Source organism: Ambystoma mexicanum, chromosome 8 (assembly GCF_040938575.1).
Source record: "Ambystoma mexicanum isolate Mex_15411 chromosome 8, UKY_AmexF1_1, whole genome shotgun sequence".
Classification (NCBI taxonomy): Eukaryota; Metazoa; Chordata; class Amphibia; order Caudata; family Ambystomatidae; genus Ambystoma; species Ambystoma mexicanum.
Genome location: NC_090929.1, coordinates 265984266 through 266056354, shown reverse-complemented (window position 1 = coordinate 266056354; position 72089 = coordinate 265984266).

Sequence of the window (72089 nt, the reverse complement as noted above, 5' to 3'; positions counted from 1 at the left end):
CATAATCTACCTTACTTTTGTTAACCCACACACCATGTCTTATCTCTGAAATCTTTATGATGGCAGGGGTACAATTTTCTCATGTTTTGCTTTAACCTGCAAACACACATGCAAAGCTGTTTTTGGGTCAGTGTTTACAATTCCTGTTTTTCATGTGAAAGGGAACTTTGAATTTCTTTTTGTGAATTAAAATGTTGCTTCTCATTTGGTAATGACATGTAGGCCTTTTTCACATGGCCCTTCAGTCTGTGAGCTTGGGGCCTTTGATTATACCCCAAAACGAGCAGAATATACAAATAATGCCTAATGAAAAAGCTGCACTATTCAAGGTTACTTATATGTCAACAGTCTAAATGCACAATACATGCCTGGGGCATCATTTGTCCTGGGTCAATACAATGTATGGTTAATGCAGAAGCTGCACCATTCATGGTTACCTGTTTATCAACAGTGTGAATGCCTGAATGGGCAATTCATGCCCAGGGTAGCATGTGTACAAGCACAACATACAATGCATGCTTAATGGAGAGGCTGCACTATTCATGGTTCCATGCATGTCGGCAGTCTAACTGTACCGGCTTGCATCCCGTCCAAATGTAAGTACGAGCTTTGATCCTAGCTGCCTTTTGCTAACTTAGCCTTGGCATGCACAAGCTGACCATCCCTCATCTCCTGATATCATGTTTCTTAACAGAATTCAGAAACACCTGTCTCCTTATTGAATCCTGGGTAACACCTCTAAATTGCTGCCGAACCAGCTACAATAAACACTGTAGTGTTTGGACCAATGTGTCTATCTACTGATGCTCTACTAGCCCCATGTAATTATGAGTTTAACTCTATTATTTAGTGAAGTTACATCGGTACTAGGATCTGATACAATATTTCCTTAAATAAGACTCCATAGCAAGGAAACGTCATCACACGGCTCCTATCTTCACCTAGAAGTACGCTCTGACAGTATAGACAAGTGAATGCTAGGTGAGTACACTGGCATTGGAACTCTAACAGATTTGCATATTTCCAGCTTTCATCTAGTCAATCCTATCATTTCAGCTTCACTGTATCTCACAGATCCCCTTGAATCTAAGTACTCCAAGATACATACAGTGTACAAGATGCTGTAAATTTACCACTGACTGATTTGCTAACTCCTGGACCAAAGTAGTCCTCATCTTAGACCTTTCTTAAAGCGGTAGAATTATCATTGCAGCAATAGTATCATACCCTTCCTACCACACTTTCTCTCATAGATGGCCCTTGAATGCTACACAAGCACCTGATTGATGGGGTACCCATGTATATACCTACAGGGCATAAACATTGCATTTATACTGTATTGAACTCTGAGAGGCATTTCTTTCTGATACACTTTCATAGATTTACTTATAGAACTGAGAACACAGAATTTAAATGTGTACAACCAGGCAAAGCAACAGATTTAGCTCCTGATGAAGGGATGGGTATCCTGAAATGCATAGAGCTCATTTTTTGATTGTTCTTGATTATTTGTTTCTTAATTGTTCACCGATGTATTTTGTTATGAATTGATGAAATGATATATTGTCACTAAATAAAATACCGACCAAGTGCAGTATAATCAAGACTTATTTTCTGTATTTACCGAATTCCTTATGATCTGTAAAATATACTAGTTTATCCAAAATCTTGACTGAGGTTATCCACAGTTTGACAGGTGTGCATGGGGCGTGAGTGTCCTTGAGTTTTGGGCTCTTATTGTTGCCATAGTCTAACTGTACAATCCATGCCTGTATAAAATGTGTACAGACAGAATACAATGCTTGCTTAATGGAGAAGATACACGATTCATGGTTCTTATATGTCGACACTGTGACTGTACAATCCATGTCTAGCATGAGTACAAGCACAATTTACAATGCATGCTTAATGGAGAAGCTGCCCTATTCATGGTTCATTGCATGTCAACAGCCTGAATGTCTGAATGTACAATCACATGGCTAAGGCAGCACGAGTACAAGCTGAATATACAATGCATGCTTAATGGAGAAGTTGCACTATCTATTACACTTGCATGTAGACAGTCTGAACGTTCAATCCCAGCCTGTATAGAACGTGCATAGGCAGATTACAATGCATGCTTAATGGAGAATCTACACTATGAATGGTTCCTTGTGTTCCACTTTACCCTGCTTGCTCTCCAGAGTCTGAATGTATAATCCATGCCCATGTTAGAATGTGTGCAGACACAATTAATAATCTGCAGTGAGGCCCGAATTTGTGCAGTCAGAATAAACAGCCCAGGATGAGGGCGGAATGTTCACTATCTAAATTAATAGTCCAAGCTCAGGGTAGATGGTGCACTCCCGGAATGAGCACAGTCTGAATGAACAATACACGGGATCTGCACACTCTGAAGGCACAGTTCCTGCTTGTGTTGTGGTGGTTTCTAGTATTGCACCTCACACTGTTGTACTTCGAAGTCTGTATGTACATCTATGCCTATGGTAGAATGTGTAAAGGCAGAATGCGCAAGCACCCCCCTATGGACTATAGAACCCACGCTGCGGCTAGAATATTTACAGTCTAAATGAACATCCATGCCAAGAGTAGTATAATCAGGCGCGAAGACCGACTGTGCACAATGTGCAAATTTAATCATTGCTAATGGCAGAATGTATTCAGTCTATACATATTACACCACAGTGCGCACAGTCTGAATGCACAAACCATGGTCAGGTAAGAACGTGCACAATCTGAACGTACACTAAATGCATAAAGGAGATGCTGCACTGTTTGAAAGCCCCTATCATGTTATGCTGGATCCTTGAACAGTGATTTGCACCAGAGCGTGTGCACAGCCCAAATGAACAATCCATGCCTAGAACCAAAGGGTGCAGTCTGAATATATTGTCCATGTTCAGGGCAGAAGGTTGTCAAACGTGAAGACAGTGGGCAGCAGCCAGAGCTGAGAGCCGGACATGGATAGCCTGAACATGCCCCTACTTCCAGTGCTATGCCGACGATACCCAGCTCATTTTCAGGCTACCCTCGGCCTCCTCCTCTCCTTCCCTCATCTCCGACTGTCTGTCTGCTATCCAGGAATGGTGTGCCGCCAATGACCTCTGCCTCAACGCCAGTAAGACTGAGATTCTACTCATCGGCACACCCACTCCCTCCTTCCCTGCAGCTCTCTGGCCGGCCTCCCTTGGCCCCCTTCCTGCCCCTACCTGCAAGGCTAAAAACCTCGGGGTCATCTTCGACTCCACACTCTCCTTCTCTCCTCATATATCTGACGTCTCTAAGAAGTCACACTACCAGCTGCACCTCCTCAGAGGTATTCTTCCCTTCCTCTCCTTCCCCCAGAAGCTCACTGTCTCCCGAGCCCTGGTTCTCTCAAGGCTGGACTACTGTAACAGCCTCTATCTTAATCTGCCTGCCTCCACTCTCCGCCCTCTGCAACTTATCCAGAACAGAACTGCGAGACTTGTCCTTGGCCTCAAGCCCAGGGACCGTATCTCTCCAGGACTGAAATCCCTTCACTGGCTCCCAGTGGCTGCGAGGATTAAGTTCAAAACCCTCTGCATTGTCCACAAGGCCTTCTGGGGCCAGGGACCTAAATACCTTCAACTCTCTCTTCCTAAATATCTTCCTTCACGAGCCCTTCGCTCATCCGTCTCCAACTCCCTCATGGTCAGCCGCTTCTCGAAGCAACGAGCTGGGGGTAGATCTCTCTCCGCAGCAGGGGCCTCCCTCTGGAACAGCCTTCCTGCCTCCCTGAAACTTGAGGAGAACCATCTCCGGTTCCGGAAGCACCTCAAAACCTTCCTCTTCGCTTCTGCCTTCTCTCTCCCTCTCCCCTGCTAAACCTGCTTAACCCCCCACTGAATTCAGCACTAAACCTGCATCTGGGCCACTCTCAGCAACCTCGGTCCAGGGCCCAGCCACTCTCCACTTGCACTGCCTCCCTGGCTCCCCGTGCACTGTGGGACTGTCACTGTACCCTACAGCCCCCTTCCCAGCACTTGCTCTGCACTTACCTCGCACTTGCCACCAGCTGGCCCTTTTTATTTATTATTTATTAATTATTATTTCTTACGCTACTTACCTTGTACTGCACTTTCCCCCCCACCACCTCCCCCTGCACTTCCTCCTTTTCCCCTTACCTCTGCACTTGCGCGATCTGAATGACACCTGGCCTAGTAGGATCGTTTGTCTGTCTTCCCCTTGTTTCCCTCCCTCCCTGCCTCGTCGCGCCTTGAAACACTTGTGTATAGGCGCGTTACAAATACCATATCATATCATATCATATCATGCTGAGTGCACAATGTTTGAAAAGCTCAAGGAACTGTGTGCAAACTAAATGAGAAATCCATGCCGTTGCTAGACTGTGTGCAAGCTAAATGAACAATCCATGCCTTGGCTCGACTGTGTGCAAGCTAAATGAGCAATCCATGCCCTGGCTGGAGTGTGTGCAAGCTAAATCAACAATCCATGCTTTGGCTAGACTGTGTGAACGACACATGAACAATCCATGCCTTGGCTAGACTGTGTGCAAGCTGAATGAACAATCCATGCCTTGGCTAGACTGTGTGCAAGCTAAATGAACAATCCATGCCTTGGCTAGAATGTGCGCAAGCTAAATGAACAATCCATGCCTTGGCTAGACTGTGTTCAATCTAAATGAGCAATCCATGCCTTGGCTAGGCTGTGTGCAAGCGAAATGAGCAATCCAGGCTTTGGCTAGACTGTGTGCAAGGAAAATGAACAATCCATGCCTTGGCTACACTGTGTGCAAGCTAAATGAACGATCCATGCCTTTGCTAGACTGTGTTCAATCTAAATGAGCAATCCATGCCTTGCTAGGCTGTGTGCAAGCTAAATGAGCAATCCAGGCTTTGGCTAGACTGTGTGCAAGGAAAATGAACAAACCATGCCTTGGCTATATTGTGTCCAACCTAAATGAACGATCCATGCCTTTGCTAGACTGTGTGCAAGCTAAATGAACGATCCATGCCTTTGCTAGACTGTGTGCAAGCTAAATGAACGATCCATGCCTTTGCTAGACTGTGTGCAAGCTAAATGAACGATCCATGCCTTTGCTAGACTGTGTGCAAGCTAAATGAGCAATCCAGGCTTTGGCTAGACTGTGTGCAAGGAAAATGAACAAACCATGCCTTGGCTAGACTGTGTGCAAGCTAAATGAACGATCCATGCCTTTGCTAGACTGTGTGCAAGCTAAATGAACGATCCATGCCTTTGCTAGACTGTGTGCAAGCTAAATGAGCAATCCAGGCTTTGGCTAGACTGTGTGCAAGGAAAATGAACAAACCATGCCTTGGCTAGACTGTGTGCAAGCTAAATGAACAACCCATGCCTTGGCTAGACTGTGTGCAAGCTAAATGGACAGTCCATGCCTTGGCTAAATGGCGTGCAAGCTAAATGAACAAGCCATGCCTTGGCTAGGCTGTGTGCAAGCTTAATGAACAGTCCATGCCTTGGTTGGACTGTGTGCAAGCTAACTGAACAGTCGGTGCCTTGGCTGGACTGTGTGCAAGCTAAATGAACAGTCCATGCCTTGGATAGACTGTGTTCAAGCAAAATGAGCAATACATACCAAGGCTAAACTGTGTGCAAACAAAATGAACAACCCATGCCTTGGCTATACTGTGTGCAAGCTAAATGAACAATCAATGCCTTGGCTATACTGTGTGCAAGCTAAATGAACAGTACATGTCTTGGCTATATCCTTGAACATTGATTTGCACCAGAGCGTGTGCACAGCCCAAATGAACAATTCATGCCTAGAACCAAAGGGTGCCGTCTGAATATATTCCCCATGTTCAAGGCAGAAGGTTGTCAAACGTGAAGACAGTGGACAGCAGCCAGAGCTGAGAGCCGGACATGTATAGCCTGAACATTAAACCCATGCTGAGTGCACAATGTTTGAAAAGCTCAAGGAATTATCCATGCCTTGGCTAGCTGTGTGCAAGATAAATGAACAATCCATGCCCTGGCTAGACTGTGTGCAAGCTAAATGAGCAATCCATGCCATGGCTAGACTGTGTGAAAGCTAAATGAACAATCCCTCCCTTGGCTAGACTGTGTGCAAGCTAAATGAGCAATCCGTGCCTTGGCTGGAGTGTGTGCAAGCTAAATGAACAATCCATGCCCTGGCTAGACTGTGTGCAAGCTAAATGAACAATCCATGCCATGGCTAGACTGTGGGCAAGCTAAATGAGCAATCCATGCCCTGGCTAAACTGTGCGCAAGCTAAATGAGCAATCCATGCCCTGGCTGGAGAGTGTGCAAGCTAAATGAACAATCCCTACCTTGGCTAGACTGTGTGCACGATACATGAACAATCCAGGCATTGGCTAGACTGTGTGCAAGCTAAATGAACAATCCATGCCTTGGCTAGAATGCGTGCAAGCTAAATGAACAATCCATGCCTTGGCTAGACTGTGTGCAATGCAAGCTAAATGAACAATCCATGCCTTGGCTAGGCTGTGTGCAAGCCAAATTAACTATACATGCCTTGGCTAGACTGTGTGCAAATGAGCAATCAATGCCTTGGCTAGACTGTGTGCAAGCTAAATGAGCAATCCATGCTTTGGCTAGACTGTGTGCAATTAAAATGAACAATCCATGCCTTGGCTATATTGCGTGCAAGGTAAATGAACGATCCGTGCCTTTGCTAGACTGTGTTCAAGTTAAATGAACAATCCATGCCTTGGCTATACTGTGTGCAAGCTAAATGAACAGTTCACGCCTTGGCTAGATGGTGTGAAAGCAAAATGAACAATCCATGCCTTGGCTAGATGGTGTGCAAGCTAAATGAACAATCCATGCCTTGGCTAGGCTGTGTGCAAGCTAAATGAACAGTCCATGCATTGGCTAGACTGTGTGCAAGCTAACTGAACAGTCTGTGCCTTGGCTGGACTTTGTGCGAGCTAAATGAACAGTCCATGCCTTGGCTAGACTGTGTGCAAGCTAAATGAGCAATACATGCCAAGGCTAAACTGTGTGCAAGCTAAATGAACAATCCATGCCTTGGCTATATTGTGTGCAAGCTAAATGAACAATCCATGCCTTGACTATACTGTGTGCAAGCTAAATGAACAGTCCATGCCTTGGCTAGACTGTGTGCAAACTAAATGAACAGTCCATGCCTTGGCTAGACTGTGTGCAAGCTAAATGAACAATCCATGCCTTGGCTAGACTGTGTGCAAGCTAAATGAGCAATCGATGTCAAGGGTAAAATGTCTGCAAGCTACATGAACAATCCATGCCTTGGCTAGACTGTGTGCAAGCTAAATGAGCAATCGATGTCAAGGGTAGAATGTTTGCAAGCTACATGAACAATCCATGCCTTGGCTAGACTGTGTGCAAGCTATATGAGCAATCGATGTCAAGGGTAGAATGTTTGCAAGCTAAATGAACAATCCATGCCTTGGCTAGACTGTGTGCAAGCTACATGAACAATCCATGCCTTGGCTAGACTGTGTGCAAGCTAAATGAACAGTCCATGTCAAGGGTAAAATGTCTGCAAGCTAAATGAACAATCCATGCCTTGGCTAGACTGTGTGCAAGCTACATGAACAATCCATGCCTTGGCTAGACTGTGTGCAAGCTAAATGAACAGTCCATGTCAAGGGTAAAATGTCTGCAAGCTAAATGAACAATCCATGCCTTGGCTAGACTGTGTGCAAGCTAAATGAACAGTCCATGCCTTGGCTAGACTGTGTGCAAACTAAATGAACAGTCCATGCCTTGGCTAGACTGTGTGCAAGCTAAATGAACAATCCATGCCTTGGCTAGACTGTGTGCAAGCTAAATGAACAGTCCATGTCAAGGGTAAAATGTCTGCAAGCTAAATGAACAATCCATGCCTTGGCTAGACTGTGTGCAAGCTAAATGAGCAATCGATGTCAAGGGTAGAATGTTTGCAAGCTACATGAACTATCCATGCGAAGGCTAGAATTTTTGCATCTATATGAACAACGCCGAAGAATTGCTAAAACCTTAATTTATCTTGTTTTTCTTTTTTTAAATCGTGAACGTAAGTCAATCATTCAGTTCTTGTGACTTGACTTCTTAGTGCATACTCAGTGCATTTTTCATATTACAATTTAAAAGTATTCGCAGACCTTCAAGAAAGGTTTTCTCAACATGCCCATTAGCACAGGTGTTACTGTTATATTTACTTCACTTCATTAACTTGTTTCCTTCGAGACATACATGATATAGTGCAAGGTGCAATGATTTGGTTTCGCTGTTCAAACAATATTGCCAGGATGTGCCATCCTTGAGTCTATATTACTGGGCCACACATGTTCGGAAGCTGTTCATATGCAACGTTTCCAACGTCCTACACGGCATCAGTACGTGTCTTGCATGTTCCATTTTTGAGGTGGTTTTGCTTACACGGCATTATCTGTTTTGTGGTGGAAAATGCAGGCAATTTGTTGCAGAAGCCATACACATCTGTGCACCAAAAATTAAGGGCATACTAATAAAGAATACCTGGGGTTTTTAAATGTATGAGTGATAAAAATAGCTTCTCTGTGACTTTTCAATTTAGCAATGGGTTCATAGTTCGATTCCCAATCACGGGCTTCGAGTCTTTTCACACAAAAAAAAAACATCTTTTATGCGTGGAATTTGCTATCCTAATCGGGTGTCCAGTCGATCAATTCAAAGGTGGTAGCTATCAATTCTCAGTAAGGATCAAAATCACAGTCATTAACACTATCACCCAAAACCTTCAGCAGCGCCCATCTAAAATTAGTTTGAGATGTTTTATATAACAAGCATCTCCTCTTGAAAGCAAGGGCCGGAAGAGAAATCAAGCCAAGCCCCAAGCACAAGAGTGCAATAGGCACAGATGGACCCAATCCCAATACCATCCTCCAAATGTCCCTTCAATCACCTTTAACTAGTTAAAATCTTTCGTTGCTAGAACGTCAGTTCCATACAACTTGGCGGCACAGAAGCATTGCTTGTACAGCATCAAAATACCCGCCAGGCTGTAGCCAGACGTCTTCCCAGCAAATATGGTAATACGCACTGTGAGTGATGCAACTTTCCTATGTTGAACATCTATAAACACATCATAACCACGTTTAGAAGTTAGCTCAACTCCTAGATATTTAATGTTGACATATTCGATCATATTCCCAGATATTACTAACTTGGGATTCCTGACTTTACTATAAGAAATCTGCATCATTTTAGTTTGATCAAAATGTGTATTTAGCACATTTGTACTGGCATCCTTGTATAATTCTATCACGTTTCTCTTTGTACCAGAGAAGCTATGGTCGTCGATATCTAAATCGTAGGCTTACGATAATCATATAATCTTCAGCCGTGCCACCCTTGGAGGACACTTGTCTACCTTACTTAGTATTTTCGGTAGGTCAGAGAGATAAATGTTAAATAGCAGAGGGGCCAGAACACAACCCTGCTTTACACCCTTACTAGTAGGTGTGGTGCTGTGATGGCCCCCTCCTGTCCAGTCTCACCTGCACAGTTGTGCACTCATGAAAGCTTCTAACAGGTTTTGAACCGAACCAGATCCTGGTCTGAAACCCGTTTGAAACTTATCAAATAGGTTAACGGATTCAGCCCATTTCTGAAGTCTTCTAATAATAGAGAAGCATAGATTGTTCCTGTTGCTTCAAGCATAGATAGCAGCCTGTAGCTAACACACGCAGTCTTATTCCTTTTGTTAAATATGGGTTTAAGATACAACCCCCTCTAAGATGCCGGGATCACACCCTGAGTGCTTTACTTTAGTGTTTAATGTTTGCAAGCTCAATGAACAATCCATGCCAAGGGTAGAATGTTTGCAAGCTAAATGAACAATCCATGCCAAGGCACGCATGTGTGCAGTGTGAATGAACTATCCATGCTAAGGCTAGCATGTGTGCAATGTGAATGACCAATCCATGCCAAGGCTAGAATATGTCCAGTGTGAATGAACAATCCATGCCAAGGGTAGAATGGGTGAAGTGTGAATGAACAATCAGTGCTGAGCAGAGGACCGACATGCACAGCCTGAACATGCAGTCCCTCCATGGTGGCCCATTGTGCACAGGCCTAATGAATAATCCAGACCTAGGACAGTGTGTGTACATATTGAATGTAGAACTATTTCTGATGGCAGAATGCTAACCAGTTCCATCTCGATTAACACTTTGTTCTTTGGCAGGATGTGAACTGTATGAACATACAATCCATGCTAAGCACAGCACGGGTACAGTCTGAAAAAAATAATTCATGCTGCGGGCAGCTTCGGCTAATGCCTGTATTCTATGTTTCTTGCATAGCACTTGACATCACCTTCTGGTTCCTTTAGAACTCTCTATAGGGAAGGGGAGGGAGACAGTGGAGAGAGACAAGGATGGCAAGAGGACCCTGAAGTTGGACAAGAAATTAGGTGGTGATAATGAAAAGACGCAGTGTCTGAAAGAGAGTTAGCTTTTAGTTAGGCAGTCTACTAGGATAGTGAGAAGAGGAATAGAACAGAGAGGACCACGTTCCTGTCTCTTTCCCATTAATGTCTGTAGGCAGGTCTTCCCTTTTACCTCACTCCTTTAAGGATACATTTACTTAGACGTTGCAGAATCCAAGAGGTGGGGGGGAACTCACAGCTAATCTGTGTACAAACTGAATGTATAGTTCATACTAGTTAAAATCTGGTGATAGGAATCTGTTGAGTTAATCATAACCACTGGCATTTCTCTTATCAGCCTTCCTTTGTATTTCAGCCTGGTGGTACCTTTACGTTACAGAATGTGGGGTTCAATGATCGCCAGAATGACATAACTGAAAGGCCGGGTTAGGCCTCTCATTTCAAATACATTGTTCTAATGGGAAAATATACAGTGGCATATGCCTGCCAGCCCAAACCTTAACACAGTGAACGGGCCTGGTGAGTGAACATATGTGTCTTGCTGAAGATCACACAAGGAACAATGTATTAAGGAAAGTGTGTGTCTTTCTGCAGTTGAAACACAGTGTATGCTGAAAAGTAAAATCAGATTGCAATTGAATAAGCACACTGCTGGCTGAGAGACCATAAACACATTTTTCATTGAAACTGCCACACATCAAAATGTGGTGTACTATGACAATTCAGAAATATGTGGGCCTCCTGTGCACATTCAAAGCCATGTGCATATCTTTCCTTTAAGGTGACTAAGACCCACTTAGTCACGACTTAGTCATATCGGACATCATGTAAATAAAAATGCATTTGTGAGTGATGAAAATTAACATCAGCCCTTTAGTTTCAGTTTGCCACAATAATGAAAATGCTGTAGGAAAGAAGACATTAATATATTAGTAAAAATGGCAATGAACGATAACAGAAGGATGCAAACTGCTTAAATAAGTAAAATGGTGCACTAAGAAAAGAAAGAAATAATTGAAAAGTGCATATTCTTTCAGATGCAACATGTGAATCTCTTAAACACAGACAAATGCTTCTTGTTGTTGGGCAGATTCTCAGGGCAGGCCAGCTTTGTTCCTTATCTGGAAGGGAGATCTCTGTGAAGCTGTCGCACACCAAGTATTTACTGCAGGCCAGATTCACACAGAACCGGCCGGGTTGGGTAAAAATGCTTGAAAATACAAAGTATTAGATCCAAATTGTGGTCAACTGAAGATTTAAAGGAGAACATGGGAGATGCCAGCACAGCCTCCAGATGACAGAGATCCTCTGGTGCATGATAATAATCTCCTCAGCCCATCAACCCTGAAGAGAAGAAAGGCTAATGGGTTTATAGCTGGATGAACCAACCATTTGCCCTCAGAGTTTATGGGAGCATTTTTTCAAGAGAAATTAAAAGTATTTGGAGAAATGGGAGTTAAGAATTGCATACATGTTGACGATTTCCCATTAGTTTAAATGGACTATCATAACTGGTAATTTTCTGAGCAACAATAAATTGCACAAAGTCCATTCTGGTGTCATTTTAGAGCTAATTTCAAGGACAGCTGTGTTGACACATATTTCATCCACATGCAATTGTTTTGACTCAAGTTATAATCTAAAAAGTGTTTGTAGCTTTCCCGATGATGTTTGTAATCTGAAAGTTGGGTAGTTAATGACTTATTAAAATAGATACCTGATTAGGAAGTTTTGTATTCCCGACTATGTTAGTTTTCAAATTACGGAACAAAAACTCATAGCGCCAGTGCTATAGAATGCCGAAAATTAAAGTAATCTCATTAAGTTCTGTGGGATGTTTTTACCCATGCATCCGAGCCCTACCACAAAAACTGTGCAGTACTGGCATTGAAAACATCATGATAGCCAGAGCTTCCCAGAAAATGCCCACGGAAATGCATGAAGAATAGGCTGCCACCCATTTTTGCCGATGTTATGGGCACAGAAGGGCACTGCCTAAAACCACCATTGGACTACCCACACAGTAGCCTGAAACCATTGGGAATGGCAATGCTGATTGCCAAAAGCAACCTAGAACTGTGGGGAATTCATTTCTTAAATCCCAAAAATGGTTGCATTACCAGTACTCACCACTATCAGAAAGCCGGCGTTTTAAAACAACACCAGACATTTGTGTAAAACTGAATAAATGAACCCAAAGCAAGCCAAAGAAAGACTTACTAAGAGGTGGATACAATGTAAAGTTATATTCTGAAGTGACTTGAAGGTTTATAACAAGAATGGCTGAGCTCTGCAGGTCTGCAGCGGCTTAAACTGAAACTGGATTTAAAATTACCAAAAATCGAAATGTGTAAATAAACTGAGGGACAGACTTGTGACTGCCACATAGTTTGTCACTGTTGAAATGTCATAGTTTTGAACTTAGAATCAGCATTCTAGCTGCATATGTAAAAATTGTCTTGACTTAAACTGGGGAACAAAAAGTGACATTTTATCTGAAACCTGGCTTAATGAAACTGAATTCTGCCCACCGGCTACCCCCGACAGGAGTTGAGACTTGCACAACAGCTGTGTTCCCAGGCCTAGCTGCCTTTTGCTGTTCCCACCAAAAGGGATATGACACTTCTCTGATTGAATTACCTGGGCTCTGCAGGAAATTGAACAAAGCCCTGTCCTGACTCAGGCAAATGTTTTATTATGGGGGTCGTAAAAGTGGCTTCCTCCTGGAAGGAAAGGCGAGGAGCACTGCCTGTGAGAGCAAGCTGGCTTGGCAGAACTGGAAAAACCAGAAATTCAACCTTGTGCTGGGGGGAAACCACACCCCATTGGGGCCAGAACATAAATCTAAAAAGATGGATCATTCATAGAGCGGACTTGTGAAAATTTTATAAGTGATATCATTATTCTTGTGATTTTTCTGTGCACATTTGAAGACGTGTTAGGACTCGGTGGTATGTTCAGGGGGGTTTTTAACGGAAAAGTGGATATTACTCTAAATTTATGTATGTTAAAAATCTGACACTCCACCACCTAAAGCCCACATGTTTTGCGAACATTTGTGTAAATGCGGGGACAAATCCAATATTGGTAACCCGACCAAAATGTGAAATATGTTGCCATTTTTGAACCCAAGCTCCTAGAAACGACAGAATTGGAACAGGGGCTACCATCAGTAAATGCATGATGCGTGTATGCAATGCCAAACAACTGTCTATCTATGAAATATGTCTATTAGGATCAGATATAGATTGTGTCAAAGTTGACAGGGGTGGGTTCTCTGTATCATAAACAGACCTCATCATGATGACACTTCATTTCATTCCCCCAATCAAGGGGAAGAGGAGGAAGTGGCCAATGACAAGTGGAGAGGGGTAGGGCCTAGAAAGCTAGCCTCTCCACCCACTTTCAAAACACATAAAAGCAGACAGTCAGGACAGATAGGGACATTCTATTCCACCTGCTGCGGGACGCTCTGCCGGGAAAATCCATACTTTACCTCCATCAACCTCCAAAGAGCCAACATAGAGACTTCAATCTATCCACCTTCAGAGACCAAGACTTTACTTCAGAATTTGTAGCAAAGAGGTCAACTACAAGCTAAATCCCTATTTAGCAGGCCTCAAATCATTGCCACTATTCACAGCCAGGCGAGCTGTTTGAATTCTTTGCAAGAACTCTTGCCATTTGCCAGGGAGCAGTGTTGTATCCAGAGAGAGACCAGCTGAACCGGAGACCGCTGTTAGCAGAACCAGAGAGCTGACCCAGATCACTGTGAAGTGCCGAGACCAGACCGGAGTGCAGTCCAAAATCTGACCAGATCCGTGGCGAGGCCTATTTCTAAATATATTGTGAGTACCAAGCAGAACTGTGCAGAACCAATCTCTTAGTTAAAATAATATAATTCAATCTATTTTAATCTAACCAGAACTGCCTCCTAACTGTCACCTGTCATTTGCAAAGCTGTCACTTATCATTTTCAAGCGGCAAGCTGTAACCTGTTGCTTTGAACTTTTAAAATTTAAAATCTGAAAAACTACCTCTATTTAATCGTCCGTATCTCTGGAACCGTTTGGGCTTGGAACTTGGTTTAACTTTCCTCTGAAAGCTTAGAATCTCATCTTATCAACAAGCCTAGAAGCGACTTCCTACTCCTCATACTTCTGCCATAATCACGATTCTCGCACTCGCGAATTTTACCGCGATTTGCGATTTGGCTAAAAATCCAGCCACGTGTGAAAACAGCAGCTTCCTTGCTTTCCTTGCTAAAATTTCGTTTGCCTCTTAAGAACCATCCCTAGATCCTTGCTAAAGTGAGCCTGAACTCATCCCAAGTATATTTCACTCACCCTGAACCTCCTAAAGGGAATTAAAACCATTTTCAGCATATTTCTCACTGCATTGTCACCATATTCAAAGCATTTTGCCTGTGTTTCAAAACTCCTATCTGTTGTATAAGCTGCTGGGGGGGAATTGAACTGAATTCTATTTGATTGCATTCCTAAGAACTGTGTCATCTTCATCTCCTTACAGTGCATAAAAGGGGGGGTGAATTGTCCAAGAAAGTGATTACATTGTCTTTTGCTGAAATCCTATCAAGTTAATTTCTGTACTGCATTTAATTCCACATTGCATCCATTTGAAACCATAAAAGTATTGTTGCTATCGTATCCATCCTATAACCACTCATCATTGATTATAAAGAAGTGTGCTAGTGCCGGACTATCCATTATTGATTACTGCTCAGATTAAGTGTGATATTCAATTATTAATTTATTATAAAGTGTGATATATATATATATATATATATATATTGTTTAAATTATCAAATAAACCGTTTAAACTTGCAAAACAGAACTACTTCGTGGCTCAATGGGGTCAGGGGGATTCCAAGAGAGGGGTGTTATATAGGGGTAGTCATCCAGAACGCATGAACTGGACGTAAAGATATATCAATAAGGGTTTCCATTCAGTATCCCAGACTAGGCATTGACTTAGCTGTAGTGTTGACTTGAATCCTCTTACAGTTCATCACAAGTAGGGGAACATTCATATTTACATATCATTCAATCTATTGGTAAATTACAACATTTTGCATGTAGGGACGTTAAAATAACGCAAATTATAGCAGGTGTGCCTATTAACTTCAGTTCAATCACAACACTCCCCTAGCCTGTTCAAAAGGAGGAGTTTGCTCTTGGGAGGAGGAAGAGAGAATGATCCTCCAATGGAAAAGTCAGCACCAATATACTGGCCCCTCCTAAATGTAAACATTGGAGATGTGCCTAAAACATTAAACATCACTTTCTCTATGCAAGAGGAGATCCAACAAGGAGAAAAACAGCCTAAAAAGCAAATCTTTGAGAGAGAGCTGCCAATCCTCTTCCACGACTTGCTCTTATTCCACCTGGCGATATGCTGAGACAGCTCCCTGACATCTTGGGTGGAGATGCCTTTACATCGAGAGGCCTTAAACTTTGGCTGGGACAGAGAAACTGGGGGAGCCAAAAGCTGAATAGGCCCTGATCCTTAAGGACAAACCAGATGAGAGATGAAAGCTGGTGATGTTCTCAGACTGAAGTGACCAGACCCTGTGCTGTCCAAAGAGGAGCCTAGCTTTCAGCCCTGAGTGCACCAAAACAGAGGTACCATCTAAGTAGAACCAATACATTTGAAACCAAGTGTGTGGGGAATATGCCTACCTTAATATTGTCCTTTCGTAGTGGGTGGGAGGGAAACTTGTGTAGACCCTTAGCATATTTGAAAGCATATTAATTTAATTAACTCCCACATAGTTTGACACTGTGGGGTGCTTGGAGGAATTCAAAACGTCCACCCTCCTTCCTAGCGGGAATAATGTTATAGTCACATAAAGTAATTGGGGTGTCCTGGCCACAACAATGAAATGTGTAATTGTCACCATTCCCAAACCTTGCCTTTAAAACAAAAAGGCCCTTTTCCCAAAAACGAAATTCCCAACTGATACCCCTTCCCAAAATGTGCGTTTAAATAAAAGGCATACTTATCCTAAAATGAAAATCTCAATTGTCATCACTCCTTAAACATTGTATTAAACAAAAGGGGTTCCCTTGGCCCCAAACGAAATACCCAAACTGTCCCCACTAGACCTAGCCTTTAGGGATGCTGCATATCATTGATGCCTGGGTTTTTGGTGCAGGGGGAGAGGCGTTTTGTAAAGTGAAATCAGTGTAATCTCCATTGAACAAAACACACGCTCCACCTGAGAGTAAGTGACTCTGCTAGCAGAAAGATTTTAGATTGTTGTTGGGTGAGAAAGAAACGGGGTGCTGTTTGCCACATGCATTTGTCCTAATCTGTGTTTCCAAAACTGCATGCATTTTAAGCGTGCAGGGAAATTAACTTGACAAATGATGCTGTAAAATTGCTTTGAACATTGAAATGTGTATGTGATTTAAAAGTAAACCCTTATCAAGAATTCCTGATGTTTATGCTCTAGTCATGTTATAAGGTATTATTTAATTTGACAAAAGGGGTTTGTGGGACAAGAGGGTTGAACTGGTTATTTAGCCTATGTTCCATGTGTGTGAGACAAAAGTAAAATGCAGAAAAAGTGTGTTTAAAAGTAACTTCCTACAAAATTGTGTTTTGCAATTGAAGCTATGATATCTGCCACAGAGATGGCGGTGTGTACCATCAGTTAAAGTCATTATTCAATGAGCTTATAATCTAAATACATATAGTCGCTTCTATAGCCCGCCTGGTTCTTGGCTCATTGTTGGCATGGGGGAGGGGAGATTTATGTGGCTATATAAAGAGTGCTAGCGCTAAAAACCTAAACAAATTACTGTGGGGTACTTTGACTGGGGTGTGGCGGGAGGAACTCCCCAGGTTAAGGGTCGTCTCTCTATATATATCATAACAAGAACCAGCCGTATGCAAACCAGTCTTCATCTTGCCACCAATGGGGGCAATCCAACTCCAACTAGTAGACAACATGACTCCCTACAAAGGAATACAAGGAACCCTAGACATGTTTTGGTCATACCGCACTTCATCACTGAGGTGCATCATGATTCCTTAAGCACTGGGAGCATGGGTTACACATCTACAATTACACCATCACATGTAGAGAGACAAAAAAGTGAAAATGTGATGAAGGAAGGATTTGATTTATTCACAATCACTGGCACAAACATCATTGTTTAGTCTCTATGCACCATGGGACTACACATGACAATCAGTTTTGGTCATCAACCCCTCTCTGGAGGTTGCTGGGACAGAATGGGTAGGTGTTGCCCCCTCCACAGTGGAACTTAAGTACCCATACCTGTGTAGAATGTTGTGATATTGCGATTTATACCACACACTGCTGCAAATTGCATGATCTCTGGGTGCTCTGGTGAATCTAAATGAGCAGGGAAGGATGGGTTAGCGGGGAGAGAGGAACAATGCCAGATAGCTTTGTTATTGTGCTGATGGGTGCAGACCGGAAATGTGCTGAGTGCTGCTTATGGGTCTTTTTCTAGAACAATGAGGCATTGGTGTCCAGAAGGAAGCCTTCTTGTGCATGTGGTGCTAGGATTCATTGGTTAGGGTTGTGGTATATATGTTCGTTGTAGAGGGGCAGTGTTCTGTTGTTTTAGGTCTGTTTTGAAGGATTTTAAATTGCTGTGTTTAGTGGTTTAGTTGTTCTACAAGGCCCGATTCATGGAATTTTCTGCACGGTTCAAAGTGACTTTGCACTGCTGAAAAGTGACTTTGCACTTCCTACACAAATCCTGATTTATGGAACTGTGAATATTGTATTTTTACAGTGCAACGTCTGTGCAAAGTCAGTGCATATTAATTTTTGCAGTACAAAATTGACTTTGCACAAACTTTGCACTGCAAAAATACACTTTCCACGGTTCCATGAATCAGGGTTTGTGCCGACAGTGCAAAGTCATGTGATTCATGAATCGGCCCTAAGTCTGTTTAAGCTTGGAGGGTTAGCACACATTAAAGTAGGAGACTAGGGAGTGAATCAAGGTATAGCACACATTGCTGATACCAATGTAGTAAATTGTAGTACATAACACAGTGTGACGCCAAGTGTAGAATCCTGGTGCCTGATTCATGGGATTATTTGCGTGAACAACGCAGATTTGTGTGCCTTTCTGCCCGAAAGCCCCTGTTTGAAGTATGGGGATTTTCGGGCAGAAAGGCGCGCAAATCTGCGTTTTTCACACAAATAATTCCAAGAATTAGGCAGATAGTATTTCAATAATTAGGAGGTAAGTCATAGATTTCAGCGCAGAAGCAGCACACGCGGACAGCGCAGAGAGGGATCGTGCGCCACCATGCGCCAGCCATGTGCACTAAACAGCATTCTGGCGCGCCGCATATTTATGGATTTCCCAACCCATTTTGAGCCTTGGCGCAGCGAACATCCAGCAGCGCCAGTTACGCCCCCAAGAACGCTCCTTGCACAAGGAAAAGCCATCAAGATCCCCAATTTGTCGCAAAGGACCGCGCTAACCCTGGACCAGCTTACAAGCTTACAGGTCCACTATATTGTAATCGCATGAAAACTACGCGGACCTCGCTCACGGCAGCCAAAACGTGTGAAAATCTGCCCACACACCCCCTTCGATACGCATACCCTGCTCATTGCAGCAAAACATGTGGAAATCAACTCGCGCACCCCCTTCAATACGTGTATTCAGACTGCGGCAGGCAAATTGCGTGGAAAATGTCCCCACTGTGGTGTGGGCAGCCTGCGGGTCATGGTCTGGGGTAATGGGTGGCCTGTGGGACCTGCCCAGGGGTGATGGATGCCTGCGGGTCATGGTCAGGGTGAATGGGCTGCCTGCGGGGCATACCCAAGGGTGTAGGGTGGTCCCCTGTGTTGTGGGCTGCCTGCGGGTCATGGTCAGGGGTGATGGCTGGCTGCGGGTCATGGTCTGGGGTGATGGGATGCCTGTGGGGCATGCCCAGGGGTAATGGGCTGCCTGCGGGTCATGGTCTGGGGTGATGGGCTGCCTACAGGGCATGTCCAGGCAGGCCACACCATAGGGGACCACCCTACACCCCTTAGCATGCCCCGCAGGCAGCCCATCACACCAGTCCATGACCCGCAGGCAGGCCACATGGCACCATGCACTTGGGAGCCCCAACTCATGTCCCCCACCCCACCCCCAGTGACGGCAACCTGCCAGCAGACCCCGACTCATTTCTCCCATCCCACCCCCAGTGACGGCAACCTGCCAGCAGGCCCCGACTCAGGGCCCCCACCCCACCCCGAGTGACGGCAACCTGCCAGCAGGACCCAACTCATGTCCCCCCACCCAACACGTCATCCCAATCCAGAACCATGGCCCTTATGGCCACCCAAATCCCACGCCACCCCAGTCCAAACGCCCAACCAAGTATTCCATCCACTCCACACTGAATTCCCCATGTCATGATAGAAACCAAATAACCAGCATGGCCATGAATACATGTCCATCAGACCCACACAATGGCGGCACATAACTGAGAAAACACACATTGTGACATGCACAAAACAAATGAGAGAAGACCACACAAGTAAAGTAGAGAAAAAAACTGTATTAAATACTAAACTGAATGAATAAAATGAAAGCACACAAGAAAACAAACAAAAAATCCAAGTCCGGATGTCCAAAATAAAGCAACAAAAATGAAGGCTGCAAACAATAAAATCCAAAGTAAAATGGCTCCAAAGTGTCAGTCCATAAAACAAAATCCAAAGATCCGAAAAAAGCAAAACATTCCGCCATGGGTCCAAAAAAATGTAAATCTAGGTCCAAAACTATATACAAATGAACATTTAAGGGTCCATGAGCCCAACAATCCAAAGAAAACCTAACCAAAAACCTACCTAATAAATAACTATTTACAAAAAGGCGGGGCATAGTAATGCGACCAAAAGAAAAAAAAAAGAAAGGAAACCTACACCTACATAACTATTTACAAAGGCAACGGGCCAGTCTCAGGGTTCACTTTTTGATGTTCCGGGCCAGGGCATCATCGAACTCCACGTCGAAGTTCAGGAGGCGGGCCTCTTCCCTGGCCTCGAGGTCTTGCAGGGATGCAGCCATGGCCTCCTCCAACTCCCTGCGAGTTGCCTCGAGGTACTCAGCCCGCCTCAATGCCCTGTGCATGGAGTTTTCCGCCCTGACCATTGTGAGCCGTACTTTCTCCGCCCGCCGCCGCTCTGCACCTATTTGCTGGCCCAACTGCTGCCACACAGAAGACACTCCCAATCCTGGGTCCTCATGCCTGCCGGCCAATGCCTGCCCTGATGATATTGATGGCCCCGAGGCCACATGCCTCCTACGCCGAGCCTGCTGCCACCTTTCTGCTGCCTGCCACTGCCATCACGACTGCCTCTGGGTAGATGGCAACACCCAGGGCCGTCGTGCAGGTGCCCTGCTTGAATGTGCCTGCACATCGCCCGTTGCCAGGGGTCCAGTTGCTGGGGTGACCACCTGTGCTGGAAATCCGACTCCCGACTGTGGCAGGGATGGGACCTCCACCAGCCTGGCTGCGTTGGTTGGGGCAGGTCCACAGTGGGCACTGGTGGCATCTGGCCCGGATGACTGCACAGAAAACGACTGGCATATAGTGTGCACAGAGGAGGAGAGAGCCACAAGACAGAGTGACACATGGAGGAAACCCCCGACCACGAACCTCTCAACTGGGCCACATTGGCACACGTCTCTTTGTGATGACCCCCAGGAAGCACGCACGTCATCACGAATTACACGTGGGTGCAACGTGACACCAATGAGGACGGACTCGATCCTGTCACGGGTCTCCACGTCCACAGGTAGAGAAGTGCCAGATGACGTGGACCTCCCCTCTACCTGCAGACGGGCCTTGGACGGGGCATCCCTGCTGGTGCTTGGTGATGCAGTCACAGTGTCAGGGACAGTGACATGCACAGGCCCCTCTGCAGTGACCTGTGCTGCCTCCTGCCCCTGCCCCTGGACTGCACCACTTGCACCAGTGGTACCACCCCCACCAGGCCCCATGCGCTGCTTGGATACGGCCTCCTCCTCCTCCGTATACACCACCAACCTGGATGTCTCTGCACTGTCTTCTGCCATTGCCAGCCCCTGTGTGGGCTCACCCACCCCTTCCGCTGCAGCCGTAGCGGCAAATGCAGCACCAGTCCCCTCACTCCCGGATGATGGAATGTCCTGGGAGGTTGACTGGGACTTGCGTCGCCAGCAGGTGGAGGCATCCCTGCTGCTTTCCTCCACAGCACCATCTCTGCCATCTTCTTCACTCGCTGCTGTTTAAAGGGAGACATTGAACACAAGCATCAGGGTACTGTACAATAGTCCCCTAGATACAAAGCAATAGCACATGAGTGGCACTGTCAAACATCACTTCCATCATGTCTCTCCACAACACATGGGTCAGTGCAGGCAACACACATACAGGAACAGGCATGGCACATGCAACAAACATTTGCATCCATGTCCAACATCCAATGGTGGCCTGAAACTCACATGCATCATAGGACATGCTGATCACATGCACACACATCACCAGAGGGTCATGCATCTGGACCCATATACCCCCAGATCAGTGGATACAAGGATGACTAGGCTGTATCAGTGAATCAACACATCGTCATGGACATGTGTCATGCATCCATGGCATTGACCAGTCACCCACACACTACTCAGACACACAGACATGTATACCATGCATGCCTATGACAGCAGCACCCATCTCTCACACCCCAAACATGTCCAAGTGCAGACACAAGCATGCATATATGTGTGCATTCCGCATGCTGCTCTGCATGATGCATTGTAACACATTCACCATCCATGTGGGTCACGCCTGACTGGACTCACATGCAGCACCATCATGTCCCTGCAAACACACATCCATACATGACCCATGTCACACATACAGCCAAGTATCTAACTACCAGCACACTGCAACATGCACTGTTCAAAACGGGAATGCATGGGCACTTACAGCTCGAGTCCAGACGGGCCTGCATCCTGAGGATCTGGTGATGAAGCACTGGGCGAATGCGCTCCAGGACCCTCATCTGCTGGGTAGTAAGGTGGAACCGGCGCCCCACTGCATCCACTGCATCCAAGAGGTGCCAGGCCTTCTTGAGGGTCCTGGCCTTGTAGTCCTCCCAGCGCTTCTGGACGTGTTTGATGTCGCAGGGTGCCCCCCATCCGTGTTGATGGCACCCACTATGTCTTTCCAGATACTCCTCCGTCCTTCCTAGTCGGCGCGCAATGCCCCAGGACTTGCTCCACCAGGATGCCAACTTCATTAGCACTGAAGCTGGCAGCCCTCTGCCTCTCTGCTGGGGGGTTGCCTTTGGTGCCGGATGGTGTTGTGTCAGACATAGCAACTCGGGAGGCAGGTGTGGGTGGGCAACTGGGTCCTGGGGCTGGGCTGTGGATCGATGGGATACTAGTCGGGAGTCTTCCGTTGCAGCAGGGGTGGTCACAGCAATTGGACCCCTGCAGATGGCTGATGTGCAGGCACCAAATGGCAGGGCACTGTTGGCAGCAGGCAGGCAGCAGCAGATGGCTTGTAGGAGGCTCCCCGGGGCTCTGGGAGGCAGGAAAATGGCCTTCTGGGCAGGAGCGTGGTCTTCTGTGTGTTGTGGCATGGCCAGCTTGATGCAGAGTGATTTGTCACGCGAAAAAACAGCACGTCTGCATGAAATTCGAAAAAAGGCCCTTAGCGCGTATGCGCATAAGTGACGTGACGCACGCGGACGTTTCCCTTGGCACAGGTGCATAATTAATCCACACATGCAAAAACAGCACATCAGCGTGTTAATGCGTGTAATTCGAGGAAAGGCCAAGAGCGCGTTAGCGCATAAGTGATGTGGCACGCATGGACGTTTCTGTGGGCAGTGGTTAAAGGTCCGTGTAGGACGCTGTTCCCTTGTATGTGCTTTTTGAGGAGAGCGAGCGGGTGATTCTTGTACTTCTTGTCAGTTCACAACGGTTGCAGTGCGTACACCTTGTTTAGTGAGACAGAGCTCAATTCTTCTTTTGGCCGGGGTGTTGCCTACGTGCCCACATGTGTCTTTTTCACGTTATTTTTCCAGGAAGACAGTGAGACACGCACATATTTTTCCACAGTTGTTGCCCCCGTGTGTTGCGTACCCATTCGGGAGGTCATTGTAGCCTGCGTGTCACATGCGTATGTTTATTTTTGTGTTTCTGAGTGCCCCCGCGTACTGCGGGTCCTTCATTCCACGCACGTGGGCTCCAGAGGGGTTGCGTGCACATTCATTTTTTTTTCGGGTGCCTGAGCTTTGCGTGACCTGTCATCTTCCCCCAGGGGCCACAGACAGCCTTGCTAGAGCACAGGGGTACGTATTCCATCTAGAACCATGCCCTCTTCACCCCAATTACCCAGGACAATTGTTTACTGCACCTCCCATTCGAACAAGAACATCAGTGCCATGGTTGGGAGGCAAAGGTAGCCAACCTCCAAGAGGTGTCAGCAGAAGGGGACATGGCCAGGATGAGCAGGGTGGGCAGGGTGGCTTAAGAGGCTAGTGTGTCGAGGAACAATCAGGGACACCTATGCCCCCCCAATGGATCGGGGAGATGCAGCTGACACCATCCCAGCTCAGGCCATGTTAACCCGGCTCAGATTGGTCACTGAACTGGCACGGGATGACTCACAGGCCGACTCTGTGTCACAAAGTCAAAGCCATGTGGATCTGGGGCAGAAATGTCATCTGCTGCCCCAAGTAGCCAGGGTGAGGAGGCTGCAGGGCCAGCTGTAGCTGGATCCACCCAGGCTCTGAGTCACCCAGCCGGGACAGTGTTGGTCCCAGACCTACACACCAAGGCAGTTGTGCCGCTTGGTCCTGGCAACACCACCCAGCAGCCAATGCCTGCAGTGAGACCTTTGGTCATCGTGCCATTGCCTGCTTCCAATGGCCAGTCCACCTGTGCTTCAGCCCCCACCGACCAGACCGGCGTAAGCCACTCAGGGTCTGCACCACCTCTGAAGAGGAAGAAGCATGTTCTTGCAGAACAGGCTGGGACCCCAGACATGGCTCGCCCCTCCGGCAAGTCAAGGAAGCAGAGTTTCAATTATGTGGAACTAGACGCACTTGTGGGCTACGTGTCGGCACATGGCCGCGACATGCTGGTGACTGCAGGGTCAATTCAAACCACAAAAAGAGGTAAAGGGATATACAACCATCAAGCATACCCTTTGAACTAAAGGAATCAACCCTTAATACTATGCAACACAAAGCTTGTGGTTGTTATTGCTACCTTGGTAGGGAGGTTTCTAATCCGGTGTTCTGTGCATTCGCAAAAAAAATTCTGACAAACCAAATGTCTTTATATAAAAATATGCATATTTTATTTTCAATTGCATAGAAATACTAAAAACACCACTTGGTGTATTTTTGTGTCTATCCAATCTTCTACAATAAGACAAGAGAAGGAACACAATCACTGCGGTATATGAACTTAACCCCCTCAATAATTCAACATATTATTTCAATTACTTGTGTAACAAAAAGGGTCTTGTGCTGTGCTAATGTTCACAGAGGGTCATACCTCAATATACACATCTCACTCAGACTCTTATTTCATTCACTCTAATTTTCATTCCTTTTCAACAAATCACTCAACAACCATACATTGTCACTGCAGGGTGCAAGACTACGACTGCTCAACGTAGTGCCCACTGGCAGTGCATCGCGGACCAGATTAGTTCCCTTGGATTTTTGAAGCGCACAGCTGATGATTGCTCAAAGCGGTGGAATGACCTCAAACGCTGAGTAAAAAACAAGCTGGTTTACAATTATGCCTCTAAGCTGGTGACTGGCACTGGGTCTCCACCAGAGGAGGATGAACTCACAGAACATGAGGCAATCGTTGGAGGGTTCACCGCAGAGGATCAGATCCAAGGTGTGGGAGACCTGCCAGATCTTGAGGCAATGTCCGGTGAGTGGCCATGCGTGTGTGTCCAGACCATGTGTATGTTGCTTGGGTGATGTGTTGTGATTGAGTGCCAGGTCAGGCTGTGTAGTCATAACTGCTATATGTGACCCATGTGGTGCCTCCAAACCATCCCCCACCCTTGGGTTTGGGTTTCACAGTATCCCTACTGACCGCTGAAAACACTTTACACATAATGAATGCACTTGCCCTTCAACTGGCATCATGCCACAACATTCTTAATACTGTTTTTCTTTACATTCCGCCTGTTGATGGAATCATTTTCATGATAAACACACATTATTGTGCCGTTCTGCCCCAAATTCAACATACTTCGGACGTAAATTTCACCCCACAATGCCCCACATTTGTTAACTTTTAATGGAAATGATTTCATCAATCAGGCTGATTGACTTTTGTGCACCTACACATGCACTGCACCTGATCACTTCAGAGCCCTGTTTGAATGCTCAACACGACAATTGACTTGTGTCATGTCCAAGTGACCTACCATTGATGTATCCATGTGCCTCCCATCACTGTATTAGTAAACACTGGCGTGGTTGCAGCGTGTGACACATGTGTATGGTGGACAGTACTGATTTACTACCATCTGGGTTTCTTTGTCAATTCTGCCATGGCTATGCTGTACCATCTGTGTGCTGGCATGTGTCATGTTTGTGGATTGTCTATGCCACTCACAGGCTAATGTGTGATGCAGGAGCTATGCACCATGCAGCACACGTGTTGCTTTTCCATTTTTGGAGTCCTCAATGTCTGCTTTTAGGGTCCCCTTCCACTTCATTGCCAGTGCATGCATGCCAGAGTTTGTGTAATGTGTGACATGTCTTATTAATGTATTTGATGTGTAGATTGTGATGCCTATGTGTGTCGGCTATGCTGTTCATGCCTGTCTTCATTACATTATTTTTTATTTTTGTGCAGGTGATGAGGATGAGGTACTAGATGCTGTTGAGGAGGAGGAGATGGTGCAGGGGCAGGAGTACTCAGAGCACCAACCAGGCACCAGTGGAGGATGTGGGGTGGTGGTGCAGGAAAATCCATTAGTCCTACAGATCATCCTGCCCAGGGGTGTCTTTGGGTACACCTCTGATGTCCTCTATGGCTGAGGTGCTGAATCAGACATTGAGACAAATTTCCTGTCACAGGTGATTGTTTCTGGCAGGTATGCTGTTCTGTCCAATGCACCTGCACTGGCGGTAGACACCTCAATGGGCCATTCAGTGTTTGTATGTCCATTGTGGCGGTTACGGATGCAGGGTCACACTCCACTATATTTGCTCCTGTTCCTGGGCCAGCAGATCAAAGGAGGAATGCAGTCCTGCAGCCTAAGGCAGTGACAGCACAGTAAGGTGCGCATCACCTTGGGCCTAACAGGTGTGGTGTCCGCCAATGAGGTGGCCGTGCACCACCAGGCAATACTGTGTGGGAGAAAACCTTGTATGCTATTACTGCACAACAGGGGAATTGTGTGAGATGATGGCTCAGGCCGTGGATAGGGTGGCCACTTCCATTCTCCGCCCAGAAAGGCAGGTGGAGCTCCAGCAACAGGCAACGGAGTCCACGTGCCGCTCACACAGGGAGGACATGTTGGCATCCAACAGGGACCGACGGGCAGAACTGGAGACTCTGTGCATAGCCATATCTGCAGAGTCACAGGCCCACAGGGATACCCTGAGGTTAGAACAAAGGTCCACCAGAGATACTCTGGGTGCACTTGAGGTGTCCCAGAGTACAAGGTCAGAACAGCAGCTGGAGCAGCTAACACGCACAATCTCAGCTGAGCTCCAGGCAACCCGTGAGGAGATCCGGGCATCACGTGAGGCCTTGCAGGCAGTAGTCCATGCTACCCGTGAGGTGCTGCATGGGGATCTCCGGACCATCATCCTGCAGAACCAAACCTTTCAGACCTGCATGCTTGCTGCCATGGAGGAGCATGCCAGGGCTTTGCGTGGTCTGCCTCCCATACCACACACACCTTCTAATGTACCACCATAGGGTGACGACACCGATGGCAGTTATCCCACGATCAGGTAGCAATGCAGGACATGAGCCCATGGAGGGTTTTTTTTTCTCAACATCCATGCATGTGGCTGTTGGGGTGCACCCTGTACCTCCATGGCCCCCCCCGGAAGACCAATGGCCATTTTTATTATTTTTCATTATTTTTATTTTTTATTATTTTTATTTTTCATTTTTTTTCATTTTATTATTTTTCATTTTTTTTTATTTATCATTTTTGATTTTTAGTTTTTATTTTGATTTTTTATTTGAATTTTTGATTTAATGTTTTAATTTTCAATTTCTTAGTTTCTTTTTTCATTTTTCTTTTCTTTTCATATTTCATTTGAAATTAAAATTTTGATTTTTCATTTGAATTTTTAAGTTTTCATTTTCATTTTCATTTTATTTTCATATTTCATTTGAAATTAAAATTTTGATTTTTCATTTGAATTGTTAAGTTTTCATTTTCATTTTATTTTCATTTTTCATTTTTTACTTTTGTTTTCTTTTTTTGTTGATAACTTTTTTTTCAGATTGTACATTCATGTTACAGTGTGTTGCTTTGTGTGGCACCCGTAGGCATCCACTGGGTGTTCCAGCTGGGCCCATGCAGGCTTGTCCTGTGTTTGTGTTTGAAACTTGGGTCCTGACACATATGCCACTCCTGCTTCCCCTTTCCATGGACTCGCAAGGGTGTCACCGTGTGACAGTAACTTACACAGAGGCATTAGGCTTCCATAAATTGTGTGGGCAGTCTGTAGTCCAAACTTTGTATACACCCCTAGTGGGGATTGCTGATGAATTCTCCACTGCATGTTTGATTTGTATATTGTATAACATTCTGGTCATTAAGCATATCTGCATTTAGCTTATTCATGTCTTAACTTGCCTGTCTCCATTGCAGATGCAGTTCATGTTGTATGCAGTACACTGCCACATTTACCTACCAGCAACACAGTGAAGATGGAAGGGGTCGATGTGCTGCCTTTGTCAGGTTGTGTCACTTGCACTATTGTGATTGCTTACTGTCATACGTTGCAACTGTTGGGTCCTGTATTAATGTTTTGTCTTGCTGGTATTTGTTCATATGTGCGGTTTCTTTTTCATTGGTGAGAGGGAATTGTCTGTGGCTTGTTTCCATTTGGGGCAGAGTACTTTGTAACAATTGTGTCATGTGTTGTGCATTCATTTGGTTCCTTAGACATTGCATGCCATGCTATGGTGTCTCGGGCAACTGAGATGGGGTTTGGGAGGGGTTGGGTGACATACCAGTATTTGGGTGTAATGTTTTGCAAGGGGGTAGCCCTTCATGCTGCATTAATGTGTGCCTTTTACTGACACAGCTTTGGGTCTATTTAAGTAACTAGGGATGCACACAATGTAGCACTTCCAGGAAAACAATCTCAGGGTGGTATTGTTGTGACAGTTTACTGTCCCTTTTGTCATCATCAATTGTCATCTGGTATGTGCCAGGCCTTTGTGCACTCCGCAAGGGTGGGATTTTAGCTGAAGAAATTTGCCACACGCTGGGTACGGGCTGTAAAGACTGGAGGGGGGTGTCTGTACTTCTGCTCTCTATATGGTAGAGGAGAGGCACAGAGGACCCCAGCCAAGATTCTCTATTATTGGTACGTGGTCAAGCAATCAAGGCCTAGCTTCTCAGGAGGTGACGCAGGCTGGTTCTTAAGTACAGTGTAGTCCCCAAGCACCCACAAAGGAATGTCCACACACTGTATCGGTTACAACACAGTCTTTGTATAATTAATATTCAAGGTTATGTACACTATCACAATAACTCACTTTGTGCTCAGAAAATCAACAATGGTAAATATATACAGTTCTACAGTGGTACCACAAATATCAGATCTCATTAAAGTGCATCAACTATACTGTCAAAATGTCACACAGATCAATAAAGAGGAAACCAGCAGTAGAGAGAGGAAGGAAAGCAAGACGGTTGAACAATTGGCAGAATACTGGTTGCTACAGTTAAACACAGCTCTGTGTGGAGAGCCCCCCACCTGGGCAACCTGTAGAATAAAGATACCAGCCCCGTCCATATATTGTTCACAATAGACTTCCGAATAGTTCTGCAACCCCAAAGTACCTGGCGTTGTAGCATTCCTCGGCGGGGAATCGACGGCCCTTCTTGAGTGCCCTCCCTTTAAGGCAGGAGTCACAAATCGTCGAACGTCTGATGGAGAACAGGGTGAGCTACGACGGTGAAGTAGCAGCTTTGTTCCTAGCGGTGCTCATTGACGGGGAAGCGTAAATGTCCTGCAAGGAAGAGGTGTGCGGGGCACCTTGGTGTCGATAGTTTTGGACCGCAAAGAGTTTCAAGAACTGTAGCCCAGCTAGGGCGTCGAGTCGTCGGCATCTCTATGGTCTTTGGGTGGCGGGAAACCCACCGGCGGATGCTCCTCGGCGTGTCAATGGTCAGGCCTTCTCCAGCAGGACACAGAGGCGACGATGCTGACGAGAGCGTCCTTGGATCAAATGAAGTTCTTAGGCAAACGGGAGCATGGTGGCTCCGGTCGGCAACAGCGGTCATCAACAGTGGCAGACAACAGTCCGGGCACTTCTCCTTGGGATTCCACAGCAGTCCCCGTCTCGGGTTGGCAGCCTGTCGAAGGTCTGTCTACCAGGGAGCTTTGGCAAAGATCAGCTGGTGCACAATGGTCCCTCATAGCTCGGGAAGAGGGCGCCTTACAAGGTCCTCTCTGGGTCAGTCCTTGGAGACACAGAAGCTTTCAGATTGATGAAGGAGAGCAACAGCAATTCTTCTCTTCCAGCAGGGCTTCAAGGTTAAGCTTCAGTTTCAACTCCAGTTTCTCTTCAGCTTCTGAACACAAATTCTAGTAGTGAGAGGTCCCCAGATATACTAGTTGATCTCCCATTCATTCTGCTGGGTCACACTCAGGCAACCAATCAGCCAGAAGGGCATTCATGCAGGCAGGCATCCAATCAGGTGCATAGTGCATTCAGGCCATTCACTCCTCTCCAGACACTCACAACAACTTGTGTATTGGGACAAGCACCCAGCTATTTTACACTCCACACTGTATTCATACCAGTTTCGGGCAGGGCTGTGTCAGTCATTGTGTCAAACACCAGATACTAGACACCCACAATACAGAATGTGTATTCGTCACACACTCCATTCACCAGGTCCCACCCACAGGGTGTACCCACGACATACTGTCCTTGGGAATGCTTTCCAGCCAGTCTGGCCTGGACTTCACAACAACACTATATTTGGAACTTCCACCCAACAGCCGGTCAGGGGGAAGGGACAGAGTCAGGGCTTCCCAGGACTTTGGGAAAACAAGGTAACAGGCAATAGAAAGCAAGAGGCCACAGGGGCCATTTTGTTTCCTATCAGGAATCAACTGATCCCAATGGCAGGGCCTGGGTATCCCAAAATGGAGAACACTCAGAGCACCTGTCAAATTCAGCATGGAGCTGGCACCGGCCCATACCCTGCTCTGTTGGCCACCCACAGGTGCCCAAAAACATATACTAGGGGCACAGGGCTGTACCCGCACCCGTGGGTGCCATAAAGGTATCCCATGGGTCTGTTCACCAAACCAAAAGAGAGAGCTGCACTGCCAGGAGTCCCACATGTACTCCTGCACAGAAAACATGACAGAACACACGATAAGAAGCAGTAAAGGATATGGATACGGAGGCCCTGTCCCACCGATGCATTTCCAGGATCACAGTCGCTGCCTCACCACGTGCCCTTTCCCCTCCCATCTGCAGCGGGCGTGCATGTGGTTGGGATGTGGGGGCACCACCATGTCCACCAGCACGCCCCGCCGGGTTGCAACATTGTGCAGGACACATGCTGCCACTATGATCCTGCATACTACTGGGTGCACATATAGCAGCTGCCCGCCAGAGCGGTCAATGGAGTGAAAATATGACTTCAGCACTCCGAATATGCGCTCCACTATGCCCCTGGTTGCAATATGGGCTGAGTTGTATCTTACCTGGGGTGGTTTGGTGGGGTTCCGTATTGGCGTCATCATGTAGGTGCTCATAGGGTAGGCAGTGTCCCCTGGGGAGGTGATAATGCTTGTAATTAGTTGGGTGTTGCCATTTGTCAGTGTCTGACATGCATGCATGTGCAGAAGCATTTGTACTCACCAATGAGCCATGTTTCCCATGCTTCCCAGCTTCCAGGTCCCGGTTTAGGGGTGGCATTCTGAATATAAAACTATCATATCTGGACCCCGGAAGGTTGGCATATTCAGAGGTGATGATTCCCTTGGCATCACATACAACCTGCACGTTGATGGAATGGCAGTGCTTGCGGTTTCGATAGATGTGTTCAGTTGCCCTAGGAGGACGTAGAGCCACATGGGTGCAAGCAATGGCACGTAGCACTTTGGGGAAGTGTGCCACCCTGTAAAATTCCTGGACCAAGGCCTGCCTTTCTGCGGGTGTTCTCGGCATGTATATGTGCCTGCGGACTGAGGGGCGTGCAGTCATGATCGCCAACACCTGGTGTAGGGAGCGTGACTGCGTGGCCTGTGAAACACCCCCAACTATGGCACTTGTCCGCTGAAATGACCCAGTAGCAAAGAAATGCAGTACATTGAGCACCTTTTCCAAGGGGCTCAGTGCTTGGGAGCACAGGGTGGGTGATGTGAGGTCATCCTCCCACTCAGCAACCAGTTCTAGGATGATTTGGGGTGGAAACTGTACCTCCCATAGACCTGGACATCAGGCATCCCAAAAAGGCTGGTCCTGGGTAAAAAAATGCGGGGCTTGGCTATCCTCCTCCTCCTGCGGTGTCGCACGACCACTGCTGCGAGAAACGGTATATTCATCGTAGCGTATGAGCTTGTTTGTTGTTTGCGCGCACTTTTATGCTGCGCGGGGATACTTATGCCTGCTTCCTGCTGGCGTACGTATTTCTGGATTTGCGCGTCTTTTGTCGCGTGCGGGTTTCCCTTTTTCGATTCCATGAATACGTGTTGTTAGCGTGCGTGTGGGCGTTGCTAGGATTTAGCAGCGGTGCTTCTCCCGTAATGCACAGATTTTCACATGTTGTTCCCCATTCCGCGTGTTCCGCCCCATTTTTAGGTGTGTGCGCTGCCCTGTGATTACTGGCCATCTCACGCACAGCCTTCTGGATATCGCAATGACGTGTGCGCCACACGCAGATTCAGCGCACATCTCAGGTAAGCCACACCTAGCGCATTCAACGAATCGACAAATGCCTCCATGCACGACATTCGCACGCGTGCGCTGTGAATTTCACGCTTGCACTCCCCTTTTCAGCGCACATTAGTTCCATGAATTACCCTCTTAAGGTGATGCACCATGGGAAAAACTACATTATAATACAATTTAGATGGGACACTCAGGGCTAAATCCAATTATACCACAATTTAAGGTGGGGCACCAATAAGGAACACACAGATTGGCAAAAGTTAAGGTGGTACAACGGGAAGCAAATTTGGTATAGCACAATGTAAGGTGGAACACCAGGGAAAAATCACATTGTAGCGCTATAATGTGGGGAAGAAAGCGCAAAGTCATACTATAGCATAGTGGTCTTTAGCATGTCACTCTCCAGATGTTATGGACTACGACTTCCATGCGCCTTCACCATTGCCTTATCTGGCTCTGGCTGATGGGAGTCGTAGACTAAAACATCTGTCGAGTAAAAGGTGGCAGTCCCATGCACAGTACAATTTAAGGTGGACATGAGGGGGGAAAACAAAGTACAACACGAAGTAAGGAAGAACACCAGGGAGCAAAATCATGTTTCGTAGCAATTTCAGGTCAGGCATGAGTGAGTACAATCATGGTATAACAAAACTTAATTTGGGCAACTAAGGAGCAAAACACAGCATGGCAAAGTTTAAGATAGGGCACCAGTGAGCAACATCCTGGTATGGAACAATTTATGGCGAGACATCTATGCATATGTGCCAAGAAAATAACTTCCACGATCTCAATGTGGAATCTGGTCCCAGGTCAATATGTGCAGAGCGAGTTCTAATGTACAACCATGCTGCGGGCAGAATATCGGCACTCTAAATTTGTGATCCGTTCTAAAGGCAGAATGCGTACAGTCTGCACGCAGAATGAATCCATACTTAGGGAGTAATGTGTACAGTCTGAATGCAGAATCCCGAATCCATACTTAGGGAGCAATGTCTACAGTCTAAATGCAGAATGCAGAATCCATATTTAAGGAGAAATGTGTACAGTCTGAATGCAGAATCCCGAATCCATACTTAGGGAGTAATGTCTACAATCTGAATGCGGAATGCAGCATCCATATTTAGGGAGTAATGTGTACAGTCTGAATGCAGAATCCCGAATCCATACTTAGGTAGCAATGTCTACAATCTGAATGCAGAATGCAGAATCCATATTTAGGGAGTAATGTGTACAGTCTGAATGCAGAATGCAGAATCCATATTTAGGGAGCAATGTGTACAGTCTGAATGCAGAATCCCGAATCCATATTTAGGGTGTAATGTGTACAGTCTGAATGCAGAATGCAGAATCCATACTCAGGGAGTAATGTGTACAGTCTGAATGTACAATCCACGTGGGAGAGATTCACGTGAAGAAAACATGTTGTAACATGGATAGAAACCTGCATGCTCTACCGGAGTGGAAGCATTATAGTGAACTACTCACATAGGGCGGCACTGGGGTTGGAGACATCTCCCAATGGGGTGTGTACCAGTTTTGCCCCTCTCAAATTATGGTAACAGTCTCTCTCTGGAAGAACAAATCAGCCGACCACTGATGTCACTGTGTTGGTTGTTTTCCGATCACATTCCTTTAAAACACGTTGCATTGCCGATTGTCAATCCATCCATCTTTCATTATGGGCAGGTGCCACCACTCTGTGCCAGGATAGTGGGTTTCTGCTTCAGACACCCAATATTAACAAACTATGAAATTGCTGAACGTTCCCTGAAACTCAGGTTTCCAACATTTGGAATGGTCTGGTCTGCTCTTACCTACTATGGTGGCAATGGATGGCAGTCACATTTCCAGTTCTCAACACCGAATAGCCAAAGTTTGACATGCACATATGTTTTTATCATTTTAATGTTTCCTTTCACTATCTAAAAAATGGGAACGATATTTAAAACCTTTACTAGTTGGAGGTCAGTAGTGGTAGTGAGCTCGGCTAAGATGGCACTCTAATTTCAGAGCTCCTCACTCAGCCTAGACTTATTAAAGTTTGCAGCCATTTTGGAATTACGCGAGATTGCGGTGTTGTCAGCCGGCAGATGCACCTCTCTTCTTGCACCACAACTTTGGAGAGTCCAGAAACATCTGGCAGCGATTTTATGAATTGGATTTGATACTGGACGTCTATATGAAGTAGATCTGAGCAAGGCAGCTATAATAATTTGAAAATCCATCTGAACTATGGTCATATTAACGGCAGAGTGCATCAGTGGAAGGCTGTCAGACAGAGCAGGAGCCTGCTTCATCAGCGGGTATCTGGCAGCCATTTCACAGAACCACAGCTCTTGACAGCAAACATCACAGGTGAGGTAACATGCAAAGGCCAATATGTGATAACCCTGCATGGGAGGCCTGAGGCTAGTGCTAAATCCCTTTTATTCAGCAGACATCAACGGGTGGGGCCACCAAAATGCATGTAGGTCCCAGTCTTGCAACACTGACTGGGAGTGTGAGGAACTGCCATCAAACAAGGGTGTTTTAGCCCTAACTATTTTGATTATTAGTAAATGCAAAGATGCACATAATTCCATTTCAGGAAGAAAAATCTGCTGGTCAGATTTTCCTTTCATAAACCTCCTTGCCAAAAATATTGTGTACACCTGTGCACTACTGCCTCAGTAAACTGATGGCAGAACCTGCATTACAGTGACACAGATCAGGTTCAGGTCACAGGTGACACTTTGCCGACTGCAGTGACAGCCAAGCCTCTGCAGCACAGGGGCTGTATTGAAGATATGAGCCCAATTTCCAAAAACTGCGTAGCTCTGTGGAATCTGTCCTAGTGTCAGGTAAACTGTACACATAAGTCATACCCGAGTTAGGGTATGGTGGCCAGCATTTCTCATAGTTATCCCAGCCACATTAAATTAATATCAGACATGTGACAGCCCTTTGGGCCCAGTTCAGTTGTTGAAGGGTTATATGTATTTGTTCCCGACAAGCTTCCCCCTGCCAACTGGCAGGATTGTAGCCTTGGGGGATTGCCTCTCTTTGTTCATTGTAAGGGCAGGTGACACCCTTTCCCCAGGGACAGCGACCCCACAGAAAGCTGGCCTGGGAACAGGAATCAATGAGAACACCCACCCATAAACAACTAGGCCTCACAGCAGGGTGTTGCATTTCTAAAGGCCTTTGATGCTATTGAGAAGTGGGTGGGGTAATGTAGCCAGGGAGACATCTCTACAGTGGAAGAAGACTTCCACCATCTTGTTTCTATCTGCCTCTCTCACTCCTTCCTGTGCCCTTCCCCTAGAGCAAGGCACTTTGGGTCTGATGACAGAAGAGCTTTTTCTTTTAAAAGAAGATGTCTCACACCACTTCTTTGTATGATCTCTGGAATCCAAACCTGGAAGCAGATTTTGCGGCACATGCTGAGAGAGCAATCATTTATAAAGCTCTCCACTTTTGAGGTGACAGCAGGTCTTCCAAGGCAGAGGCACGCTCTGTACCCAAGCCATTACCAGGGACCATTGGTGGTGAGCTTTGCTGCTGCATCTCTGCCAGTCACCCCGTTGCCAAGGACCTCAGCATGTTTCAGGATTCCTCGGGGTGTGTATCAGCCTTCCCCTTGTTTTGGAGCACAAGAAAAGCTAACCTTGGACCTCGAGACCCTTAGATGGATGCACAGCTCCAGAAAGACCGAACATCCAAGATCCCTGTGTTTTCTATGCTGACAGACTGCTAGCTGTGATGTGTGCATGTTTGGCACTGAGCGAACCTCCAGCACCGTTTGAAGCTGCCTTTGACATTCATCATTCTCTGAACCGCGGTTTGCTGTTCGACTCCATTCACCACAGTGCTGCATCAGCTCAAGGGCGTTTTTGCCTCGGCTCGAACCAACAAAGTACTGCTACCTTGCATTGCTCGAGTTACCATTCAAAGTACCAGCTGCTTCATTGCTGTGCTTGTAAATCAATCAACCCGACTCTGCTGTGTCCTGAAAAACGAACTCTGGGCCTTCACAGTGAATCTGCTCACCAGCTCATCCTGGGACCAGCTCAACTCTGCCGAACTTCGACCACCAATCAAAACCTGTTGACCTCTCAATCCAAGACTTTAGATACCTTCTGCTTGGCCCGACTTGATGCAAGCTTGCCACGGGACCATCTAAATTGCTGCATCATTTGCAAAGGTATTATTTACTAGTATTTGCCACCCTAGTCCATAGTTGGGCCCTAGAGACTAGATAGGCTATTTTAATACCTTGTACAACCTCATGATGTATTTTAGATATATCTATAGAACCTTGATTGGACTTGCCTTTTTTTTGGACTGCTATAATTAGCTTTTTGGGTTGCTACTGAACTACATTCATAACCCTCTAGAGAGTATAGCCTTCCTTGGCCAACCTTACCCCAAAAGGCCAAGGCGGTATACCTCCTAGCTGTGCCTGTTTTACCTTTATGATTGTGTTGGCTCTTGGTTTGTAGAAGTGTGAGGACTTTAGCCTTTACCCATCCTTGTACACCTGCAGGGCAGAAGTCAATTTGTCACAAGGAGCCTGTGGCCACATTATGCAAACAAAAGCTCCATGCTGCAGTCTTCTATACTGAGGTGGCATATGAAGGACCACAAGAGTCATTTTGAAAGCAGTGTTTCTATTTTAGTGAAATAGGCTGGGAACATTGGTTCCAGGACTCTGTTTATGTCATGGAATTAAAACGATACTGCCCAGGCCTTGTTTGGATACTCCATCCTGCCTGAACCCAGATTGTTTATCCCCACAATGGCCTGCTTGCCCTGGGAGGTGAGAGGTGCTGGTTTCCAATGTTCTACTATGAGGCTGTGGCTTTTGAGCTCCTATACATTAAACAATCTGGAGAATCACTGTACTCAGCAAACGGTGATGCCCAGGAATGGTTCCATGTTATTGCACTGTAATGAATAACTCTGTGGTCATTTACTTAATGAAAATCACTTTGAATATGTACTTCAATGTTTTTATTCTTTTTTGGGGGGGGGGTTCCTGCAGCCTTCCTTCCCCTTCAATACCATCCCTACGCCAAACCTCTCACCACCCCATTTTACCCCATAGCCCACAAATACATATATACATTCAAAGTAATTTGAAGTAATTTCCACAATGTAATTTACTTCATGAAAACAACAGGAGACCCAGGCACATAACAGTGGCGGTGGTGTCTTTACAAGAGTAAACACCAGTCAGGGTCTCATTGGTTGGAATTTCAATTTGGTGATTAGTTTGGGCAATCCTGTGTGTAGATCATTGGGAACAATAGCCAGAGCTTCCCAGCAAAGATCCATGAAACGTCCGGCTTCCCCGCGTTGTTCACATGAAGAGACATTTCTTAGGCCCTTGTTACTTCAGCATGGAAAGTTATCAGCTGTAATAAGCTCCAGTTCAGAAGTCCCACAGGAGGTAATTTCTCTGTAAAGAGAAAAAGGAATATGAATGAGAAATTGCCAGGTCAAACTGGACCGTGGGCCCTATAAAACCTTTAAAAACAAAATCACCATCAATTGTATCCATACAATACTGCAGGGTTGCCATGCCAATCTACGTATTGATAGTAGACCGGAGTAACTTGCGTAATATGTCACAGAACCTACAAAGCCATCATCTAAAGTAAGCCAAAAATGTTTCCCGAGTAGGTACAATTCCCTGGCATCAATGAGAAAGATCATGGGATGACCCATAACGTTTCAAACTAAAACAAATAGAGTTAGGATGTTCTGCCCAAACTGATAGACAAACCAAATCATAACAGCAATTGACTTTGCTCTAATCAACTAGAGGCCATGTGTTTGTAACATTCTTAAAATGTTCTCTTTAGTAGCGAGTACGGGACACTATTGGGAAGGAGAAACAAGTTAAAGTAGCTGTATGCTTATGGGTAAACAACGGGAAGCACATCCCATGACAAACTATGGTAGGACTATTGGAATGCAATGTGTAATTTGCTCCCAGTTAACAGGGCTGAACTTTGCAATAATGAATACCTGTGATGACTAATTTCTGTTGATCAGTTCGGTTTGGAATGAGTGTATGAATACGTTTGCACTCCAAAACAAAGTAATCTAACAGCTGTAATATGCGGCATGGCTACATGCAGTCGCTAGATTGAGGTACAGTGTGGAGTCATTGGGCTTCATTACAAGTGAGTCGGTCCAGTATTACCTTTTCCGTGTTTGCAGGTAGTGGCTGTGAACCACCGGCAGGCCTGACCTGCTGGTAGTTCATGCACCTACCAGCAGATAAATCACGGAAGCAACCGCGCCATTAACAATGGTGCCGGTGCTTCAGTCTTCCCATTCCCATGGAGTCCTGTGGGATTCATGGGAATTTACCATTCCGCCAGCACCCGTAACATCCCAATAATGCATGGCTATTGGGCGGCGGAAACGGTAAGCAGATATTACTACTGGCAACCTTGTAATGACCCCCATTGTTTGACTGTTTTATAGATGTGGAGTAAGCTGGTGCCCAGTGAACATCCATTAATGTGCTTGGGAACAATACAACACACGGCAGGGCATCCTGTATATTGCAGTAGGTAACATGCTGCTTAGATTCTTGGCATTTTGATTTCATCCTGCACTGTGGAGTCTGCGATTTATATTGTTGCATGGGTGAAGTGCGGGTAAACAAAAGTACCACCACTTGGAGGGTTTTACCCACAGATGTGGCAATTGCCCTTTCCTTTGCCTAATAGTGCATATTTTATTGTTGGGTGACACAGGTTATTTTTTTTCCAACGTCTGATAATTTGATCTGCAATTTGTTTGCAGGTTCTTATAAATAACTCATTATTCCCAGCACTATGAATGTATCTAAGTACTGATGATATCACAGGTACAAAACCAGTAGCTTGAATGCCGAGACTACAGTCAAGGTGTTAGCTCTTTTTGAATAGCTGTTGTATAGTGTGTTTATAGTTTTATTGTTTATGCCTTGTCTGCTTTAAAGCATGTATAACCTTTACATTCATTATATTGTGCGGCAGTATACAATGATAATACAGCATGTTATTGTGCTAATAGGAGATCCTATGTGAATTACGTCAGTAATATTTAAATGTATGTGATAGGTTCTGTAAAATGGTGATGGCTAAAAATGTGTGTGTGTGTGTGTTTGTAATATGCTGTTCTACAAAATAGAAAATATACTGTTCTGACTTCTATGATGTTTTCTCAGTTTTCTCACTCTTATAATATTGTGACAGATTACAAATGTGAAGTTTTGTTTTTGTTTTGTTTAGTATGTGTGACCTCTTTGGGACGTTCTGTAAGTAAGGTGGGCGGTTTGCTACGCTCGTAGTGGACTCTTTAGAAATACGCCTGTGAGAAGAGGAAAGGGTGGCAAATATCACCCATGAGGGTTAGATCCTGCATTGCATGAAATCAAAGAGCATTATGGAAATATAAGAATGACCCTAGATGCTTATACTTAACAGATATTTCTGCAATAAACAAGTTGTATGCGTGAATCATTAACCCTATAATGGGATTTAACTCATTTCATTCTTCCGAACCCTGACTCTAACATTGCAATCTTTGTAGCATTGAAGCATGGATACTAATTCGGACAGCCAAAGGGCTGAGGATAAACTGAGGATAAAATGGCCCTCTGCATCTGCCATGCCATTGAGGTCTGAGCCCACAGATACATTTGTTGAATATAGGGCTCTCTGGCCGTTCTCATGTTCCTTAAAAGCTGGTTGATTTTAATCAAAACAGTCAGGAATCCTCTACATTGCTATTTCTCTCTTCCTCTTTTCTTGTAGGGAGATTCTGAAAGAGTATAATCAGAAATAAGGTATATGGTCAGTCAACAATTTGCAAATGTGCTTTGCTCAATAAGACAACAGTAACATTCATATTATGAATTCAAAATGTACTTTGAGTGATAATTAAAATGTTCCAGTTTACAAAGTTAGAATAATTACAAATATATATTTTTAATTGCTTCTTTGGAGAGAATACATATCATTTTGTCTCTCAAAATGACCTTTCTTTTTGGGAAAGGGTCACACTCAGATTAAAACCAATTATCTGTTCTTTCTGTAAGCACCAAGGCAGTGTGTGACACATGGAGGGTAAGACAGCGGGCGAGAGAGAGGGTCAAAGATAGATAGACACAGAGGGACAGATGGAGCAAGAGAAATAAAGAGGGAGAGTGACTGAGAGGGGCAGGCAGAGGCACCCGCGTAGGGAGAGATACATTGGGAGAGGGACGGAGAGAGAGAGAGAGAGAGAGAAACATTGCCAAAAACACGCAGAAATGAAACGGAACAGTCAGTGCAAACTGCAGAGGCAGTGAGAGCTTACCAAACCACTACAGAATGTGAGAACAGAGAGGGAACATCTGACAAGGCATCTCTCACCCACACAGGGGCAGACACACAGTGAGAGGGATGGCGACGGAGACAGAAGGCAAGAGAAATCAAGAGACAGCAAGAGCAGCAAGAGTGCCAAAGAGAAACGGAGAGAAAAGAGTGCTGCGAGAGATAAAGTGAGAGAGGGAGAGAGAGAGAATCAGCATATTGTGGACCGGGTAGAGCTAGTGCTATGTTCATTATTGATGTTATTTCTAAGGCAACACATCTCCTGAGATACACAATTTGTGTAGATCTCTTTACTTCAAAGGACACGTGTTTTCATCAGCAAGACATTCCCATCATCAGGAATAGATCCGATCGAATCAATTTATACAATGTAGGTCACTTGCTGCTTTTTTCGGGTAATTCTCTCAAAACACTTTGGGGGTTATTTTCTCAGCCCTGGAGTGCAACAGTAAGGAGCAAAAGCATGGTGGCAGACATGTAGGCCTTTTACACTTTCGGTGATTTTCATGCACTGCAACAGACTGTATGTAACATTTCGGATGTGCATTTCTCCTCCACTTTCAAATAACCATTTGCATATCAGTCTTTGTCCTGCCCAGGGGCAGTCCAGCACCGAAATACAATGGCAATTCCAATCTGAACGAGAGTACCACCAGCAACCCCATACACGTGTTTCACCCTTGTTGGGGATCATCAGTGAGGTGAAGCTGATGCCTCTCTAAGCACAGTGAGAGGGAGACCACGTCTGGTTGCCCCCAGGAGACCTAGGGTTACCAATCCCAGGTTCCTTAACAAATAGTTTTACAAAGGTAGCGGGCGCCCCTCTCTCGCAAGAACAGACATGATAACCTGTTCAGTGGTTATTAACCACTTGAGAGTTCGCAGCCACTGCTTTTACTCACTGTGCCTTTCACAGATGGGAAATATCCATTTGCATATCAGTCTTTGTCCTGCCCAGGGGCAGTCCAGCACCGAAATACAATGGCAATTCCAATCTGAATGAGAGTACCACCAGCAACCCCATACACGTGTTTCACCCTTGTTGGGGATCATCAGTGAGGTGAAGCTGATGCCTCTCTAAGCACAGTGAGAGGGAGACCACGTCTGGTTGCCCCCAGGAGACCTAGGGTTACCAATCCCAGGTTCCTTAACAAATAGTTTTACAAAGGTAGCGGGCGCCCCTCTCTCGCAAGAACAGACATGATAACCTGTTCAGTGGTTATTAACCACTTGAGAGTTCGCAGCCACTGCTTTTACTCACTGTGCCTTTCACAGATGGGAAATATCCATTTGCATATCAGTCTTTGTCCTGCCCAGGGGCAGTCCAGCACCGAAATACAATGGCAATTCCAATCTGAACGAGAGTACCACCAGCAACCCCATACACGTGTTTCACCCTTGTTGGGGATCATCAGTGAGGTGAAGCTGATGACTCTCTAAGCACAGTGAGAGGGAGACCACGTCTGGTTGCCCCCAGGAGACCTAGGGTTACCAATCCCAGGTTCCTTAACAAATAGTTTTACAAAGGTAGCGGGCGCCCCTCTCTGAAACACGTGCGAACTCTCAAGTGGTTAATAACCACTGAACAGGTTATCATGTCTGTTCTTGCGAGAGAGGGGCGCCCGCTACCTTTGTAAAACTACCCACACAGTAGCCTGAAACCATTGGGAATGGCAATGCTGATTGCCAAAAGCAACCTAGAATTGTGGGGAATTCATTTTCTTAAATCCCAAAAATGGGTGCATTACCAGTACTCACCACTATCAGAAAGCCGGCGGTTTAAAACAACACCAGACTTTTTTCTCTTTTTGTGTAAAACTGAATAAATGAACCCAAAGCAGGCCAAAGAAAGACTTACTGAGAGGTGGATCCAATGTAAAGTTATATTCTGAAGTGACTTGAAGGTTTATAACAAGACTGGCTGAGCTGTGGATTTCAGCAGTTTAAGTAAATTTGGACTGAAAGACACTAAAAAACCTAAATGTTTAAAAGAAATGAGTCACCTACTTTTGAGTGTCACATAGGTTGCAATTGTTTAAATGTCATAGTTTAAACTTAGAATCAGCATTTTAGCTGCATATGTAAAAAATGGTTAGTTTTATTTGAATGCAGAAAACTGGGTAACTAAAAGTGACATTAGCTGGGGCCTGGCTTAAGGAACTGAATTCTGCCCACCAGCTACCCCCGACAGGAGTTGAGACTTGCACAACTGCTGTGTTCCCAGGCCTAGCTGCCTTTTTGCTGCTCCCACAAAAAGGGATCTGACACTTCTCTGATTGAATTATCAAGGGACTGCTAGAGACTAAACATAGGACCCAGGCAGAGGGTTTATTGAAGTGGCCATAAATGGCTTCATCTTGAACAATGGGCCTTCCAGGGCCCAGGCAAATGTTTTATTATGGGGGCCGTAAAAGTGGCTTCCTCCTGGAAGGAAAGGGGAGGAGCACTGCATGTGAGAGCAAGCTGGCTTGGCAGAACTGGAAAAAACAGAAATTCAACCTTGTGCTGGGGGAAACCACACCCCTTTGGAGCCAGAATATGGTTTTAGAAAAAGATGAATAACTCATAGTACGGACTTGTCATAATTATTTAAATGATACCATAATTCTTGTGATTTTTCTGCCCACATTTTAAGAGGTTTTTAGAACCGGTGGCATGATCTGGGGGCAAGCTAGCAGTTAATAGGGTATTACTTAAAACGTATGCATGTGAAAAGTCTGATACTTCGTCAATTAATGCCTGCATGCCTTGCACACATTTGGGTAAATTTGAGTAAGAATCTGATATTGGTAACCTGACCAAAAAGTGCAAATGTTGCCATTTCTGAATGCAAGCTCCCAGGAAGAGCAGATTTGGACAGGGTATACCTCCTGTGATATGTGATGGGTGCATGTAATTTTAAACAAATGTGTACCTGTGCAAATATGTCTTTTGGGTCAAAATATAGATTGTGTGTAATTTGACAGGGGTGGGTTCTCTGTACCATAAACAGACCTCATCATGATGACACTTCATTTCATTCCCCCAATCAAGGGGAAGAGGATGAAGTGGCCAATGACAAGTGGAGAGGGGTAGGGCCTAGGAAGCTAGCCTTTCCACCCACTTTCAAAACACATAAAAGCAGACAGTCAGGACAGATAGGGACATTCAATTCCATTTGCTGCGGAGCATGCTGCCGGACCATACCACATCCAGAGATCCAGACTTCAAATCCATCAATCTCCAGAGAAAGCTGTGCAGAAAGATCCAGAAGCAGTGCTGTACCCAGAGAGAGCAGAGCTGACCCAGACCACTGTTCGCAGAACCAGAGAGCTGACCCAGACCGCTGTGCGCAGAGACCGTCCGTGGCGAGTGAAGAAAACCTGACCAGATCCGCGGCGAGGCCCATTCTAATTCAAAAATATATTGTGAGTACCTAGCAGAACTGTGCAGAACCAATCTCTTAGTTAAAATAATATAATTCAATCTATTTTAATCTAAGTAGAACTGCCTCCTAACTGTCACCTGTCATTTTGTAAAGCTGTCACCTGTCATTTCTAGTTGCTAGCTGTCACTTGTCACTTTGAACTTTAAAATTTCAAATCGGAAAAACGACCTTTACCATATCGCTCATATCTCCATGACCGTTTGTCTTAGAGACTTGCAGTAACTTTCCTCTGAAAGCTGGGAATCTTGGCTTTTCAACGAACCTAGAACCGCATTCCTATTCCATACACTATTGCCGCAATCGTGAAAAACGCACTCGCGAATTTACCGCGATTTGCAAATTTCTCCACGTGTGAAAACCGCAGCTTCATTGCTTTCCTTGCTAAAAAATTCGTTTGCCTCTTAAGAACCATCCCTGAATCATTGCTAGAGTGAGCCTGGACTAATATTAACTTGACACCACTCACCCTGAACCTCTAGAGGGAATTAAAAGCATTTTAGCATATTTTTCACTTCATTGCCAGCACACATAAAAGCATTTTGGGCCTGTGTTTCAAACTTCTGTAGTCTAAGCTTGCTGGGGTGAACTGAATTACATTTGATTGCATTTCTGAGAACTGTGTGCTTTCCTTCCATTTCCTTGCATTGCATGAAGGGGGGAGGGGATTGCCAGAGAAAAGTGATTACATTGTTTTGTTGAAATCATATTGAGTATTTTCTGTATTGCATTTTCATTCAACATTACATCCATCTGAACTTATATACAGCATTCTCTACCACCTTATTCTTCTGTTCCTATTCACAAGTGTGCTAGTGCCAGACTATCCATTATTGATTACTGCTCAGATTAAGTGTGATATTCAATTATTAATTTATTATAAAGTGTGATATATACATATATTGTTTAAATTCTCAAATAAACCTTTAAACTTGCAAAACAGAACTACTTCTTGGCTCAGTGGGGTCAGGGGGATTCCAAGAGAGGGGTGTTATATAGGGGTAGTCATCTGGAACGCATGAACTGGACATAAAGATATATTAATAAGGGTTTCCATTCAGTATCCCAGACTAGGCATTGACTTAGCTGTAGTGTTGAATTGAATCCTCTTACAAATTGGGGGCTCGGGCCGGACGTTTGGGTTAGATCTATCACTTGTGCAGATTAATACAGTGTGCCAGTTGACCAGATACACATATCCGGTCGGATCACCACGCTGTGTTACGCTGTAAAGCACTCCTCAAAGGAACGCTCTAAGGAAAAGGTCTGTTTTGCAAAAATAAAATACAAACTTCTGTAAGTCAGGAAGGAACTCAAATTCCAGAATGACGACCTTAGTAGACATGAAAATAGCCAGAGAGCACTTCTTACATAAGTTATTTGTGAGAGGTGAGTGGACTCACCAGGACCGCATGGTCTGGTTGCAGGCCATCACGCAACAGGTCACGGAAACAGGGTCAGATAAATGGAGAGATCAGGGTCCCTTACATGTGGCCCTGAGTGAACTATACATGGCTCCTAAAGCTAAGGATGAACAAGACAAGATGGTTAGGATAGCGGCATACCTGTACCTATATATGGGAGACATGCAGGATAAATGTACTGAAAGCCAAGATCTGGCGAATAAGCGACAGATGGCGTTAGAGAAGGTCCAATCTGACCTGGTCTCTTCTGAGCAGAGGCTGCAGGGGAGCCAGGAGTCAGAAAATGAGAGTAGACAGCACATCATTAAAATAAAGAGGGATATGGACATCCTGCAACAGGAAAAGGCTGACCAGGATACCAGATGTCTGGCCTTGCAGAAGGAGTACCAAGAAGGTTTGGACTCCTTACTGCAGAGCCAGAAAAAGCTGGAGCAACAGTTAGACTTCAATAGGGCATGTGCTGAGCAGGTAGTCACCCTGCAAAGCCACCTAGATAGGGAGAAGGCAGAGAGAAATAAACTGATTTTGAAAGACCTGGATACCCAGGCAGAGTTTGACCAGGAGCGCCAGAAAGCTGGTGCCTTCCAAAGGCAAAGGGATGACCTGGCGGCACAGATGCAGGCTCTTAGTCAGGAAAGGGATACCTTAGGCCAGGAAGTCTGCCACTTAAAAAGGAAAATGGAAGAAAATCACCTGGCCCTCCAGGGACTGGGTGACCTCCAAAAAGAACACCATAACTTGTTAGAGCACACCAGGAAGGTGGAGGATGCTCTGGCAAGAAAGGAGCAGGCCAATAGGGACACAGCTCAGGAGGTAACCCTCCTGCAGCAAAGACTGGCCCAGTGCTCCAGTACCAATCAGGAAACGCAGAGAGAGAATGAGGCTCTCTGCCAGCACAATGATAGGCTCCAACAACAGGTAGCGATGCAGGAGAGACTGATAGAGTCTAGTAAGGCCTTAACTGAGGAACCGAAGGCGCAGGCTCTTGCATTGCAACAGGGAGCAGGGGCGGATAGAGACCAGGTTCGCTGGGAAAGGGAAACTCCTGAGCATAACCTCAGGAGCCCTAGTACCAGAGGCCTTTATCTCTCTCAGTCCATGGACTCTGCCACCCCCATGTCCCCTGGCGCACATGAGCACAGGGCCACAGGGATGGCAGATTACTATCCAGCCAGAAGCATGGGGCTCATAGGCCAGTACCACCCAGGAATGGAGGGGCGGGCATCCGGGTATGGGCACCCAAGCACAGTGCAATTTGATGGGGAACCCCAGGAGAGTAGGCCCATTAAGGGCATCCTGAAAACCTCTGCCCAGTTAGGTCAGTGGGGGGGGTACCCATCAAATCCTGGCAGCAAGGAGGGATCTGAAGACTCCTCTGAGCGGTACAGGACACAGGAGACCAGGTCCCCACATTCTGCCAGCCATTCCCGGGCTCGCAGAATCCGGGAAAACCTGGAAGAACAGACGGGAACCTCTGGGAGCAGTGCCTCTGAGTCAGAAGATGAATGGACCAGGGTTACCCGGACCAAAAGGGCCAATAAGACAAAAAGGGCCTTGCTTAAGGACCCCTTAAAGCAGATTAAGGTAATCAGGAGCGTCATCACGCCTTATCATAAGAACGCCAAGTATTCTGTTTGGGAGCACTTAGAGTTGTTTGAGCAAATGATGGAGACTTTCCATTTGAAGGACAGCCAAAGCTGTATTCAATATGTAAAGTGGACCTTCTCCCCGGAATAATCCAGTTTCTTTGCGGGGCTGGAGGACCAAAATCATTTAAGATGGTCCGCCTATAAGGCGGCCATCTTGAAACATTTTTCTACTCATAGAAATCCTCAAGAGGCTCGCAAGGCAGCCTACAATTTACAATGTGGGGAGGATCAGGCCCCACAAGAGTTTGTGCAGGAGTTAAAGCGTGCTTTTGCACAGACCACAAGAAGGGTGCGCACGGATAGCAGAGAATTTATTAATACGTTTTTCCATGCCTTGCCCAAATACATAATGACCCAGCTCGTGAGGGATTTTCACGAGAAAAGATCTTTAGACTGGGTCATTGAACAGGCGACCCGGATCTATGAGGTGCAGAAGCCAATAGAAAATAAAAATAATGCGCCCAAAAACCCCAAAGCCAACAACACCCCTGCTGCTGCCAAGGTGGCAGAGGTAAAGGTCACCCCCGTTTTAGATTTGGAGATGGGGGGGCCTACAAACCTACCTGCACCTAATAATGCTAGGCCCAGAAGGTCCTCTGGCCAGTCACAAACAGGGAGTCAAGGAGGCAGCCCCACAAATGGGGTCCCTCGCTCTCCTGACTATGTAAGTCCCCGTTACAAGGGAAGTCGACCCATCCTGGGTTATGTGTGGACTCCTCCAGCCCAAGGGGGGGGTCCAGCCAAGCACCTAACCCACGGAACTTCCCTCCCAACTTCCCACAGGAGGGCAGAAATTCTCCAAATCCTGGGCAGAACTTTTTCCCCAGGTATCCACCCAATTTCCAGCCCCAAAATCCTCCACCCTTCTTTCCCCAATTCCCTGAGCCCAGACAACCGAATCCGGGAGAGGGGAGGCCAAGGGTGGAGGGGTATCCAAATCTTCCCAACCAGGGGTACTACCAAAGAAGGGATAGCTACCCTTCCCGGGATCAGCCCAGGGGAGAAAACAGGGCCCAGTATCAGCCTGAGCGGGTTTCCCAGTTAGAGCGCCAGGTTCAAAACATGGCGCGGGATCTGGGTCACATACTGAGGGCTCAGCAGAACCCTCAGATGGGCATGCCGGCGCAGAACGCACCCAACTCTGGACCTGGTGCTCCAGAACAATGACGGGGGCAGCACCCCGATAACTCACCGGTTCCCAGGGAGGAGGCACAAAGGGAAGGGGGGTGTAAAGCCTTGGAGGAAGCTTCCTTCCTCACTTGTAAACAGCCCCTGGAAACCCAGGAACCGGAAACAAAATCTCTTGCCCCTGAAAGTCTGCCTCCTAAAGAGCAGAGGGGGGGTAGGAGAAACAAAAGACCCAAACAGACTCAGTTTGAGGAGGAGGTACAGATCTTCCAATTTGAGGGAGAGGGATCCTCAGAAGATCCTGGGAAAAGGATCTTCTCCTTCAGAGAGGGGGGAACTCCTCCCAAAGAAAAATGGGTCCCTAGGGATGCAAATCCAGACTGGGGAGATGTGGAGACTGAGCTACCGCCGCCCACCATCTCATCCCAGAACCAACCGCAACAAAATCCCCTGGTTCAAACCCATCCTGATGACTGCCTCCAAAAAGGGGGGGGGGCGGCCCAGAACCGGAGCCAGGGGAACCCACAATGGCTCTGATCTTCAGTTGCCAATTTTTTCTTTCAGATTCCCAAGACTCTCCACAGAATTCTGCCCAAATCTCTTCTCTAGCAAGGTCCAAAACCAGAAAGTTAGCCCACCAGGTGTCCAAAAATGTGCATTATCTGTGCCCCCTTGAGGAGAAGGAGGGAAGATATTATGCCCCGGTACAAGTACAGGGGCAGGGTACGATTTCAGCGCTGGTGGACACGGGATCTCAAACTACCCTTCTGTCCAGAAGGGCCTTTGATGAACTGAATGCAGGAAGGGGAGGGAATTACCAAATTCCTCTCACCTCACTTCCTGGACAACTCCAGAACTTTGACGGGAAGGAAATTTCCGTCCAGGGGACGGCAGATTTGGACATTAAAATTGAGCGACACAAGTTGAAACACCCGGTCATAGTTGTGACTCCAGAGGGCACCCCTTGTTTACTGGGGAATGACCTCCTGAGGAGGTTGTCACCCTTAATAGATTGCGTAAACAAGGTCCTCTGGACCCAGACTAGCCGACCAATAAAATTAAAACAGAGTGTCAACCATGTTAGTTTAAACGGCACCTGCCACATGGTTGAACAAAAATCTGACCAAGTAGAATTTCACTTCCAGAATAGCCAAATTCCAGACTTGACAGTAATAGCAGTAGGACAACAGACTGGTGATGGAGGGTCCTCTCTATTTCTGAAAATCAACCTTCCTTCCAGTTTAAGGTGGTATTCCACACTGGAAGGAAACACCCTGAAATTCTTTACCAATCCACAATCAGAAACTCCCACTCCTATAGTCCAGAAAGATGTGAAATCAGCTCAGAGCCTGGCTGATATTCAGCAAATTGAAGAGCAGTTGTTCATCCCTGTTCAGTTAAATGATGGGAAGGACTCTGTTCTCGCTCGAGTGTGCGTGAACAATGGTAAGAGCTTCATCAGCGAAGCCATGTTTCGCCAACTCCCAAAAGATCCAGCCATTCCCACCTTCAAACTGATAGACAAATGGGGAATGGACCTGGAAGCACCTAATTCCAAACATCTCCTGCCAAGCAGGTGTATGCTCAAAATCTCCATTGGCAACAAGAGCATAGTCCACAATTGTTGGGTCGTGCGAGACGTCCATGCCGCCTTTTACTTAGGCAGTGACATTCTCAATCGCTTTGCCATTAGTTTGGACCTAATAAACTTCAAAGCTTGGTCCCGATTAGCGGATAATCCCATGGGCTTTGATGATCCAGAAAAAGCATTTAGGTCAGCTCAATTGCTACCTTATGCAGTTGAAATTCAGATCAAAGAGGAAGTCACCATCCCAGAAAGGACCCGACAATTCTCCCTGGAAGTGAAAGTTAAAAGAGGACAATATTTGCAAAACCCTGATGCTTACATACATCTAAACGCTTCTCTCCAACAGCAAGGGTTGGGGGTAAACCCAACACCATTAGTCAACATAGAACATGACACCATTCTAATAGAGGTGGATAACAGCGACTTAAAGAGTATTACTCTAGCCGCAGGCACCATTATTGGAATGGCGGTTGATGACCGACATTTTTCCATTGATTTAGGTAATGAACTGTTAGGGCCAATCCCCAAGGACTGCTTTGACAGTGACAGTGATGACAATACAACACCAGACAGGATTTTTACCTGGCATGGGGGGAACTTCCTGGTGTACACTTCTTGCCCTTATGGTAAGGAAGATGTGACTTCTCCACCCAGCTGGAGGAGGCCGCTGAAATAGCCAAACCAGAAGTCTTTCCAGGCTTCAGGCAGATGGTGGAAGAGAGAGTCAACCTAGCTGATGCCTGTGTGACTCTGGAACAAAAGCAAAATTTGAAACAAGTTTTCTTGGATTTCCAAGATCTCTTTGCGGTAGACTCATATGACTGTGGTCGCACTGACATCCACACAACAACAATCCCCACGGACCCTGGCATGACTCCTGTGTTTGTGAAGCAATATCACTTGCCTCTCGCATCAATGGAGTCCCTTACTGAAATAATTAAGAACCTTGAGTCCCGGGGAATAATCCGTCCAGTCCACAGCACCTTCAATAATCCGGTGCTGGGAATATTGAAGCCAAACAGCCAGTGGAGACTCTGCGCCGACCTCAGGGAGCTCAACAAACGGGTCCATATTTCCCGATGGCCTCTGCCCTACATTGACCAAGGGCTGGCCCAGATCCAGGGGTCACAGGTATTCACTGCAATAGACCTGACAAATGGATACTGGACTGTGCCTGTCAGTAGGGAGGACCAATACAAGCTGGCTTTTACCTTTGGGGGCCAGCAATACACATGGACCCGGACTCCCTTCGGATACCTCAACTTCGGCAATGAATTCAACATTTTCCTACATAAGGCCATGCCCGACCTGGGTGCGAGGGGTAACCTGGCTTATGTAGATGATGTCCTCATCAAAAGTTCATCTGTGGAGGAACACATAGCGGAGATCCGTTATGTTCTGACGCAGTTGAGGGCCGCCGGAGCAAAACTTTCCTTTCAGAAAGCACAGTGGTGTAGAACCCGTGTTAATTTCTTGGGGCATGAGATTACTCCTCAGGGTCTCTGTCCCCAGGAAAAGAAAGTGGAAGCACTCCAAAAACTGAAAGACCCCACAACTCTGCGGGAACTAAGGAGCCTCCTTGGACTGACTAATTACAGCAGAAAGTTCATTGAGGGCTACGCAGAGATCACCAGACCCCTGATTCATCTCCTGAAGGGGGGGGTCAAGTGGGAATGGGGTCCAGAACAAGCCGAGGCAGTAAAACAACTCAAAAGAAGCCTCTCAAAAGCGCCTTGCCTAGCTTACCCTGTCAGAAACAAGGAGTTCTTCCTGGAGACGGGGTTCTCTAATACGTGCTTGACGGCAGTATTATACCAAAAGCATGACAAGGTCAATAAAGTAATCTCCTATGCGAGCAAAACTTTATCCTCTGTGGAGGAAAAATTCAACGATTGTGAGAAGGCACTCCTGGCAACGGTGTGGGCATTGAAGAATTACCGCCCGTTTATCCAGGGGGAACACATCATAGTGGAGACTCCACACCAGCCTCTGCAATATCTCCAAAGTGATAGAATCCGGGCCGGAAATGTGAGTAATTCCCAAATTACTTCCTGGATTCTGTCAATGCAAGGCTTTCCTGTGGAGGTCAGATATGGCCAAAACAAGAAGAGTCCCCTCGCGCAAGGTCTGGCTGACTTGCATGATTGTGCCAGAGAAAACTGTCTCGAGGACGAAAGTCTAAAAATAAAGGACAACATGGAGGCATACCTTAATTCCCCCCACAAAGTCTTTGAAGAAGACAAGTGTGAGGGAATGCCCACTGTGTATGTGGATGGATGCTCTTACCATGTTGACAACAACGGGGAGAAAGAACTGGTGGCCGGCGTAGGGAATGCATGGGTGAATGAGTCCCCAGAACCCTCCGCTGGATACAAAATTGGTCCCCGAAGTAGTCAGGTGGCAGAATTGATGGCTGTGCATCAGGCCATCCTCACTGCTGTCCAGCATCAACTCCACGAACTGGTCATAATCACAGATTCGGATTATGTACGGAACGGGTTCGTGGAGCACCTGGTTAATTGGAAAGCCAGAGGCATGTTATGTGCTAACAACAAACCCTTGAAACATGGGAAGTTGATCCAAAACATTGATGATCTGGTCACCTCGAATGAGATGACCATCTATTGGAAAAAGATCAAGGGTCATTCCAAAGTAGAGGGACCAGACAAAACTGGAAATGACTTAGCTGATCATCTGGCCAACACCGGGGCCATCCAAGGGGATCTAATTGAGATTGAGTCCCTGTTGGGGGAAATCCAGGTCACTGCTATCACTAGGTCCCAGACAAATGCTCACAACAACCTTTCAATTGCACAATGGAGCAAGGAGACCCCTGATGCTGATTTGATTACAGCTCAGAAGGGGGATCCAATTATTGGTAAGTTTTACCAACACCTTGAGGACCCGGAGAACGTTCCCCTGATGGATACCGATTACATTGGGAAAGAGGACCTAAGAGTGTTGATGAAATGTCCAAAAATGTTCTGAATCCAAGACGGTTTGTTGGTAAGGAAATCCAAAGCTGGCCACGATCAGTGGGTGGTTCCTACCTCATTCCGAAGCCTGATGTTAAGTCACGCCCATGATGCGGCCACCACCGGTCATAGGGGGTTTCACACAACATTGGAAATCTTAAGAGAGGTTGCATACTGGCCACACATGGGGCAGGACCTCGACCAATACTCGAAGGGGTGTCTTGTGTGTGCACAATTTCAGCCATCATCCCTCACGCACCGTGCGCCTCTCCAAAAGAGGGGGATGACACTGCCATGGTCCGATTTACAAATCGACTTTGTAGGCCACGTGATTCGCTCTGCTAGGGGGAATAAGTACATGTTGACTGTGACATGCTTGTTTACCAAGTGGGTGGAATGTCTCCCAGCCCCAAATTGCAAGGCAGAAACTGCAGCTGCCCTGATGATTAACCACATCTTTTCCCGTTTCGGTCTACATCAAAGGATTGAGTCAGACAGGGGTAGCCACTTCACCAGTGAAGTGATGACAAAGATGTGGGAGATACTGGGGGTCAAAAGGAAGTTGCATATTGCTTACCGGCCAGCTTCTTCTGGGGCAGTAGAGAGATATAACCGAACCATTGTGAGCATATTAAAGAAGTTTGTGGCAGATTCTGGGCCAAGTTGGGATATCCGATTACCTCTGGTCCTAATGGCCATCAGATCTACCCCTTCATCTGCAACCAAAATGTCACCATTTGAGTTGATGACTGGGCGCAAGATGGTGCTTCCTCAGCATTTGCTCTACAGGACCCAAGAGCAGACACTGATAAATGCCTCCACAACTCACGAGTATGTGGAGAATTTAAGGAAACACCTTCAACATGCTTTTGCTTATGCTCAGCGGAATCTAGAAAGATCAGCTGATAGCATGAAGACCCACTATGACCTGAAAACTTCCAGGAAGGAATATCAGGTGGGGGACCGGGTCTATCTATACAATTTCCAAAGGAACCAGGCCAAACAGCAAAAATGTTTGCCTACATGGAAGGGACCCTTTGAGATTATAGACAAAATCTCCCCTGTGGCCTAAAAGATCTGCATCCCCAAAGGCGGTTTGGCAGAGGGGGAAGACAAGTGGGTCCACATAAACCAGTTGAAGTGTTGCCATCCCAGGCACACTCTGCAACAACTGGAGGAATCCTCTGGAATCCTAGAGGGTACTGTCTCAGATTAATTCAGTTCTAACTTAAAATATCCTACATATTGCCTACCAAATTCTGAGTTTCTCAATGTGGGTGTTTTGGTTTTTGAATGCAAAAAGAAATGTGCATGTTCATATGTTTTGACTATAAATTTATATGCCACCCCACTATATCAATGGTGGGGGAGAAATGTCCATGAATAGGTATTGCCGCTCTTCCTTTGTCGTCCTAGGAGAAAGAAAACCTGGAGACGGGCCAAGGAGGACGATCCAGAGACCGGGAGCAGAGACGCAAGGGGCCCAATGTACCGCCCAATATTCCCATCAGGACCGGCGAGGAGAACCGATCGATCCGACCGGATGGAGGAAAAGATGCTGAACTGAGCTATCTATTGGAAGAAGATGAGGAAACATCCCAGGTCTTGCGAGTCCCATCAGTGAAACAGAATGGCCATCGCAAGAGGGGGGCTTGTGGGATGTTTTTATCCACGCATCCAAGCCCTACCTCAAAACTGTGCAGTACTGACATTTGTGTAGATCTCTTTACTTCAAAGGACACGTGTTTTCATCAGCAAGACATTCCCATCATCAGGAATAGATCCGATCGAATCAATTTATACAATGTAGGTCACTTGCTGCTTTTTTCGGGTAATTCTCTCAAAACACTTTGGGGGTTATTTTCTCAGCCCTGGAGTGCAACAGTAAGGAGCAAAAGCATGGTGGCAGACATGTAGGCCTTTTACACTTTCGGTGATTTTCGTGCACTGCAACAGACTGTATGTAACATTTCGGATGTGCATTTCTCCTCCACTTTCAAATGCAACGTGACATTTTCATACCGGTGTTAAACCAATGGATTCCTATGGTATCCGCCTGTCTTTAGCCACTGCTACTAGCAGACACATTCTATTGTAAATGTGTCCTGTGTGGGATGTTTTTATCCACGCATCCAAGCCCTACCTCAAAACTGTGCAGTACTGACATGGAAAACATCATGATGGCCAGAGATTCCCAGAAAATGCCCAGGGAAATGCATGAAGAATAGGCTGCCACCCATTTTGCCGATGTTATGGGCACAGAAGGGCACTGCCTAAAACCACCATTGGACTACCCACACAGTAGCCTGAAACCATTGGGAATGGCAATGCTGATTGCCAAAAGCAACCTAGAATTGTGGGGAATTCATTTTCTTAAATCCCAAAAATGGGTGCATTACCAGTACTCACCACTATCAGAAAGCCGGCGGTTTAAAACAACACCAGACTTTTTTCTCTTTTTGTGTAAAACTGAATAAATGAACCCAAAGCAGGCCAAAGAAAGACTTACTGAGAGGTGGATCCAATGTAAAGTTATATTCTGAAGTGACTTGAAGGTTTATAACAAGACTGGCTGAGCTGTGGATTTCAGCAGTTTAAGTAAATTTGGACTGAAAGACACTAAAAAACCTAAATGTTTAAAAGAAATGAGTCACCTACTTTTGAGTGTCACATAGGTTGCAATTGTTTAAATGTCATAGTTTAAACTTAGAATCAGCATTTTAGCTGCATATGTAAAAAATGGTTAGTTTTATTTGAATGCAGAAAACTGGGTAACTAAAAGTGACATTAGCTGGGGCCTGGCTTAAGGAACTGAATTCTGCCCACCAGCTACCCCCGACAGGAATTGAGACTTGCACAACTGCTGTGTTCCCAGGCCTAGCTGCCTTTTTGCTGCTCCCACAAAAAGGGATCTGACACTTCTCTGATTGAATTATCAAGGGACTGCTAGAGACTAAACATAGGACCCAGGCAGAGGGTTTATTGAAGTGGCCATAAATGGCTTCCTCTTGAACAATGGGCCTTCCAGGGCCCAGGCAAATGTTTTATTATGGGGGCCGTAAAAGTGGCTTCCTCCTGGAAGGAAAGGGGAGGAGCACTGCATGTGAGAGCAAGCTGGCTTGGCAGAACTGGAAAAAACAGAAATTCAACCTTGTGCTGGGGGGAAACCACACCCCTTTGTAGCCAGAATATGGTTTTAGAAAAAGATGAATAACTCATAGTACGGACTTGTCATAATTATTTAAATGATACCATAATTCTTGTGATTTTTCTGCCCACATTTTAAGAGGTTTTTAGAACCGGTGGCATGATCTGGGGGAAAGCTAGCAGTTAAGAGGGTATTACTTAAAACGTATGCATGTGAAAAGTCTGATACTTCGTCAATTAATGCCTGCATGCCTTGCACACATTTGGGTAAATTTGAGTAAGAATCTGATATTGGTAACCTGACCAAAAAGTGCAAATGTTGCCATTTCTGAATGCAAGCTCCCAGGAAGAGCAGATTTGGACAGGGTATACCTCCTGTGATATGTGATGGGTGCATGTAATTTTAAACAAATGTGTACCTGTGCAAATATGTCTTTTGGGTCAAAATGTAGATTGTGTGTAATTTGACAGGGGTGGGTTCTCTGTACCATAAACAGACCTCATCATGATGACACTTCATTTCATTCCCCCAATCAAGGGGAAGAGGATGAAGTGGCCAATGACAAGTGGAGAGGGGTAGGGCCTAGGAAGCTAGCCTTTCCACCCACTTTCAAAACACATAAAAGCAGACAGTCAGGACAGATAGGGACATTCAATTCCATTTGCTGCGGAGCATGCTGCCGGACCATACCACATCCAGAGATCCAGACTTCAAATCCATCAATCTCCAGAGAAAGCTGTGCAGAAACATCCAGAAGCAGTGCTGTACCCAGAGAGAGCAGAGCTGACCCAGACCACTGTTCGCAGAACCAGAGAGCTGACCCAGACCGCTGTGCGCAGAGACCGTCCGTGGCGAGTGAAGAAAACCTGACCAGATCCGCGGCGAGGCCCATTCTAATTCAAAAATATATTGTGAGTACCTAGCAGAACTGTGCAGAACCAATCTCTTAGTTAAAATAATATAATTCAATCTATTTTAATCTAAGTAGAACTGCCTCCTAACTGTCACCTGTCATTTTGTAAAGCTGTCACCTGTCATTTCTAGTTGCTAGCTGTCACTTGTCACTTTGAACTTTAAAATTTCAAATCGGAAAAATGACCTTTACCATATCGCTCATATCTCCGTGACCGTTTGTCTTAGAGACTTGCAGTAACTTTCCTCTGAAAGCTGGGAATCTTGGCTTTTCAACGAACCTAGAACCGCATTTCTATTACATACACTATTGCCGCAATCGCGAAAAACGCACTCGCGAATTTACCGCAATTTGCAAATTTCTCCACGTGTGAAAACCGCAGCTTCATTGCTTTCCTTGCTAAAAAATTCGTTTGCCTCTTAAGAACCATCCCTGAATCATTGCTAGAGTGAGCCTGGACTAATATTAACTTGACACCACTCACCCTGAACCTCTAGAGGGAATTAAAAGCATTTTAGCATATTTTTCACTTCATTGCCAGCACACATAAAAGCATTTTGGGCCTGTGTTTCAAACTTCTGTAGTCTAAGCTTGCTGGGGTGAACTGAATTACATTTGATTGCATTTCTGAGAACTGTGTGCTTTCCTTCCATTTCCTTGCATTGCATAAAGGGGGGAGGGGATTGCCAGAGAAAAGTGATTACATTGTTTTGTTGAAATCATATTGAGTATTTTCTGTATTGCATTTTCATTCAACATTACATCCATCTGAACTTATATAAAGCATTCTCTACCACCTTATTCTTCTGTTCCTATTCACAAGTGTGCTAGTGCCAGACTATCCATTATTGATTACTGCTCAGATTAAGTGTGATATTCAATTATTAATTTATTATAAAGTGTGATATATACATATATTGTTTAAATTCTCAAATAAACCTTTAAACTTGCAAAACAGAACTACTTCTTGGCTCAGTGGGGGCAGGGGGATTCCAAGAGAGGGGTGTTATATAGGGGTAGTCATCCAGAACGCATGAACTGGACATAAAGATATATTAATAAGGGTTTCCATTCAGTATCCCAGACTAGGCATTGACTTAGCTGTAGTGTTGAATTGAATCCTCTTACACCTGCCATACATTAATGGCAAGCAGCATTTGCCGTTATTTACAAAACAGAGTGAATAAAACTGAGGTGCAAATGCAATGTTGCCTTCTTTTACACTTTGCTTTCGCAGCCATTTTGTAAATGCAGAAAACTGCATAACAGGGGTCCATCATCACATGCGTGCTAATGTTGACTGTTCCTTCCATGCAATTACCACTTCTTATTAAATGACCTCCTAAGCTTCCTTAACCTCAAGGTTGCTAACCCACCACCATCACTAAGCACAACAACCGTGTCCTCTCGTTTGCATCTCTTCTGAGAGTAGATAGAAGCAACCATGTTCTGCTTTACTAACCCCTCCTCATGTTTCTGAATTGTCACCCACTATAGAATCTTCAGGTAGGTGCACATGAACTAATAACAAGAGCGAGTGTGTGGGTGCTGGGTCATGCATTAATTGGGACACACTATGTTAGCATTGACATTAGTGCCTTGCCTATGTGCTGTGCATAGAAGAAGGAACCTTCAGGTGATTGCCCTGGGGTACAACATAAAGAGATGCCCAGTTAAATAGGCCATAACCGCCAAACATCTATGAGTGCCCGAGCACAAATCCAAACCCCACGTGCATCCAGTATGATAACATTGCATATTAACTCACAATTCTCCAAATCTGCCTTGCAAACATACCCCAATTACCACACCACTTTAGGACATACTCCTCTCCACCATTTTGCAGAACCATGCCCTATCTAACAGGACTGAAATGCACCCAAGCAATCGCAAAACTCCTCTGCTGCACCACTCCCTCCCTGTGTTTATAGGATCTATTTCCTGCTTCCACGTCTTTCCCATGTTTTAGCTATCTACCCCATGCTCATTTTCTTTCCTTCAGCAAATTAAGGCCTGATACTCGTGGCAGGGGTCACAGTACAACACTCAATGGACAAGATAAGATGCTCTAAAACTATTCCCGCAGTGATTTGCTGCAGTATAAAAGCAAATTAACCAAACATAACAAACATTCCGCTATACATGTATGCACTGCACTTTGTATACATGGGACATTTGCAGTTGCATGTTATTTGTACTATGAGATGGAAGTTAGCATTGTGGCGTAGCAAGCCAGGATGTTTGATGTTCAGAGATGTTGAGTTTATGTTGACACATATGTATTTCACAATTATGTTAAAGTGATGGAATCCATTCCGGGTTTTGTATCGTAAGTTATGGAATCTACCACAGTGACTAATGACACATACACTGCTGAATGGGATGCTCTCACAGTGAAGGCGATCACAACTCATGAAGACACATACACTTCTGGGTGCACAGGAGCAAAGGGGGATTGTATGGATGTGGCCCATGAGCAGCTGTGTGCTCAGATAAGTTCCTGAGTGGCAAACGGTAAAGAACATATTCTGATGGCTTGTGCTGTATCCTTTAGGGGCACAGTCATCATGCATCCCCACCTGCCCTCTTTATCTCCCTAACCTGTGTTCCATACATGTAACCCACTGCACCCCCTCGCTTCGTGTCCTTCCAAGTCTATCCTTTCATTAAATCCGTCTAATCACCTTCATTGTATTGTATCCATTTTAGGATACACAAAATGTACAGAATTCCACAGCGCCAGAGCTATGCTATATAAAACCAAGCTACTACATAAATACCAATCAGCCTAGTAATTCAAGGACATCACTGCTTGTGTACCCCCATGTGTGATAATCTCCAAACCATGTATCACAGTGGATAGTGCCCCATTGCCAGTGTCCCTCCCATGTGTTCACCTCCACCTTATTATTCCTAGCTCCGCCCCATCACTGCACTTTACATTTATGTTATGTTCCCCTAATGTTTTCACCGTGATCCTTTGCTGCAAATCCTCATCTTTACTTGTTTTCCTTGTCTGTGCAATTTTGCACTGGAGGCGGTCCTAGGAGATAATGATGCACGGTTGGACACGTCCGTTTTTCTTCTGAACAAAATGTATGATGACTATAAATAACACAAACCCCCACACAGTCCCGATTTGCCTTTCTCCCTGTGAGCTCGCAGTCACAGGTGGAATGAAGCACACATGAGAAGCCAGGTGGTGGGCTTCAGAGGACAAGATACAGTCCCATGTTGTGACTGACAAATGAGTTAGGATCTCAGTGAACTAAACACTCAACATGTAATTTTGATGCATTGCCAAACCTAGACATTCAATGAATAATAAACATTATACGGAGAAATAAAGCGATATGAGCATGATCAGGAACATTCTTTCGGCTGCATGATAAATAATTAAGAACAAATACATGCCAAATTGTCGTTGAAGCAAAGAAGCAAAGAACAAAACAAATTACAATAAAAACGATTTTGCAAAGTCAATAGTTGTGGCTTTTGCAGTTAGTCATTGTATTTGACTTTTATATGTAGGAACATGTACTGGCTACATCACGAACTGGCCTGGCTCACAAAACGTGATGTTCATCACGTGACTGTTATTACATGAACGGTTCGCCTCTGCTGGCTCATTGACCACTTCTAAGGTTTTAAATTGGCAGCTGAGGCACGAAGCATGCATCTTACATAGACTGCTGGGAATGCCCGTAATCTGCTTATTATCTGTGTACTATCCAGCATTGCAATGGTAAAACAATCTTTCAAATTCTCACTCAATTAGGGCCGAAAACAATGTCCAAGAGAATGGTCTAACCTCTAGAAATCATTTACCATAGGACCAAAGCATAGGACTGTACAACTCTAGCATAGAATACAGACATGTATGATATATAAGACCATGTTTTTGAAATCATGAAATGCTTAGTAACTATTGTATAGAGAAAGATGAGAATATTGTGTTGTAGCAAGACTCAGCACAAGTTTACCAATCAGGCCCATGCAATAGTGCATCAATGTTCATGTAAACATTCTAGTTATAATCAGTGAAAGAAAATCCTGATATGAAGGTCAGATGCCGACTTTCAGCTTCAAAATATCTATTTACCTCTAGGACACCTGAAACAGCTGCGCGTTCCAGAGCTTACCGGCAAATGTGGTACTTAATAGCAGAGATACATTTCCACGCATTCCATTAACCCTGAAACCATGCAAATCATCCAGCTGAAAAAAAACTTAAATATTATAAGCAGAAACATATGTGGGCATAAGAAGGGCGTTTCAGCATAACAGAGTGAAGTTCGGTATATATTAGATTACATTTTAGGGTTTCATTCTCCAACCCCTTACACACATTCCATGCAGCTTTTAGTCCTTTCTTAGGCTTCATCTGTGCCATTCCACTTCCCCTAAGAGATACCACACCACACACACCTGTGAAAGAAAAGGAAAGAAAGAGAAAGAGATAACAAATAAGGCAGAGATAGAGACAGATACAGTGGGTTGTAGAGAGCCACAGGGAGAGAGAAAGAGACAAAGAGAGAAAAAGAGTGTGTGTGAGCGAGAGATAGAGATGGAGGGGAACAGAAGAGACCAAACTGGGACTGATTGAGCGGCTGTACCCAAGGCAGTCTGAATAGGACACAGGGCTAGTAAAACCAAACGAAAAGCCTACCTCCTGGCTTCTGCGTTACCGTCATACCCTACCTCTCATCTGCCTTTTACCTAATATGTTTCCCTGGCCTCTACCCTGCCTCTGCCTCTCACCTTCTCTGCCTCCATTGCAGCACTTCATTCATCATGGTCACATACCGAACAGATGGCTGTACCACCTTCCTTCACTTACTGATGTCTAATGCTGATTGTGCTTAATCTATGTAACTACAACCATGTATTGTGCATGTATTGTGCACAGTGACTGTTCCATTTAGGCCCCTCCACAACTTGGTCAGAATGTCACTCAAACCCACCCCATTGTAAGAAGCTCACTGCTTCCCATCAAACCTGATTTCTTATACTTTGTAAGCTATGTTGTGATCAAGAGAGCATTGTTCCTTCATGAATATAAATACAAAAATCAAAATAAAGGAAATAGATTGTGGCTGAGGGGAAGGACTGTAATGAAGGAGGAGGACTGTGAGAAAGGAGAAGGGCTATGACTAAAGGTAAGGACTCTAACAAAGGGGCAGTGTGACATAGAAGTAGGACTGAAAAAAGGAGAAGGACTGATGAAGGAGAATGACTGTGATGTAGATCTGATATAGGACAGGGAATGTGGTAAAAGGAAAGGATGCTGATGAGCGTGAAGTACTATGACAAAGGTCTTCAACAAAGGAGAAGGATGGTGATGACGAACTGTGATGAAAGAGAAGGACTGAGAAAAAGGGGAAGGATTGTGACACAGGAGAACATTTGTGATGGCTGTGATGAAGCAGGAAGGATGTGATTAAGGAAGACTATGAAGAATGATTTATGAAGGAGAAGGATTGTGATGAAGGAGAGGGACTAGGGCAAAGGATAAGGTCTATCATGAAAGACAAAGACTGTAACAAAGGACTGTAAAAGAAGGATTATGACAAAAATATGGGACTATGATGAGGTTGAAGAACTACTTTGAAGGAGAAGCACTAGTAAAAAAAATAAGGACTGATAAAGGAGAACTGTGAAAGGGGAAGAACGGTGGTAATGAAAAAGGACTGTGATGAAGAAGGACTGTTCAAAAGGACAGTGATGAAGAACAACTACCATGAAGGACTGTCAAGAAGGACAAGGACTATGACAATGGGATGTGACAAGCGACTGTGGCAAGAGAAGGTCTATGAGGATTCCGGTGAGGGAAATGACTGACAACAGAGGACTGTGACAAAATACTTTGACAAAAGAAAAGGAATAAGAAAAAGAAGAAGTATTGTGATGATGGACTGTGATGAAGGAAAAGGACTGCAATGAACTTTAAGGTCTGTGACAAGTGGAACTATTGTGGCAAAGGAGAAGTATAACAAAGGAGTAGGACTATTACAAAAGAGTAGGACTCTGATGGGTAGGGAATGATGAAGAAGAATTTTAGCAAATTAAAAGTGCAGATATGAAGGGCTCTTGTGAAGTAGAAGGATGGTGACAAAGAAAGACTTTGATGAGGGACAACGAAGGACAGTGTTGGCGGAGAGGGACAATGATGAAGGAGGAAGATAAAGACAAATAAATATGATGGAGGTGAAGCACTATGATGAAGCAGAAGAACTAGGATCAAGGAACAGAATAAGAAATGTGAGTGGAAGAACCTAAATAATTTACATGTATGATGCAGCCAGTGCATGCCAATTGTATGGGCAGTTGTCATTCCAACCAAAACGTCTGCTTCTAAGCACCCATTCCCTGTGAAGTGCTGCATCGTTCTCGTTTTCGGTAGACTAACACTGCATAGCAGTTAACAGTGCATAACATACATTACACATCTCGTATATTTATGTGTTGGCCAACAATGACATCAACATTTGTAAGTGAGAAGCATGAGCAACTGTTAGGTATTGCTAGAATGAATTGCAGCCTTCACCAATTCCATTGCCCTATAGTAGGTCTCACCTCAATTAGTCCCTCTCTAAGTCATGTGTTAATGCATCGCCGGCCTGAATTTGTTACTCTATCATTGTAGAACTCTCCATAGGAGGAATTTCTGTGTTTTCCTCTATTTATGTGACAGTATCTTTTTGGACAGATGCCACACACACATATCTTGGCATTTCAGCCTCCATGTCAATTTACCTTTTTCCATCTGAGTCTTTGTCATCCAACTGACATAGAATGTAATCATTCTGGTGATGGCAAATCACATCTTTTGGTTCAGAAGGATGTACTAGCTGTATTCTGATTACCCCTTTGGGCTTGAAGTCTAAAGACCCAGGCAGTATATCTCATAAAAAGACATAACTTTCAGGAATATTTCCAATGATTGTGTTGTTCAAATCTGCAGTGTGGTATGATTTTTGTATTTCTATCCCTATTGGGGTACCTTCTTCGAAGCTTATCTCCTGACATCCTTTGTTATCTACTAGTATCCATATGGCACTATCCCCAACCTCTTCCAGTGGAGTCTATTCACATTCTTGTCCTTGTTGTCTCATGAATACATTGATACACAGGAATGTGTCAGAATGCATAATCTTCTGTCAGTTTCCGGGTCTCAATGTTACCTTACACTGTCTTGTGAATGCAGAAATGGTAGCATCCCTTTTCACCTGGAGCTCAATTGTAAATGGCATTATTTGTACATAACAATATGCCTGTCATTTATTCTCAAAATCCTGTGGTGTTCCACCCAGAGTGGAACAAACTGGTTCAATAAATCTAGCACCATGCTCATAATGTGCGTGATATCATTTCTCAGATTAATTGTGGCCTTAGTTTCACTTACTACCCACACACTGTGATTGATGCTTTTGTATCCTATCTCTATTTTCAGCATGCATCTCCCCAAAAGTCTGTGTCCCAGATCAGGGCTGCCTAATCCAAATATGTGTTAATTTATCATGGTATAATTTGGTATTGCTTTTCTGTCACGCATTTGTTGAAATACCTTCTCATTGATAAAACTATTTTCTTGTACCAGGGCCAGTACTGCCTCAAGCATCTCTGGATACTGTAAGTGTAATTAGGGCACACATTTCATCTGTGTACTAATTTCATCAGAGCCACTGATCTCAATAAAGAAGGCAGGCACAGGTGTAAAAAGGCACCAACATAAAAGGGATCCCAGTGGGCAGCTTAGGTGTGATTTCGGGTTGATGTGAGACACTGATGAGAAACATACAAACCAATGAAAGGAGTTGGGATAGTATACCATAGCAATGCATGTTAGTGTAGTGTAGTGCAGGCACTAACAATTACATTTTCTAACCTACCTAACATACTTACCTCACTGTCTTTAAAAAACCTAATATTAGAGAATATTAGTAATTAGAATGGGTTTGCCTAGATCATAACCCAGCTGTTGGACTAGAGAAAACAGCACAAATTAAAAGCTTTTTGCTGTGTGCTGAACATGAGGCTTAGAGCAAGGAGGCAGAAAATGCAGTGGCAAGAACAGCCTTTTGTATGTACAGGAAACTACAGAGGAAAATGCTTAATGAAAATGTTAAATGCCTTAAGGCCCGAAGAAAGTGTAAGCGATATTCAATCAACACTAGAGCCATGTCAATGCCTAGTCTGGGATGCTGAGGAAAACCCTTATTAATGTATTTTTATGTCTAGTTCAGTAATCTGGATGGCCACCCTTGTATAACACCCCCCTCTTAGAATCCCCCTGACCCCACTGAGCCAAGAAGTAGGTTTGTTTTGCAAATTAAAAGGTTTATTTGAGAATTTAAACAATATATATATATATATGTATATATATATATCACTTTATAATAAATTAATATCTGATAGTACACTTAGACATATGATGTTGATCAACAATGGGTAATCTGGCACTAGCACACTTCTTTACAATCACTGAGGAGTTAGTATAGGATGGATAAAGTAGCAAAAATACTTTTATGATTTCAAGGGAAAAGCAATGAGGAATAGAATGCAGTACAGAAATACGTGATATGATTTTAGCAAAAGATAAGATAATCACTTTTTCTCTGGAAATTCACCCCCCTCCCCTATGCAATGTAAGAAATGGAAGGAGATGGAAAGAGGAGCACACAGTTCTCAGGAATGCAATCAAATACAATACGAAATTCAGTTCCCCCCCAGCAAGCTTAGAGAAAACAGGTATGAGTTTTAAAACACAGGCCCAAGTGCTTTGAATGTGGCGGCAGTGAAGTGAGAAATATGCTGAAAATGCTTTTAATTCCCTTTAGGAGGTTCAGGGTGAGTGAGAGATACTTGGGATGAGATCAGGCTCACTTTAGCAATGATTCAGGGATGGTTATTAAGAGACAAACAAATTTTTAGCACAGGAAAGCAAAAAGCTGCTATCTTTTTACAGGTAAAGAAATCAGGCCAAATCGTAAATTGCGGCAAAATTCGCGAGTGCGTGAATCGCGATTACGGCAAAAGTATAAGTAGGTTTGTTGGAAAGCTTAGATTCTAGCTTTCAGATGAAAGTTAAATTTTGTTCCTAGCCCAAACGGTTCCAGAGATACGGACGATTAAATAAAGGTAGATTTTCGGATTTAAAGTAAAACTCAAAATGACAGGTGACAGCTTGCAGCTTCAGAATTGACAGGTGACACGATTTCTAGGAGGCTGTTCTACTTAGGTTAAAATAGTTTGGATTCGATTATTTTAACTAAGAGATTGGTTCTGCACAGTTCTGCTAGGTACTCACAATATAAATTTGAAATAGGCCTCGCCACGGATCTGGTCAGGTTTTGGACTGGACTCCGGTTCTGGTCTCGGCACTTCACAGTGATCTGGGTCAGCTCTCTGGTTCTGCTCACAGCGGTCTGGGTCAGCTCTGCTGCTCTAGCCTCTCTGGATTCAGCGGCCTCTGGTTCTGGATACTGCTCTGCTTTCCGGTCCGGATCAAGTGGATTCTGGATGTAACACTGCTTTCTGGGTACTGGCAAGAGTTCTTGGCAAAAGAATTCAGACAGCTCGCCCGGCTGTGGAATAGTTTGCAAATGATTTTGAGGCCTGCTGACAAATACTTTTGCTTGCAGTGGGCCTTCTTGGTTCAAAGTTCTGTAGTCTCTGTTTAGCTTGAAAGTCTAAATGTTGGATCTCTGGATGTGAAGTCGTCGGTCAGCATGCCCCGCAGCAAATGGAATTGAATCTCTCAACCTGTCCCAGCAGTCTCTTTTTATGTGTTTTGAAAATGGGTGTGTGCCTGGGCCTAGCTAAGCCTGCCCCTCTCTACTTGTCATTGGCCCAATTCTCCCCTCTCCTATGATTGGGAGAAGGAAATGGATTGTCATCATGATGAGGTCTGTTTATGGGTCAGAGGATCCTCCCTGGTCAGTTTGCCCACAAATCTATATTTGATTCAAATACATCTTTCCCAGATATACAATTTGTTGAAATTACATGTGCACATTATATATTCCTTATGGTCCATGCTTGTCCACCTCTGATCTTCCTGGGGGCTTGCATTCAAAAATGACAACATTTTGCGCTTTTTAACTGGTTTTGCAATATCGGACATTTACCCAAAATTACACACATGTGCGCAAGGACTATAGACATTAATTGATGAAGTGTCAGATTTTTAACATGCAGACATTTGGAGTGAGACCCTATTTTCTGCTAGCAACCCCCCAGAATACACCACAGGGTCCTAACGCCTCTTAAAATGTTCACAGAAAAATCACAAAAATAATGATATTACTTATATAATTCTGACAAGTCTGCACTATGAGTTATCTATCTTTTTAAAATTATGCTCTGGTCAAAAAGGGGTGTGGCTTCCCACATCACAGGGTGGAATAACTGGTTTATCCACTTCCCCCAAGCCAGCTTGCTCACAGAGGCACAGCTGCCCCCCAGTTTCTCCCAAGAGGAAGCTATTTTACGACACCCCCAATATAACATTTGCCTGAGTCCAGGACAGGCCTTTGTTCAACTCCCTGTAGTCCCCAGCTGCTCCACCCCTAATCTAATCAGAGAGGTGACAACTCCTTTTGGCAAGGGGAAGAGTGGCTGAGCAGGTTTTAACTCCTGTCGGGGGTAGTTGTCAGGCAGAATTCAGTTTCATTAAGCCAGGTTTCAGCTAAATGTCACTTTTTGTTCCCAGTTTAAATCACTTAGAATTTTTACATATACATTAAATAATTACTTCCTTCATGTCATTTCAGAATATAGTTTTACATTGTATCCACCTCTTAGCAAGTCTTTCCTTGGTCTGGTTTTGTTTCATTTGTTCAGTTTTACTCAAAAGTCTGGTGGTTTTAATACGCCGGCTTTCTGATAGTGGTGAGTACTGGTAATGCAACCATTTTTGGGATTAAGAAAATGAATTCCCCACAGTTCTGAGTTGCTTTTTTGGCAATCAGCATTGCCATTCCCAATGGTTTCAGGCTACTGTGTGTGTAGCCCAATGGTGGTTTTAGGCAGTGCCCTCCTGTGCTCACAACATAGGCAAAAATGGGTGGCAGCCTTTTCTTCATGTTTTCCCTGTGCACTCTCTGGGGAGTTCCGGCCATCATGATGTTTTCCATGCCAGTACTGCACAGTTTTATGGTAGGGCTTAAAACCTAATATTAGAGAATATTAGTAATTAGAATGGGTTTACCTAGATCATAACCCAGCTGTTGGACTAGAGAAAACAGCACAAATTAAAAGCTTTTTGCTGTGTGCTGAACATGAGGCTTAGAGCAAGGAGGCAGAAAATGCAGTGGCAAGAACAGCCTTTTGTATGTACAGGAAACTACAGAGGAAAATGCTTAATGAAAATGTTAAATGCCTTAAGGCCTGAAGAAAGAACGGTGTACAAAGGTGATTATCAAGAAGCAAAAGACTTCTGGAAATTTAAGAGGCATTAGTTAAAGGGGAGGTGTTTGATGGATGTGTGACATAACGGCAACGGGTGGTGAAATCATAAAATTTCTTTATAGAGGTATAAGCAAACTGGGACAGAAGGAAAAATGCCTTAAAAGGAAGACGATGAGTAAACAGAGGGGGGCTGCTGAAAGGAAGATGGAGAAGAAGGAAGGGCAGGCCTGGGCTGCACTAGCCCAAGTCATCAGCTGTGTGGGAGAAAGACAGCCGTCTGACATAAAGCATTTCCCAAGCAGGCTGAATCCTCTCTCTCTGGGCTCAGTTAGTATTACTTAAAACGATAAAGATAAATGAAAAAGGTGATTAGGACAAACCCTAGTCAGAATTGGCAGGTGCTAATCTGTTTTCAATGCATTTCTGTTCTAGCGCAAAGTGTATATTTCGCAACAGTGCTAAAGGGATTATAGTTTGACTGCCAAGACCAACTGGGGTTCTCCTGCCAAATGCTGATGTATAAATAGTCTTGCTAAAAGAAAAGGTACATTATTGTTGTGGGAGGTAACGTATGAAAAGGGGCATCAAAGCGCATTTGCCTTTCTGAGCAGATTGTGAATATATTTCTCATTTTATCATTTGCCCAGAAATGGTTAATTGGCAAATAAGGCTGAATACTCTGAAAAACATAGAATGTTTCTCTCCACTGCAAAATGTGAAATTGCATGCATTTATCCTGCTGTTTCTTTTCTATGATTGCAAAAAAGCCAGTTCTGCGTGACGTTATTCTCTCGCATGCAGGTGTTTTATACAGTACTTAAGATTTTCAAAGTACATTTTACTAAGCTGCATTTGGGTTCTTTCCTATTTTTAATACATTCAGATAAAAGTCAAGCAGCGTAATTATAAAAACCACATGTGTGTGGACTGTCATTGTGTGAATTATTCTTTCACAATAAAAAGGTTGTGTGACCAGCACTGCACTGGGTCAGGACTTGTAGCCAAGAGGTCCCAAATAAACTTAACAGCAAGAAATTCCCCATGTTTTAGCAAACAAAGAATCCACCTGCATGTGGTGGAAGTGGCCTAGAGATATAAAAAAAAAACCTAGACGTTTTGGTGGAGATGGCAGGGATCTTCTTTGGCTAGGCACAATAGCTATGCATGTCCTTTTGTCCTTTTGCATGTCCTGTGTAGTGCTGGTGCACTTTGAATTCCATGTTTTTGTTCTGCCTGCTGTTTTAACTACTTCAGTGACAGTGAGTCTATGATAGTGATTGTGCTGGGTGCACTTTAAAAATCATTTTTCTCTCTATCTTCTATTTGAATTATATTGTACAAGTAATAGTGATTGTACTGGGGGTGGTGTTGTGACTTTGGCTGGGGATGTGTTGTGACTTTGAGTTTCTCAATTACTTTACTGACATTCTGTGAACACTAGTGCACTGCAAAGATGACAGAGGATGAGAATGCTGATCTATGTGGCTATGCAGAGGCAAAGATGTATGCACTGTCAGCATGGTCTTCTGACTCTTTAATTTGGAGGACCGGAAAGTCCAAATAGACTGCCTGATTCGCCTTGCCGCAAAGATGTGGTTTCATCTAGATAAGTTAGTTACACTGAGAGTGAAGGACAATGAGATAATTGCAAGATTGCACACAGACCTGGCAGCTATAGGTGAGGAAATGTTGCAATTGAAAGAGAATTTCAAACAGCAAGAGCTCAGTGCCCAGATACAGATCAAGTATGATGATGCAAATGCATAATTGTCAAAGAAAGACAGAAATGAAAATTGAGAGTGAAGGAGAACTTGATCATTTAAAAATGATTTTGGAGGGTGTTCAAAAATACATTGCAGTCAGAAGTTCAGGCACTCTGAAAGTGTAGTAGTCAATCCTCTAGAGAATTACAATCGATGGAAGAGGAAATGTTTAGGCTGATGGATGAAAATGATAAAAAGATGGAAGCTATTGATCATTTTAAAATGTAAATGACAGTAATGAGTGAGGTAATGACTAAGTTAAGAAAAAACATCTCTATGATATATAATGAAACACAAGAGCTATATGCACAATTTAGGGAAATAAGGTGACACAATTTGGTTGTCAGAGGTGTCAGGAGTACACAGCTGTGCTTCCTCTATGAGCAGCAGGGTGTTACACCCACTGAGGCTGAATGCAGCCATGGTCTCTGAGATTTTCCAGTTGCTGTTCACTTGGAAAGAGCTGGCTGCTCTCAAGTACTCGAGGATGAGTCCGCTCAAACAGAGCAGAGAAAGGGGGGTGTTAGATAATCAAATACACTCAAAATAATGAAGGGTATCAAGAGTTTGATTAGACCATTCAAAAAGGATTCAGGTATCTCCATTGAGGAACACCTGAATAGTGTGACTGAGCTTTTTCAGATGCTTGAAATCCTTAAGACCCAATACAGTAAATTTGTCCACCACACCATGTACCCCACCCCGCTAGCTTCATACGGGGCTTAAATGAACAGGGCAATTCATCATTGGAGGACTTTGAAAGAGAAATTAGGAAAAAAATGTTCACCTTATCGCTCATTACAAGATGCAAAAAAGGCATGATACAGTATGACGGCTCAATTAGATGAGTTGCCATACCAGATGTTGCAAACCCTGAAAAGAACATTCTCACTTTTTGATATGACCTCTGACATTCATTCAGCAGTGATCAATACCATGTTTATTTTACGGATTGCAAGGAACATAGATTCACAACCCACCCAGGAAATCAATAGGGATCATAGATTAGAGTGGATTCTTGAACAGGCACTAGAATCTCTGAAATAATCTCTCATGAGAAGGGGAGGTTAGAAATAAACAACCCGGACCCCAAAAAGCTAACAGAGCCCCCTGAAGTTCTAAAAGTAAAGTCTGGAAAAATGCCAATGGAGACAGCTCAAACTCAAGAATGACATACAACATAATCAGAAGGTGGTGGCCATGCAAAGGAAGGTGGCACCACCTCAAACACCTGTATTCCAATCCATTGATCTCAGTGACAGAAGCTCAGACATTAGTCCTAGCTTTCTTGCTAATTCACCCAAATTGGGATTTTTGCTATGATATGTCAGGGCTAAGGAACACCCAGCATCAGATGCATAATGGGCCAAACCAGGCATTCGGGGTCCAGAGTAGGTTTCACCCTGCCATAATGGTATATGGCAATCAGGCAAGATCAAGGTATGTAGATATGTTTATTGAAAATGGAAATCAACAAAAGGAGCAATGTCAATCAAATGGGAGACAGAATGCGACCTATGACCCTTGGCCATTATGTTCAGTCCTCTCCAAAGGTTGGCAATGGTCAGAGGACGGTCACCCCATGCTCCCCTCCCCATGTGTACCAGGAATTCAGGGGAACCACAAACAGGGACCAGTCTCCTGAAAGGAGCCAAAACATGCCTGATCAATCTGAATTCAACCAGTACTGGCCCAGAGCACAGATGGATGAGTTCAAGGATATGGATAGATTCCAGTGTGTGAAGGCACAGTTGA